General features: G+C 42.9%; 1 protein-coding gene across 1 annotated transcript; it reads right to left on the bottom strand.

The window, feature by feature from the left end:
• Positions 1-22,206: 22,206 nt before the first annotated feature.
• rcan1b (regulator of calcineurin 1b) lies at positions 22,207-66,420 on the bottom strand. The gene is made up of 5 exons (XM_080720278.1): positions 66,077-66,420; positions 63,988-64,126; positions 31,223-31,396; positions 27,136-27,295; positions 22,207-25,939 (listed from the first exon to the last, which is right to left on the bottom strand). The coding sequence occupies exons 2-5, from the start codon at positions 64,108-64,110 to the stop codon at positions 25,743-25,745; spliced, it is 654 nt and encodes a 217-aa protein (XP_080576404.1). The 5' UTR covers positions 64,111-64,126; positions 66,077-66,420; the 3' UTR covers positions 22,207-25,742.
• Positions 66,421-72,089: the final 5,669 nt, after the last annotated feature.

Below are 72,089 nucleotides of genomic sequence, written 5' to 3'. Positions count from 1 at the left end.
ATGTTAGTAACATTAATCCGTGAATGAAATCTCAGACATTTAACCACTTCAACCCTCAATACTTTCAAATTCACATTTGGCTCTGTACTCTGCCTGCGTTTTGAGCTTCTCTGCTACTTTTGATGCTTTTTTTATGACGCTGTAGTGTGATCAAGAAGTAGAGCAGTGGTTTTCAACCAGCTGTCCGGGGACCAACGGTGGTCCTTGAGGGGGTTCCAGGTGGTCCCAAGCTAAATGATGGTGACTTAGTAACCAAATGGACCCTTATAGATCTTAATTCTTGAGAGCGTTGCTGCAAACCACTGAAGTAGAGTTTTAATCATGCAAAAACACAAAAGGTATGTATATAGAAGAGGGGTTCCCAAACTTTTTGGGCTCAAGGCACCCCTATAAATCTATCTTTCATCCGAGGCACCCCTACATTATATTCATAATTTTCACTCCCAGCACCTTATATTTATGGCATATTTTAGCGATTATGTTGCAAGGAAAAACGTTGAGATAATAGACATTTTGGTTAGAACTGACTGAAAATAACGTTGTATTACAAGTTAAAAATAAATAAATAAATTCCAACTATTATCAAATTTCCCCAGGGTGCCCCGTCACCCACTTTGAAAACCCCTGATATAGAGATAGGAGATTTCTGCCTGACATCAATGATATTGTACAGTAAGTGTGCAGACATAGCTAATGAGTAGAAGGAGACAGCCTATGTAAATGACTGGATTTTCACACTACTGTATGTGCCAAATATAGGTCGCACACACATACTGTACACAGTACGCACGCATACACAACACACGCACATGCTAAACACATTTTCTATATCTATAAACGTAATCTCTAAACCACGTCGTAGACACAAACACACGCGCACGTGCACACGCACACGCACACGCACACACACACACACACACACACACACACACACACACTAATTAGAGACTTGGTTAATTAAGGCCGACTAACCACATGGGCTTCACAATGAGAGCATCTGTGTGTGTGTGTGTGTGTGTGTGTGTGTGTGTGTGTGTGTGTGTGTGTGTGTGTGTGTGTGTGTGTGTGAACATGTGACTGACATACGGTGTGAAGCAGCTGAAACATGCTATTTATGGACTGAATTCCTCCAGCGTGAGTATTACTATACTTATGCAGCCTGGGATTATTAATACCATGTGGAAATATCTTTTGTAGTCTTCAGGCGGCCGAACCACCTGTGCCGTGTGCACCTCCAAAATGATTCCCCTGGTTTCAAATTGGTTTCAATGGTTTTGTTTCTTTTGGTACGATCATGTCGCTTTGGTATGTTCATCTATCATTCTAACTTGTAGGGCTAATTGATTTGCATTATGTGGGGAACGAAAACAATGTGACGCCAACCAGAACCACCGCTTTCCTTAGCCGGATCACGTGGCTCGGTTTAGAAACGAATACCAGATTTTCCTCCTCGCTGGAAAGTCTGGACATTAGGGCATTGCATAGCTATCAAAGGGGGCTTGAGCCCCTGCCCTTTTATCCGTCTGTAAAAAGTGCCCTCCCCAGAACATGAATGCTGTTTTTACTATGGTGAAAGAAATGCAATTGCCCTCTTTTCAGCCCATACCTGAAGGCAGCATTCAAGAGAATTGCCTTGTCCAAACTCTCCTGAACTTGAATGCAGCTTCTTATGTTGAAAGAATTGCCCTCTCTGTGTAGAAATCTCCAGTATTGACTTGATAATGCTTAGTTCAGTGTGCAAGCAGCGAAAATAGCCGACCTCCAAGCTCACAGCGTGCCGCAGCGCTGCGTTGTGAGCTTGGAGGTCTGCTATTTTTGATATTTTCACCAAAAGGCCCTTTTAGAAATGTCAGCCCCTGCCTCTCTAACATTCTCTGCACGTCCCTGAGTAGGGCTGTCATGATTATGCCATTTTATGCGGGCCGATAATGGGGCTGATATGATTAGACCTGTCACAATTATTAGGCTACATAATGATCTAATCACAATGTGACGAATAATTGTCACACAAATAATTGCGATTTAATTGTGTTTTTGTCGTTGAACACTGGGGCATATGAATAAAACATGTACTTCTGTTTGGCTTTTCACAACGCACCTTGAGCTTGTAGATCTGCTATTTCCACAACTTTTTGAAAGTGTTATATGAACATTTCTCAACGTGGAAATGATTGACGATTATGCAAAGTAATTGTGATTACCTCAAAGAATTGAGATTAGACGATTATGTAATAATCGTGACATGCCTATTGGTGATGCAAGCCAAGGTTAATACTTACGAGGACCAAATTTCCCCACAAATATATTAGAATGAGCTAAATAGACATTGTGAGTGTGAGGACAATTTTCCTGGTCCTCACTAGATACATTTATGCTCATAGAGATTTCCTAAATATTAATTAATCAACTATTTTAACCGTGGAACCAAGCCATCCAGGCTCCTGGACAACATGACCATAACACATTTGATTCTGTCAATAAAATATTTGAAAACCTCCACCTAAAAAGGCAAAGTTACAACTTGTATGCTATGCTCTATACCGGGGGTCTTCAACAGGGGGTATGTGAGCCCTAGGGTGTCCTTAGAGTTACTACAGGGGGTCCTCCAAATCTTCCAATCCTGTTTCTTTATATTAAAAACTTGAACCCTGGTATCCATATTCTGAGAACTGTAGCCAAAAATAGCAGATCTACAAGTTCACAACACCTCGCAGCGCGAGGCATTGTGAGCTTGTAGATTAGCTATTTTCGGCAAAGAGGTTTGGTGTAGAGGGGAAAAAGAGCAGACTAAATAAGAGTAAAAGGTCAAGTTTAGATGACCCAATTGGTTAAATATCAAAAAATGTATCTGTTCTTTAGAATTATGAGCAGACACGTAGAACATGGACACAGAGGATGTCATGCTTGTCAAATACTTTAACAGCACCATATGATGAAAAGTAAAACATAGATTGCTACAAAATTATATTTATATATTTTTTATCATTGCAGGATGAGAGCTTGAATTAATCAAGTACAAAGTGGGGCGCCCGCTGGCCTAGCGGTCCAGGTGCATACCACATAGGCTCTGATGCCTGACATCGTGTCACGGGTTCGAATCCCATTCCCCACGAACTTTGCTGCATGTCACTCCCCATCTCTCTCCCTATTTCCTGTCTACCTACTCTACTATGAATAAAGGCATAAAAGCCCCCAAAATAATAATAATCAAGTACAGAGGAAACACTGTTTTAATGTTATTAAACTTAAATTAAGCTTAATTCAGCAAACTGTCAGAAATATCAGTGGTACTAGATGGTGTGTGCGTGTGTTTGTGCGCGCGGGTGCGCTCTCTCGTTGAGGATCTATCTTCACATTGCCATGAATACAAAATACACTGATGATTGTGCCGTCAAACGATGAAACTATGGAATCTATAAAAAGGTTGTGGGGTCCCTGCCTCATCTCTCAACTAAGGGGTCCTTGGCCTGAAAACGTTGAAGACCCCTGCTCTATACTTTAAGTGTCCACACAAATTAAACGAAGAAATACAATGCGTGCATCCAATCGTGTGATGGTATGTCATTCACATGTGTCAGTAAATCCCTCCATACATAATTCTACAGTATGGTTCCCTCTATAACATATGCCTCTCTCTCTCTCCCAGTCTTCCCAGTCTGTTTTTATCATCTCTCTAATCATTTCCAGTACGCTAGGCCTGACCCCGAACAGTCGGCATCGAACAGCCATGCGGCTGGCCTCGCACGACGCACAGAAGGCTGAGTGAAGTGCACGTTAATTGCTGTAATGTGGGACTGTTTGGCAACGACGCTAAATATAGCATGGCGCTGGCACACGGTCACACACATATGCAGGGATGGGGGAAGATTGCGGCGAGATCCTCCGTTGTTATGCAACTGCATTTCAATCTGGGTCCAATTCAACTGTTATCTGTCAAATTCATTCATTAGTAGTCAAATGTGACAGTACTGCAGCATGGTGCGTCACTGGCCTCTAGTGGTGGCTTTGGTAGTGCTTAAACTATTGAGAAATAGCAGATATACAAGCTCACAGCGCAGCACAGAGTCAGAATCAGAATGTTCATTTTGATCATAGATCATGTTCTGTGGGCTAAATTTAAATGTATCTGTTCTTTAGAATTATGAGCAGACACGTAGAACATGGACACAGAGGATGTCATGCTTGTCAAATACTTTAACAGCACCATATGATGAAAAGTAAAACATAGATTGCTACAAAATTATATTTATATATTTTTTATCATTGCAGGATGAGAGCTTGTAATTAATCAAGTACAAAGTGGGGCGCCCGCTGGCCTAGCGGTCCAGGTGCATACCACATAGGCTCTGATGCCTGACATCGTGTCACGGGTTCGAATCCCATTCCCCACGAACTTTGCTGCATGTCACTCCCCATCTCTCTCCCTATTTCCTGTCTACCTACTCTACTATGAATAAAGGCATAAAAGCCCCCAAAATAATAATAATCAAGTACAGAGGAAACACTGTTTTAATGTTATTAAACTTAAATTAAGCTTAATTCAGCAAACTGTCAGAAATATCAGTGGTACTAGATGGTGTGTGCGTGTGTTTGTGCGCGCGGGTGCGCTCTCTCGTTGAGGATCTATCTTCACATTGCCAGACATCTGCCTCTGATCCAGAAAGCTAATATGATGTTTACCCAGTGAACATCTGACAGTCATTATTAAAACAAACACAATATTTGGTGTGCAGCGAATTTGCGTGTTCGTGTGTACCGCCTCACACTCTCAGATTTTCTAGGGAGGAAACTAAGCAGTACGCCTAGGCTAGCACACACTAACTTGTGTGTGCTAATAACCAATAAATACTAATAATTACTACAGAGCCAATAGTGGGTCAGCTAAACCTGTCTGTCACAGAGCCAATAGTGGACACACACACACACACACACACACACACACACACACACACACACACACACACACACACACACACACACACACACACACACACAGATGTTGTTTATAAAAATAAAATAAAACGTTCCCTCCTCCTGGCTTTCCCAGAATCCCTTGTTGTTTCAACCAGCAGGCTCTGCAGGTTGTGGCGAGAGTGTGTGTGTGTGAGTGCGACACGTCCGTGTGTGTGTGTGTGTGTGTGTGTGTGTGTGTGTGTGTGTGTGTGTGTGTGTGTGTGTGTGTGTGTGTGAACATGTCTGCGTACGTGTGTCTGAACACACTCTCTGGACACAGAAAGCCAAGGGGTCTTAAACTCTATCATCACAGCGATGTGATCCAAACATCCTAAACTCATTGTCCCAGCCAACATGTTCTCTATTGACCCTCTGGGACGAGGAGGGGAGGGGAGGGGAGAGGGGGGTGATTCCATGAGGAACTATTATCCCACAAAGCAGGGACCCCCAGGCAGGGTTCCCACACATTTTTACCAATTCATTTCCAAAACTTTTCCAAAACTTTTCCATAATATTTAACCCAATTTCCAGGACTATACAACAATAATTCAGCTCAATAACAAGTTTCTTACTCCTGTGCGCAATGCCCAAAGACAGGTAGTGTATTCCAGTGGTTCTCAACCTTTTCAGGCTGTGACCCCCGAAATAGTCATGTTTTAACTGGGGACCCGGCACCCTGACGAGCACTAAGAGTTGAGGAATTTTGTATAACACGTTTCTATTGTGAAAATAGCAGATCTACATACTCACAACGCCTCACATTGCGAGGCGTTGTGAGAATGTAGATCGGCTATAGACAATTTGGCCAATGTTTAATTTGTCATTTCAGAGGTATTAACAAAATCAATCACCAAAGACAATGCATGGCTATTTTTTCCAGGACCTTCCAGGACCCTTGATCAATTCCAAAACTTTTCCAGTACTGGAAAAATATTTTTCTAATTTCAAAATATTTCCAGGAATTTCATGACCGTGGGAACCCTGCCCAGGGTGCTGCTCCCCCCATGGGGTGCTACACCCCAGGTTACACTGACTTCACCACAGAGGCAGGGCTGTCACAATTCAGTCATTTGCAAATCCCGCCCCATTCTGCCCTGTTACTATGGTGGTATATTTGACCCTGGGCAGATTGTTTTTATAGTGGCAGTGAATGGGGGGAGAGGGTATTTTCATTGCCTCATTATTGCAATTTAAAGTACCAAAGGAAAAACATCTAGGTGATATTAATAAAAAGGGAAGACAAAGGTACAGTAGTTACATTGCAAAACAGGGGGTTTCCCCGAAAATATATGTTTTAATTTGTTTAATCCCAGTGGGACAGAATCACCATTGCAGATTCTTTTATAGTGGAAGTGGATGGGATTTTTTTTTTCATAGCCTCATTACAGCTATATAAAGTACCAAAAAAAACACATCTACGTGATATTAATAAAAAGGGAAGAAAAAGGTACAGTAATTACATAGCAAAACAGTAGTTTTCCCCCGAAAATATATGTTTTAATTAGTTTAATCCTCTGGATCAGAGAGAGAATAGAAATAGAAAGAGAAAGCGCAGTGCATCTTGGGTAGGAATATGACAGCCAGATTATAGTTCTCCTCACATAATAGGCTGGCTTTTCGTAATTCTGCCCATTTAAAATATATGTACCAAATCGTAACTCTTAGTTACATTGATAAGGTCCATGTGAACTAGTTTGTTGAAGCTTATTCATTATGATGAGCGAGATCGCTATCACCTCACGTGGCCGTACTGCGCGAACGCCGTGCTCCGCAGAGCGGACCGTTGTTGAAAGCCTGAAGCAACATTCTCCACTGCACAAACTCCACCCCCGATAGCAAAAAGTGAATGTTTTTTTCTGGTTGGCCAGTCAGGGAGTCTCAGGGACCAATCAGAAGGCTGACAAACGGTGAATTAGGACATTTTAAGTGACGATTAATTGTCACGCAAATAATTGTGCGATTAACAATTTAATTGTGTTTTTTTGTCGCTGAACACTGGACCATATCTCTGCTGTCGTCGGGCCAAAACCCCCTAACTCCAAAATGTTCATTTTCGGGAAAATGAGCTCAAGTGAGGTTAGAAGGTTTTGACCGAAGGGCTTTTTACTACTTTTCATTGGCTCGATATTATTTTAACCAACACACAGACGTAAAGGGTGTTCAATAAAAAAGTAAAAAAAAAAAAAAAAAGAGAGGGCTAATCAGGTGGATTGGCAGAAAAGTGTGGAGTTGATTGATGCCAAAAAATATAAAACCTCAAAAATTGAGTTAAAAGGTTTTGGCCAGACAGCCACGATATATGAATAAAAAATACATTTCTGTTTAGCTTTGAAGTCGCACAGGGCAGATATGACAAATAACTAAATATTTAATAACTTTATTCTTTATACATTTATAAGGGATATAGCCAATCTACAGAGCTTGTAGATCTGCTATTTCCACTACTTTTTGAAAGCGTTTGAAACTTTATGAACATTTCTCAACATGGAAACGGTTATGACGATCATGCAAAATAATTGCGATTACCTCAAATAATTGCGATTAGACGATTGTTATTATGTAATAATTGTGACAGGCCTAAACAGAGGTCAACAGTTTGATCCCCAGCAAAAGCCACGTGTTGGGGAGAAACAGAAATAAAAGGGTCTAACTAGCTGTGCACACGTGACGGGATTCCCTCGTTCGCTGGTGGGTCGCCCCCGTTGCACGGCTTACGTCTAAACCCTAACTTTTAATTTCAAACTTTACACACTTGTACAGTAAAGGAACTCCTAGACAACACTTTGGGGCCTTTTCCACCGGCCAGGGGTGCCATCACTGTGGCGCGACCTTGCCCTTTAGCTTGTCGCCCTGAGGCGTCTTACTAGTGTATATGTTGCTGTAATATTTTTCCATGCCCACGTGTGTGTGTGTCTGTGTCACCTCTTTGTGTCGTCTTCCATCAAAGTCTTGACTTCTCCAGAACTTTCTGGTGGAGTCTTGATCCCATAGCCTGCAGGGATGCCCGCGCTGCGATTGGCTGCTTTGTTCTCAAGACGACCGCAGATGAGTGACAGCGTCAGCCAGGCTCTGAGTATGACAATGACATGAATGACACTGAAGCAGTGGTTCTACAAGTGAGGTCCCAGCAAAAATGACTTAAAGGGATAGTTCACCAATTCATTCAACCCATACAGCAGGATTTGTCATTGATTTTTTGACATATTTTTATTTTCTTGATAGTGAGTGTGTCATATCAACATTAAAGTTTACTTATGACACCACATGAAAATGAAATATACCCAACAGTTTGATTGTCCGTTATACATAATACTTATACATTATTATTTTCTTCTTTAGAAATCTTTTCTTTCACATCTTTCCCACCTACAGTATCTACCAGTCTCTCCCCCCAGTCAGACATAGCTGTTTAAATGAATGTAGAATTATGTGGACTAAGACTAAGACTAAAAGACTAAAATATTTTGATATTTTGTCGATAAGACTAGACTAGACTAAAACAATTTTAGAAGACTAAGACTATTATTTGTGTTATTCAAAAGACTAAGTCTAAGACTAATGGCTGTAAAGATTAACACTGGTATGTAACTGCAATGAAATTAAAGCCAAATACATCTTTTATGTATGGTTTATTTTGACCAAGTAACAGGCAGTAGAAGACAATGACTTGTTCAGAATTATGAGGTTATATTGAGCCTAAAAAATGTATCCTAAAAGACGAAGACTAAAAGACTAAGACTAATCCCAAAGGTCTAAGACTAAAATGTTTTGATATTTAGTCGACTAAGACTAGACTAGACCAAAACAATTTCAGAAGACTAAGACAGGACTAAGACTAAATGGTGGGTTATTCAAAAGACTAAGACTAAAACTAAATCTAATACAGTAGATGTGAAGGGACTTAATTTAACTGACTAATTATTTTAAAAGAAGAAAAAAAAAACTCTCTTAATATGCCAGTGTGCCAGTGACCTGGGCCAATGTTGGCACCAGTGCCTACGGTTGCCTACCCTGCCATGGAGACATATATTTTTGTTGCATTACTAAGACAATAATCTGATGACCAGCAGTGGTTCCCTATGGAGACACAAAGAGCCTGCTTTGTTCCCTATATGGAGACACGAGTCTCCTCAAATTACTGGCTTAGAAATGTGACAAAAACAAAATCCACAAATTCAAGTCTTGATGGGGTGAGTAATCGATAGATTTTTTTGGGGGGGTGAACTATCTCTATAGCAGGGGTCTTCAACAGGGGGTCCGGGGGTCCCTATTCTGAGGAGAACTTTAGCCAAAAATAGCAGCTCTAAAAGCTCTCAACGCCTCACACTGCGATAAACCTCGCATTTAACCTCGCTGGTTAAATGTCTGAAAAAACACATTAACACGAATCCAACATAGACTGATGATGAAATCGATGGAAATCTGCAACTCAATTTTATACAGTATGTAGAGGGTGTCCCTGCTTCATCTCCCGGGGTCCTTGGCCTGAAAACGTTGAATACCCCTGCCCTATAGCATCAAAATCACTTTAACCACTTCAATCCTATATGCAGTGGCTATTTGAAAGTAGTCTGTCTACAAGCTCATAGCATGTTTCCATGTGACACGTTGCGAGACTTTTTTTTTAACAATAACAATACTTATTGTAGTCTTGTTGATTATATTGTCTCTGTGGACAGTGCAACAGTCTAGTTTGGACCCTGTTTGTAGATCAGTGGTTCTCAAAGTGGGGTCCAGGGAGTGCCCAGCAAAATGTGTTGATATAGCATAAAAGATTGCATAAAAACATTTTCAGATGGGGGTCTGCAGCAGCCAAACACAAACAATGCATATAGGCTACTTTAGATGCCCATGTTGCCATGTACATTTTATTTGACTGCTTTTGTGGGGAAAAAATAACACCCCTTTGAAAATCACTGTCATTTAATTTACCGAATAGGCCTATATGTGACATTCAAATTTGAGCATTGATATTAATGTTTAAAGGGATTTTAATCATAGTGAGCTTTAGCTAATGTTGACAAATGTTTCCAGGTGCATTATTGTTAATTGACCAATGGCCACAATGTACTGTAAACAAACACTTGGAGGGATTTACAATTTATGTAAAGTGTGTGACACTGACAGGTCACATGACACAGTGACAAATGGCCCTTCAAATGGCTTACTAATGACACAACAACACAACAAAACAAACAAACACCAAATGGCTACAGTTAACATCAATCATCACATTTGAACAGCTTGCTCTCCATAATCATTACCAGCTATTAGCATGATGTTACATCATCCTTTACCAGGTGTTACCAATGACACTAACGACCAAGGTTGGGTTGCATTCAAGTCAGTCAGGATGCTGCAGGCTACATGTAATCTCTCAAGACAGATTCTAAACATGTTGTGTAGTTGTTAGTAGGAATAATACAGAAGCACCTGGGGAGGAACTTGGAAGTGGCCAAACCGAGTAACTGTTTGTTTCTAGACAAATCACTCAACCTCTGCACTTAAAATAATAGGGTGCCCCAGGGAGTTATCATTGGTCCCCTTTCTCCCCCTCTACACTTCCCATATCTTTTCTCTGAAAATGAAAACAAGAGTCTATCTACAAGCTCAAAAGGCATGGTGGCCCTTGCCTTTTGACACTATAAACTTGCATAATGACTTCCATTTTTCGTCGAACTTGTGACTGTATGAACAACAACTGAGACTCGTGTGGTTAATTTAACTTGTCCCTACCTGCTGAATGCAGCTGTTCTGCTGCAGGTGGACCCTCCTCTTCCTTCGTGCGCCTGTTGTTATCCATCTACCTTTCTTTAGGTTATTGTTTTCATCATTATGTTTGTCGTTGGCCAACACCAATAGTTCTACTGTATTCATTTGGATAACATCATGAATGAACCTCTGGCGCTGTGGCTTATTAGAGGAAGACAGGAAGTATAATGAAAGTTTAGGTTTGGGATAGGAGCCAAACCTCACTGCATGACATGGGCACTGGGCACTTGCCGCCACCAAGTGGTGATATGGCCAACACGCAGCTGTGGAATTACCGATGTTTTATGATTTCATTGACACTTTCATTTTATGATTCATTTAATGAAGACTCCTTCGTTAATTATGATTTAAGAATACTTCATTTTATGATTTAAGACTTGCCCTAGGTAGCTCTCACAGAAGATTATGATTTAAATTCAATATTAGCAAGATAAGATATACACATTACTTGTTCAACGTTAATAAAGGTAAACAATATACCAAATGCTGGAATAAATACATGCATAGGCCTACTCACAACTTTGGCCATATTTCATTAGAACATACAGATCGTGTTCCTGTTAGCTTTATTTTTGTATATTTTCTACAGTCATAAAAATGTTACTGCACTTGCCTGAATAATTCAGTTAATGTTTTTCATTGTGCAGTTCATAATCCTCAATTCATATCAATCTTTGCTCCAGGCCAGGGAATATTTGTTCAGCTTTATGCATCTCAAATCAAACTGAACTTCAGAGAAATACATTCATAACATGGAATGGAATCCAATGGCTTCCTGGGAAATCTAACAAACTACATATGGTCTCTGTGGATGGAAACCTTATCAGGAATTAAATTCAAAAGTAGCAAAAGTAGAAGATCTACAAGCTCAAAACGGGTCACTTCACATCGCGTTCAAAGCTTATAGATCTGCAACTTTTGATGCTTTTGTGTGACACTGTAGAATCAAGTAGGGTGTTTAATTTACAAACAAACAAAAAAAACACAAAAAGTTAGAATATGGAGATATGCGGTTTCTGCATGACAACAGCAATATAGTGAGTCGTGGGTCAAGCCTAGGGGGTCCTCAGAGTTACTACAGGGGGTCCTCCAAATCTTTGAGTGATGGAAAGTTTTATTCTCCTTTTGTATAGGCTAATAACCACTTGAACTCTGTCTGTGTCCATATTCTGAGATCTTTAGCCAAAAATAGCCCACTTGAACTCTGTGTCCATATCCAAAAATAGCCGATAGATCGGCAATTTTTGGCAAAGAGCTTTGGTGTAGAGGAGAAAAAGAGCGGACTAAGTACAGAGTGAAAGGTCAAGTTTATTAAACGTAGGCCTATTGACGGTTCAAGTGGTTAAATATCTGAAAACACAAATTAGTATGAATCCAAAAATACACTGATGATTGTGCTGTCAAACAATTTACATGGAATCTATGAACAGGTTATGGGGGTCCCTGCTTCATCTCTCTCTCTCTCAACTAAGGGGTCCTTGGCCTGAAAATGTTGAAGATCCCTGGTTTACATACATCAGTCAGTAGAGTAAACAAGACTACAAAAACAATCATTCAATGTGCTTTATTAAAATAGACATAACAAAAAAAGCAATACATTTAGACATTAATAGATACAGTTTTTAAGATTGTGCTGCAGAGCCCTTGGAGCCCTTGGAGGACAGCAGCTTCTCCAACGTCCTTATAGCCAGCTACCGGCTGCAGGCTGCAGCCGAACTCCCCCAGCAGGGAGAGCTTGAACGCGTTGGAGACTCCCTTCTCAGTGTGCGTTACAGCCGCCGTCAGGGGCCAGAGGATCAGCTTGTTGAAGTCCTGGAGGAGATGAAAACAATGAACTTTTCTTGTGCAAGTGCAAGCTGCATAGATTCAAGAACATGTTTAATCTCATAAATGAAAACATTTGCGTGGCCAAGTCCTACTACAGTGTGAAAGTAGCCCTCCCACACAGTGCCCTTTTTCTAAACAATTAACACAAAATGTAAAATAATGATGTTTTAGTAATGTTGTTCTACATACTGCCAACCAGGTTAAGAAATCAGATGGAAGCTTTTACCCTGGCTTTTATGAAATATCAGAGACTAACCACTTGAAGTGTCCATATTCTGAGATCTTTCTTCTATGTTCTCCAATCCCCACTCATCCAAAAATGCAGCAAACATTCATTTCTAATTACACATTAACTCAAAACACACAATAATGGGGAGAAATTATGAATACTAATGGGACAGGGGGCAAGAGGGACATCTGGACACCATACTTTTCTTATGACTGGGCATCTGGATGAGTGGCACCTGGACATCTGGGCAATAGGGACATGTGGGCATTTGGATGAGTGGGCACTTGGACATCTGGGCAACTAGGCACCTAAATTAGGATTGCCCACATGTTCTTGCCCAGATGTCCCACCATTTCCTGCATTTGAGTTGGGAACATATACTTATTATTATTATTATTTTGGTGGGAAACATACAGTAGGCTAGATCCTTTTTTTGGTTGAGCGGGGAACATAGAACCCTTTTGTGGGGAGGGTGGGTGGGGAACATAGATCCTGGGGAACATAGAACCTTTTTTGGGGGAAGTGGGGAACATAGGACCTGGGGAACATAGGGAGGACCCCTTGCAGACCTCGCATCCCCCGGTTAGCGGAGTGAGGTACAGGAAGTTTCTTTATTTGTTGAATTGAGTTTCATTTGATTTATTTAGAATTAATTGTAATTGTTTGGTATTTTGATTTGGGTTATGGTGTTTTTTTGTTTTTTTTTTGCTTTATTTTCTTTGCTTAGATATTTGTTTGCAATTTGTATTGTTTGAGGTTAAATTATGAAATTAATTGTGATATTTATTCCATCTCTGTTTTTTAGTTTTCACGGTGTTGATGATGCTTCATATATGTGAGAAGTGATAATAGGCCTAAATACACCCGTTGAAACCATTGAGCTTTGTCTTATTCACAAACCGAGGGGCTGCTACATTAAAGGAGTAGTTCACCCCCAAAATGACTTTTTTTCTATTGATTACTCATGCCATAGAGACGCATTATTATTGTCCATCCAGGGCCACATTTGGGTCCCCATCTGGAATCAATGGGGGTACATTTACTATCATTCACATTATTTTCTCAGGAATGCGACAAATACAAAATAATATGATTGTACTCAAGTCTCCATGGCATGAGTAATCAATAGGGGAAAAAAATCATTTTGTGGGTGAATTACTCCTTTAAAAGTGTCTGCTAATAAATGTACTGTAAATCCCATGGATTGAATCAACAGTTATCCCACTTGCTTGGATGCTCTAGAAAAGGAATGGAATGAATGAATAATTGTTCTTTAATACACTTTTATAATAAACTTGTATCCATTAATGTCTTGACATGAAACATATACATTGAAAGCATGCTGCTTGCATCAGACTGTCCCATAGCAGTGTTTTCCCACTGGAGGGCGCCAAAAATCACAATGAATGAGCATGAGGCCTTGTCTGTTTTAGACTAGCGGTCGAAAATGTTGTTGCCTGACAACGAATAAGCCAATCACAGTGAGACATGCCGGCCCTCCCCTCCCGGGCGATGGGACGGTAGACAATAATAGCACGGCGTCAGACAACGCGCACCGCTATTGGTCCATTCTATATAGGTCCCGCCTCCTTTCAAAGCACGTTCACTCCACAGCTTTCCTTCAACCTCACAGTCACACAGTTGTCTTGTCTTGTCTTGTTGTCTAGCTGCTCTGCTCAACTCTACTGCTGCAGATCGTCCTTATAACATCGCAACCATGATCAACTGGAAGGTAAATAATGTGAATTCAACATGCATGTATGTGTCTATGTTACCTTAAAGTATTGGTTTCGTTAGTTTCTCTTTATTACCCGTCTTGTTGTCCTCCTGGAGTCTGGATGGAATGGTTGCACTGCACACACGTCTGTCTTCTATGAAGGCCTGGTCTGATGTGAAGTTTGCATGTGATGTTTGAACACTGAACTGACTGGAGGCCTCTAAGCCAGTGTTTCTCAAACTTTTACATTTAAAGGTCTCCCCTTAACTCTGACAGTGTACACATGGAATCAAATGGACCTGTTAGGGTTCATTTGGTTCCATTTCTACACTGTCAGAGTTACAGACTTGTTGTATGGGTCAATTTAGACCCCCATAAAGGAACCTAAAGAGTCCCTGGAATCTAATGTGAGAACCACTGCTCTCATTGCATTTACTTTATTCATTGTTCACTTTAATAGTTACCTATCCAATGTTAACTTGTTACTGCTTAGTAAAACTGTCTATTGGTCTACTGTAGGTGGTGGGGAGTGGATATGCATAACTTTGGAGAGAAACCTATGATATTATCCTTCTGATCAGATCAGAAGGATAATATGACATATGTTTCTCTCCAAATAAGACTATCATGACGTTTAGTTTTGTATATCTATAGATAATGTGCAAATGTCTATGATGGGATAGCGAATATTCGTTCTCTAATTGGGCTTAACTTTAGCTGTTGAAACAGTGAAATGAAACTGTTCCTATTTGTTTTCTGGGGACCCCTTGTACCACCTTACCTATAGATTTAAGACTACCAATGCCATTCATTCAACTTAGTTAGTTGCCACTATAACATAAATGATTTGTATCCAACTGTTGTATATGGGGTTGACTGAATGCTGCAAAGGTTAGGATTGGAGATTTCAAATAGAAGACCTCAACATTTTATGAGTCCACCTTTTGGAATACAGCAGATACAAAATGTAACTCAAACTTATTGGATGTAATTGCATTTCATAAAAAAGGAGAGGGTCTGGGGTGCTCGGTGGAAGTGTGGGACTGAAATCTTGCAACTAAGGAAGAAGAAACCAAGGCACTCTTATGGTGAAAAAAGTTTTAAAGACTTTATTGAAGTGGCAGTTCATAGTAAAAATTAAAAACTGGGACAACCCATGCGTAGCGGCCAGCACTTCCCTCTTCAGGGTTAAGAATTAAGAATTTTACTCAGGCCCTTTGCGCTCCAAGCCTGTATGCAATATGCATGACTGAATATTACCAAGGGTCATCGCTATGCTGGCTTGTGGTGGACAATAATATTATCAGAAACGTGTGAGCTATAGCCCTGAATGACCATAACAGTTCTGTAACGCTTAAGAGTGTACACATGGAACCAAGAGTTAAGGGTGTCTTTACAAATAAAGCATTTGAGAAACCTCTAATACTAGTTGGACTCCTATGTGTGGCAGTAAATCAGTGTCATACATATTCTGAAGAAAAGCTGGAGACTTAATATTCTGTCATTGGGTCTTATTATCAAAATAAGAACATTATAAATGGTGTGTCAAAACAGAAAATCTAAAAGTTGCCACGGACAAGACCATGTCTTTGCCACAGACACATATTGATGACACCCTGCATTTTAGTTTGGGGTTTTGGTGTGGGGGTAGATAAAAAAAGTACAATGTGAGTGACATGAACACAAGACTGTGACTGAACCCCCCCCCCTCCCCCCCACACACACACACGCGCTTCACGCTACCATCTCAACAGCTGTCATAGATTCTTCTAGCAAAGAAGGCTCCACCAGCAGGCAGTGTTGGAAAAAGTATTACATTTTGTTTTTACTTAAGTTATAAATACAGCAATATAGAAATACTGTTAAAAGTAAAAGTCCGGATTCTCCGGAATTCAAAATGTAATTGAGTAAAAGCATGAAAGCATTTGTATCAAAATATTCTTAAAGTACCAAGAGTGAAAGTGCAAAATGTTTGACAATAGCAGATCTACAAGCTAAAAACGTGTCACATCGCAATGTGTTGTCGTGAGCTTGTAGATCGGCTATTTTCAAATAGCCTAGGTATAAAATAGAATACAGTGGTGTATAAATGTTTTATAATATAATCATTTATAGCTGCAAAGTAACTAGTAACTAAAGTTTTCAAATAATTGTAGTGGAGTGAAAGTACAATATTTGTATCTGAGATGCAGTGTAGTAGAAGTAAGAGTTTTGGGAATTGTAAAGACTCGAGTAAAGTACAAATACCTAAAAATTGTACTTAAGTACAGTACTTAAGTAAATCTACTCAGTTACTTTACACCACTGCTAGCAGGACATGGGGAGAGACATTGGCCCCTCCTCTTTCAGCGTAACATTCTACTGTAGTGTTCTGACAGCTTCTGGAGTGTTCCCTGCTGAGGACATAATGCTCCTCTCCATTTCTCCGGGTCGAGTGAATGGAAAACTCACTATTGGTGACAGCCAGGGGTGTCTGTCACTACTTCTCAGGACAGTTGTAGTAGAGTTGGAGCTCTCGTTCGAGGCCGTGTTGTATACTCGAGTGTCTGTTTCCGGTGTTGGCTGACCAAAAATAACGTCGCAACTGGCGTTCTCCGTTTGAAGATATGTTTATTTTTGTCAGCTGTCAACAAGACACGTTTCTTGGAATAAAACTATTCTTTGTTAAGTGTGTATTTTTTTTTAAATGGCCTGTGTCTCGGAGTCAAGACTGTATACATAGTAGGAGGAATCTTTAGAAAGATTAGCCCCGCACACTGCCACTAGCAAGAGAATAATTTATTTAGAGTAAACTTGCAACTGGCAGTGTGTGGTTCAAAATCTTTCTAAGATTCATCCTACTGCTTATACTGTCTTGTCTATGCAGGCACCTGCTTGAAAGGAACTGGGTTTGCGGAAGTGCGGAAGAGTTATTTTCGGAGCCAAGACTGAATTGCATATTTGCATTACTTGGGAAAATCCAACCTCCCATTAGTCCGACGTAGGTTTAGGGTTAGGTTTAGGCATAGTTTACTGAGGTTGGGTTTAAGGTTAGGTTTAGGCATAGTTTTACTGAGTTTAGGGTAGGTATCTTCGGACTAATGGGACATCGTCACACGCGCCCTTGCCATTACTTTTGTGGTGTAAGGCCAGACTCACACAGTCGCGTGCAGCATGCGTCTGCCCCATACACAGTTACACAGCCATTCATTTCCCCCTCTTCCTCTCCCCTTCCCCCTCCCCTGAGGCATGCACTCACACATAAACGTGCGACAGTTATGTAATGTGTGTTTGTGTGCCTTTTAGGTTCTGGACAACGTCCCCCTGCTCCTCTACGTCCTGGCCCTGAAGACACTGCTGCTGTGTCTGGCCTTTGCCGGCGTGAAGATCTACCAGGGCAAGAAGATAGAGGCGGCCATGAAGAAGGAGCAGGAGGAGAAGAGGCTAATAGCTCAGCAGACGCAGCAGCTCTTCGACGAGCTGGCAAACAAGAAGGACGACTGAGGAGGAGGAGGAGGCGCACGGAGGGAGGAGAGGCGAAAAGGAGGTGAGAAAGGAAAGGAGGCGCGATTGCGTGTTGGAAAACGGTCAAAGCCACCACACCGGTCTTTTCAACTTGGGTGTTGGAACACTTTCTAGTTGTGGGCACAGGTTTCTCTAATTTGACTTTAACACGCATCTAACTACTACTACAAAACAAAGGCTCCTGTGGTGCAAGAGAGGTGTTTCTAGCAACACGCTTTGGTCTCATTATGGCGTTGACGCAAAGCATTTGCCATGAAATGGGGTGTCATTCTGCCAGGGGCTTGTGGGATTTTCTGTGAGTTCTTTTCTATAATTTAATTGTGAAACAACAGCTGACCAAGTCATTATTTGGTCAGCTGCTGCACCACCACTTTCACCTCATCTCCCGACCAGTACAAAAGGGTTTAAATGACCACATTGACAAGAGCACATCGGCTCTTGGCCAAAAATCATCAATGCCAATAATGACGGTTAATAATTGTAATTGAAGTAAAACAATCGATATTAAACTTTGGCCATGATCAAGTTCAACACACAGCACAGGAGGTGGCGTGTATACAGATCCATCTCATACAATTAGAACATTGTGTAAACGTTCATTTTCTTCAGTAGAATCATTTCTTTTTTTTAAACTTTTCATATATTTTAGGTTCATTGTGCATGCGGTGAAATATTCAAAATCTTTATTTGTTAAAATTTTGATTTTTATGGCATACAGCTCATGAAAATCAAAAATCCATATCTCTAAATATTCCACACGACCACTCAAAAGAAAGATTTATAATACAGAAATGTCAAGCTTCTGAAAGGTTATGTTAATTTATGCACCCAGTACTTTGTATGGAATACATTTGAACAAATGTCTTCATCGATGGGGCGTGGCATGAAGGTGATCAGCCTGTGGTAGTACTGCTGAGGTGTTATGGAATCCCAGGTTTGTTTTGATAGCGGCCTTAAGCTCATCTGTGGTTGAGTCTGATGGCTCTCATCTTCCTCTTGACAACACAACACAGATTCTCTGTGGGGTTCAGGTCAGTTTGCTGGTCAGTTAAACCCAGTAATACCATGGTCAGTACACCAGTTACTAGTAGTTTTGGCTCTGTGGGCAGGTGCCAAGTACTTCTGGCTAAAGGAAATCATCTTTTCCATAAAGCTTGTCAACCCACAGAAACACAAAGTGCTCTAAAATCCCCAGGTAGATGGCTGTGTTGTAATATTAGTGTTGATAAAATTATTGGCTCTTTGTACAACTATTCTCACAAGTGTATTCTGTTTTTTTTTTCTTCTCCAGGTCATCTGTGGTCATTTCCCTCGAGGACTGAGACACACCCCCTCCAGAGACGAGGAAGAACTCTCATTGGCCGCTCTGGGAGGAAGCGCTGAGCGTTCAGGAAGTTGTCTGCGGGTCAATGATGAATCTTTGCTACCTACCCAAGACTGTCGGCCGAATCACTTTTTTCTTTTTGTGCGGTGTTTGAAAACACAGGGTTTGGGTGGGAAGTGCTTTCACAAGAACCACATTTCTTGAAAGAAAACACGGCAGGCTGCTCCTGAGAACGTATGTTTTTTTTAATGTTTTTTTTTATAGCATAGATTGTCTCATGCTGAGGTCAAGGGTTCAATAATGGCTTATCTGGTTATGTAAAACACTCCACTTTTGCCATTGTTTGCTGCCTCACCTAATATGAAGTTTTCTAACGTTATGTACTGTAAATGTATAGTATTTTTATAGGCTCAAGTAATACAGTATCTTGTTAAACAAGCTCACGTTTTGGCTCCCATTAAGACCCGAGGGACCCGATTAGTGTTCTGATATTTCTATCAGTGGTTCTCAATCTTTTTCAAATCAAGGCCCCCCAGAATTATATGAATGTATGTATTTGGCCGCGGACCCCCCATCTCAATTCATTTTGTTCCAGGGACCCCCCCCTGGAACAAAGGGGGGGGTCTTAAAAGTTTAAAAAATAATATATTCAAAGATTTGCTAAAGATTTTTTTAAAATAGTTGATGGTATGAGCTTGTACTGTATAGCTGCTATTTTTGAATAGCCAAAGTATGAAATAATGGTTACATTTAAAGTGACACAGATGTTTTCCAGGTCTTAAATGGATATTTTAACGGTAACATTGTCACGAGTCATTGTGCTGCACCACCAGCAGTGAAATAAAACATGTTCATAATATCATATTGTGGAAAATGTGTGATTGGATTGATATATAGATACCTTATTATCCCAAGGGGGAAAATCAGTTGCCCAGAGGCAGCACAGCTGTATAAGGTTATTTACAAAGTTACAGAGAAGTAAGAAAAAAGATTGCTTGAGCTTGTTCAGAGAATGTCTTCATTCTGTACAACATTACAGCACAGAACAGTTATTCTGTAGTCTCGCGTAGACAGACAACTATTCCACAATCTCTGAATGCTATGTAGGGTCTGGAAATACACCTCCTGAATGCTATATAGAGTCTGGAACCACACTTCCTGAATGCTATATAGTCTGGAACTACACCTCCTGAATGCTACAGTATATAGAGTCTGGAACTACACCTCCTGAATGTTACATAGAGTCTGGAACTACACCTCCTGAATGCTATATAGTCTGGAACTACACCTCCTGAATGCTATATAGTCTGGAACTACACCTCCTGAATGCTATATAGTCTGGAACTACACCTCCTGAATGCTATATAGTCTGGAACTACACCTCCTGAATGCTACATAGTCTGGAACTACACCTCCTGAATGCTACATAGTCTGGAACTACACCTCCTGAATGCTATATAGTCTGGAACTACACCTCCTGAATGCTATATAGTCTGGAACTACACCTCCTGAATGCTACAGTATATAGAGTCTGGAACTATACTTCTTGAATGTTACAGTATATAGAGTCTGGAACTACACCTCCTGAGAATGTTATATAGAGTCTGGAACTACACCTCCTGAAATCTTAGTAAAGAAAGCTGGCGAAAAGTCACACAAATATTTGTAAAATATCTTTACATTGAACTTTCATGTTTTACAGAGCTTCCGTTGCCCCAGACTGACGGAAGCATTTGAAAATTGTGGGAGGGCAACAGTCTGGCCAGGCGAGACTAGCTATTCTGTTACGTCTTGTGGTACTCAAATTAAACCCATAGTCAGTGAAACGTAAAATCTATCTCTCCTATTTTATGTAACATTGTAATGAAGACATTACTGACTGACTGGTACTTTTAAATAAAGTGTTTTTGCACTCTTGGTAAGTGGAGGTGAAAAAGTTTGACAGCGCTATAATGAACCTGCTGTCAGCTTGTTGATTGGCTATTTGTTGTATGATAAAGTATATATGCCTTAAAGCAGCACTATAAATTTAATTATTAAGATTTCCCCTCAATCTGTATGGTAGAGAATGTTAATACAATATAACCTATACAATTGGGGTGGTTGTATTTAGTCTCCCTGCTCTTCTATTGAGACATTTTAGATTGTGTCAAAGGTCACGTCTAGACACCTAAGACAGGATATGACCTCATGGTCAAGATTCAATGTATCTCCTGAACAATTCAATAATATTTGTTTGTGTTTGTATTTGTCGCATTCCTAAAACAAAAATGCTATTACAATAAATTATCCCCATTGATTCCAGATGGGGACCCAAATGTACTTTTGGGGGTGAACTACTCCTTTAAGGTACAATTTAATTTGGAGCTGCATAGAATTCTGGTTAGTATGATACATATTCATAGAATGCAATATTTACTGAAAGATGCCATTACACAGTATTGCATGTCAATTATAATCAAAACACACAGCTCATAATCCAGATGCACCCGTCAGAAGTCAATTTTTTGCTCCTCCTTTATGTGGCTTTGTGTTTTTCCAAGGGGTTTCCTAAACCCGTGAGGCATTGCCATTGCGATGCTTTGTGAGCTTGTATAGCTGCTATTTTCAGGGACACTTCGACACAGACCGGAGTGTGAATCGGGATCCTTCAGCTATGGCTTCCCCAGGGGGAAGGGGCCTAAGCAGGAGGCATCACCTTCAATGCATCATAGAAATAATCTTCATGAACACATCTGTTGATGGTCAAGTCAAGTTTATTTAATGACAAATTCATGGTTATTAGTTCCAGATATACGAACTTCAAATAACGGGAGTAAAAAACGAAACAAAAAAACCAACAAACAGCTAAAGTCGTCTAAAGCCATACAATGCCAACCTCCAGTCGTGTAGTCGTGGATAGGTGAGCGCACGCCTTTTCACAGTGCTGCTATGACACAAACCCCCATGGTCGACCACCGACCCGCATCCTGCTAGGGCTAAAGAAAACAACACTCCTCTTAAGAGCCAAACAACAAGCGTGAAAATAATATATTGTCGTTGTCGGGTGGAAACTTTTATGTCCAAGACCGTTCGTTTTGTATTTATCATTTTAAAAATGAACTAAACTAGTGAAAACAGTTTAAATCGGCTGTTTTCAATACTTTTGTGCGACAGCCTTGTGTGATGAAGCAGGGCTTTACTTGGTGAAAAAAGTACACATTTGAAACTTTGAGATATGAGGTTTCTGCCCGACAGTGACGATATCTTTTTTTCCATCTCGAGCATCTCAGAGCTCTTGATGTCTAGGCCGTGATCGGGGTCAGGCGTCAAGTGGTGGTGGGTGTCACGGTTTTCCATAGCAGAGACAAAAGACAATACTGGCCACAGGATTAGGGGGGGGGGAGAGACAGAGAGACATGCAACATGTCCCGGTTCGCTAGGCAGTGAGGTCGTGGTCTTGGCCGGTGCTGGGTTGGTGGCGTTGATATAAATGACAAATTGTCAAAGTTTCATCATTGGACACACAAATCAAGTTTGTGTGTACAGCAGTGCAAGGGTTCCCAAACTTCTCAGACTGCAAAAAAATGTGTATTTGAACTGGGGGAACTGCCTGACAAGTGCTTGGAATTGTAGGCATTACATTTAGTTTGCCTCGGTTCCACAGCTATACAGTATTTTGTGAAAATAACAGAACTATAACTACTACTACTACTTGTGGACCGGCTATTTTTGTTTGCCTCTTTCTTATGTTAACATTTGACCAATTTCGTATTAAAAAGGGTCTTAAAAGTCGTTAAATGATCACGTTAAGAAATGTGCAGGTACCCTGTGTACACTTTGTTTACTGTTGAGTGAGAAAACAACGTTGCACATTAAGCTTATCATCTGGGGACCCCCCCCCCCAAAAAAAATAATTTGGGGACCTCAGTTTGGGAACCACTGCAGTTGTAGTACGCAACAAAAAGACCCGTTTGCTCTCGGACCAGATGAACCCCTTTTGACAACAGTTTTCCTTCATGGATTCAACACCAAAGTCAGGCTGACTGTCTTGTTTCTCACACACACACACACGCCAGCCCATGTATGCAGTCCCGTGACGGACCGTGAGCTTTATACCGAGGCAGTAACGCAAACATTAGTCGCAAAACAAGACAATTGCTGCTACACATACTCCGAAACGATGACGATGTGTGTAAGTCGCATTGTCACAGCGCTAAGACAATCTACTGCAATCCTGATGTGGGTGAATGAAGCACAGAGGCAGTCCCACAATGCACCGGTGCTTTCTCTCAGTGGTTGGGTGGGTTGAAGTGAAGTACTGGCACGCGCATCAGTCCGAAAAAGTGCGAGCAGGGGGCGTGTTTTGCACTTGTGCACGTGCACACACACGTACCTCGCTCTATGCACAGTGATAGTACTCGTTTCCCTTAAACACAGTGGTCTGTGATACAAACATCTCGTATAAATACAATAAACAATACACACAGCTATCAGATAGTTACAGTATTCCAAGCCCTAGTTCTACTTGGGTTTGCGTGCGGGTGTCGCACACCGAAAACGGCAGATTTTCGAGCTCTCGGGTGCGTCGTCGTTGTGACTTGTGAGATTGTAAATCTGCCATTTTCGGTATATTCTGTTTTTTTTTTGTAGATTGGCTTATTTTCAGTGCGTGACACCCACGCGCAAATAAGTATAAATCAGCTTTTACATTAGGCTTGTCAAATATTTCAGGCAAACACCGAGCTTAACGGAGTGAATTAGGTCTCGTCGTCACGCAACAATGTGGGGTTTTATTACCCCTCAACCCAAGAACGATTTGACCTCTTCTCAGTCGTAGATTTTACAATCCGCTTTGAATACTTTGACGTGAGCAGCCTCAGTCCTGGCACGCCGATAAAACTAAAACGCTAGCCCTGTTTTACAGAAACCGTGGTTACGATGAGATAAAAATCCTACGGTACATTCAAGAAAAGGAAAACGTGGCGTAGTTCTTCTATGGACGGAGCATTTCTTTTCATAATGATTAAGGACGCTGCAGCAGGAACGCTACCACAGCTCAGATGAATCGGGAGGGAAAAAAATATATATACATTAACATATATTATGGGTTAGTTAGCTAAATTTACACCAAAATGCTAATATCGTCATAATAAACCTAGGTAGAATAGTTTCACTGCAATCGACATTGACTGACAGAGACAATGTCATACATCAGTGTTTTTCAAACTTTGAAATGTCAAGGTCTCCCCTCAACTCTGACAGTGTACAAATGACGCGTCCATTTGGTTCCATTTGTATACTGTTGGAGTTACAGACTTGTATGGGTCAATTTAGACCCCTCTAAAAGGAACCCACAGAGTCCCTAGAATACACTTTGAGAATCACTGCCATACATCAAGCCAATATTATACACTATTGTGTGTATATTGCTAGCAGTGGAAAATGCCACTTTTTAGACAATGTTTCAACTCTTTCTTTCCAGCTTATTGAGTCATTTAATCCAGCAGGTTGACGGTCAAACATGAATTGGAGGTTTGACTTACACCACTTTGCCTCCCCAAGTATCAAGCTATCGATTGAAGTCAAAATAGTTGCTAGACACACCAGTTTTTCTTCTGTTGTGACATCAAATCAAAGCACAGGACAGGATGAAGATGCTATCGGGGGGAAAAAAGGAATGCTCCACATTCTGTGCTGAAGGGGTACGGCACAAACAGGAAGTGATGCTACGCGACCACAGAAACAAAGTAGTTCTCATCACGGATGTGACCGCCAAGGTGGGCTAGAAGAGGGATCTTGGGGTGGGTTTGAATGCAAAACGTTTACAATCGGCCCCCCATAATGCTGACAGAATGACAAATCTCTGCATCGTATTTTATCACTACCATCTTCCATGACCCACCGATACAAATATAGCACCCTAGCAAGACCAGAAAAATGTTAAAAGAAGAAAAAAAAACTTTCAAAGAATGGAAATCAGCTATTCAAACAACCACTTTCTCCTCACCATTCTGCTTTCGCTTTTCATTCAGTTTCACACATTTTTCTTACTGTCCATCCAAGTCCAAAAAACTGTAGACTATGTGAGGGGGGGGGGGAACAAAACGCAAACGTGACTATGCCATAATCAGGTGTTTTATCCTCTCTTTCCCCCCACACTTTTCTATATTTTCTCCTTCTATGAAATGCACGTCTTATGGGACGACGCAGCTCTCCCCCCCGTCTCCAAGTGTTTGACTGACGCGAGGAGGAGTGGGGGGGAGTTTACAAGTCCCCCCCCGAAAAAAATCGTCATTCCATCAATCAGGTCCAAAAAGCCGTCGTTTTCTCGCTGTGGAGAAGAACAGAACCGTCGATAAATCTTCTCGTTTTTTAAGGAGTAAGCGAGCGGACTCTCCCGCCCCCCTCTCTCTCTCTCTCTCTCTCTCGTCCCCTCACTGCGTGACGTTGGGGGTGTAGTCGGGCCGGCGGGTCTGGATGATCTTGGGGCGCGCCGGGCGGGGCGAGTTGTTCTCCTGGTCGCTGTCGTCGGGGCCGGAGCTGTCGGCAGCGCCGCCGCGCTCGTCCTCGCACACGTGCACCACCACGCTGGGCGTGGTGGGCGTGGCCGTGTGCAGCTCGTACTTGTCGCCTGGGAAGGGGGAGGGGGAGAGGGGAGGAAGCACAGGATTTAGGGAATTTCATTAAAAGCACAGAAGGTTTTTTATCCAGGGGTCTTCAACAGGGGGTCCGGGACCCCTAGGGGGTCCTCAGAGTTACCACAGGGGGTCCTCTCTTTCTTTGAATGATGAAAAGTTTTTTTTTTCTCCTTTTTTATATTAGCCACTTGAACCCTAGAATCCATGTTCTGAGAACTTTAGCCAAAAATAGCCGATCTACAAGCTCACAACACCTTGCAGCGCGAGGCATTGTGAGCTTGTAGAACGGCTATTATTGGCAAAGAGATTTTTTTTTTTTTTTTTTTTTTTTTAGATTTGTTTTGGGGCTTTTTATGCCTTTATTTGATAGGACAGTAAGTAGACTGACAGGAAATGGGGAGAGAGATGGGGAATGACAAAGGTTGTCCGGATCAGGAATCGAATCGGCAACGCCAGCAGGCATCATAGCCTAGTACAGGGGTCTTCAACAGGGGGTCCGCGACCCCTAGGGGGTCCGCGAAGGTACTGCAGGGGGTCCGCCAAATTATTGCAAAAAAAAAAAAAAAAGAAAAAAAAAAGATTTCAAAAAATGTTTTTTCTTTTTTTACATTTATGTTAAAAAAATAAATCATGATTCTATCCATTTTGAATTGCTTGAATACATGATTACTATGCAATTGACAGATTGTTGATATTATTGACATTGGTTAATAAGTAGTATGTTTAGAAATGGTAGTGGTACGGCCCACCCTGCTCGCTGTAACTTGTACATGTTTAAAATAAAAAATATGTCGTAGCCCCGACCCCCCCCACCCTACGAGGTGGTAGGGGGTCCCTGCTCCATCTCCCCATCAGTTTGGGGGTCCCCGGCCTGAAAACGTTGAAGACCCCTGGCCTAGTATGTGGTATGCGCCTTGACCACTAGGCCAGCGGGCACCCCATTGGCAAAGAGATTTGGTGTAGAGGAGAAAAAGAGCAGACTAAGTACAGAGTGAAAGGTCAAGTTTATTAAGTATTGACGGTTCAAGTGGTTAAATATCTGAAAACACAAACTGACATGAATCCAAAATATACTGGATGATTGTGCTGTCAAACAATGAAACTATATGGAATCTATGAACAAGGTTGTGGGGGTCCCTGCTTCATCCACTTACAGTGCAGAGTGTGTGTGTGTGTATGTGTGTGTTACCTGGTCCCAGCTTAGAGATGGCACACAGCAGGTCATAGTTGATGACAGGCATGGCGTCCTGGGACTGCGACCAGCCCACCGGGGGGGAGGCGGGGGGAGAGATCAGGAACTGTTTGTCTGGCTTGGGAGGCTCCAGGAGGGGATTGCCAATGTGGACAGACTGCACGGAACAACAAAGAGCAACGTTTATTAGTAGTTGTAGTAGTATTAGTACTATTATGATAATAGTATTATCATAAAAATAATTATACTAACTAGTAAGACACCTCAGGGCAACATGCACGCCAATTCTTGGCCATCTGGCCAGTGATGTATATCGAACCAGTTCTTCCTCCATATATGGGCATTCCCATATGAAGTCCTGTTAGATATGGGCTAATATTGATGACATCAGGGATCTCCAATATATGGGCATAAAAGGGATTCTGTTAGAGTGGTTCCCATGACATCACAACATACAATATATGTTATGCCCATACATGGAGATCCCTATCTGAACCAGCCACACCAGCTGTCCAGTGATATGTATCGATGACAAAAGGATCTTCATAATGGATTGGGCATAAAAGGGATTCTGGGGAATTTCAAATATGGACTTTTACAAATGTGATGTCATCTGTGATATCACCTATGATGTCACAGTGATTGATGTGTCAAGGACCAACCCATAGACTGTAAAAATGTATACACACACGGCTTCACGGAGACAAGCTGTGACATTTCTCACGATAAACTGCGACCTTTGGTCGCAATAATAATCTAATTATTATCGTAATCGTAATATAATAATAACTACTAATTGAAGCCGAGGCCGAATTGGGCCAATCCCATGGATGAGCCCTGACAGCACATGGTTGGTGCTACAGACTCCAAATTTCGCACACAGACAGCTCAGACCTTTGCCTACGTTCTTAGCTAGGCCTCGACCCGACCCGATATGCGGTTTTCCGGAACCAACGCGAAAGGTTTGGAATCTCCATATGCGGAGTCCTGACTACTAATTGAAGCCAATGGACGCCGAATCCGAATTGGCCCGAATCGCATGGATGAGCCCTGACAGCACATGGTTGGTGCTACAGACTCCAAATTTCGCACACAGACAGCTCAGACCTTTGCCTACGTTCTTAGCTAGGCCTCTATCCGACCCGATACACAGTTTTTCGGATCCGGCACGAAAGGTTTGGAATCTCCGTATGCGGAGATGACTGACATCGGGCTGTTCCGGAGCAAGCGCTGACTCATTGTGCCATCACTTCATAAAAGGCTCTGACATCACATACGCTAGATGAGTCAACAAATAATCTCTCTGAAGGGGCATAAACTAAAGTCTTTCTTCCTCTCACTTCGAGGTGAGCAAAGTTCAGGGTGCTCTTCAGAGCGGTTGGGTTCAGGGGAATTAGCGGGCTGTGCCTTTAAGAGAACCAGGTGAATAATGTGGATAAGCCCGGGCAGTTCCCTCTCACGCTAAACTTAATCCTGACTACTAATTGAAGCCGAGGCCGAATTGGGCCAATCGCACGAAAGAGCCCTGACAGCACATGATTGGTTCTACAGACTCCAAATTTCGCACGCAGATAGCTCAGATCTTTGCCTACGTTCTTAGCTAGGCCTCGACCCGACCCGATATGCGGTTTTCCGTAACCATTTGGAATCTCCATATGCGGAGTCCTGACTACTAATTGAAGCCAATGGACGCTGAATCCGAATTGGCCCGAATCGCATGAAAGAGCCCTGAAAACACATGGTTGGTGCTACAGACTCCAAATTTCGCACGCAGATAGCTCAGACCTTTGCCTACGTTCTTAGCTAGGCCTCGACCCGACCGATAAACGTTTTTTTTTTATCCAGCGCGAAAGGTTCGGAATCTCTGTATGCAGAGATGATGTCTGACATCGGGCTGTTCCGGAGCAAGCGCTGACTCATTGTGACATCACTTCATAAAAGGCTCTGACATCACGTACGCTATATGAGTCAACAAAAAATCCATATATGGAGATACCCGACACATCTCATTAAGTTTGACCCATATTTGGACCTGGACGATAGACCTCATGCTGCTTAGAAACCTGCAAGCAGGTCCTGGCCGCACTCTCAAGAATGGCACCAGAAAGGTGGTAATGCAAATGATGAACAGAGTCATTGAGTGTGAGGTTGTAGTAGGCACAAAGAGGAGTGAAACAATCTTCCTACCAAGAATAACTCACTATGACAGAGGTGAGCTTCCCTTCACCTTCATTAGACGACAGTTCCCTATCCGTTTAGCTTTCTCTGTTACCATCAATAAGGGTCAGGGCCAAGAGAATGAACGAGTTGGCATCTACTTGCCTCAACCTGTGTTTGCTCATGGCCAACTCTACACAGCCTTCTCCAAAGGTTGTAAAAGTTTTCATTGTGGATAATGACATGGGCATTACTGACATTGTTTATAGCGAACTCCTTTAGGATAATAAAAATAAAGGGAGAGGCAGAGATGTCCATATATGGGCATAAATGCACACAGATGGTCAAAACGGGTCCTATGACAACAGGTTAGTATAATGGTCTTTGCATTAAAGGTGGGGCATTCATTCCCTATTTACATCATTCCCGAGCATGCCAGGCGCCGACCTAGACGCTCGGCCGCCCGAAGGGCGGCCGAGCTTCTAGTTATACTAATCCTCATCACTAGCAGTGCTATTGGTATCATCAGTATTAGTACAACAGTGAGTATAGTTATTATAGTACATTGCTGTTGTTGTACTGTATGTATGGACAGTATGTCACAGCAGATTCATCCACCAGAGGGTGTTACAAGCATCCTGAACTTGTTTGCATTAACCAGTTAAGCCCACAGCCCTTTCAAGCTCACACATTGGTAGTATGGTTTAGAATTTTCTTTTCACGTGTCTGGCTATGATGTGCCCACAATACGGATTCCACGGAAAAGTGGTCAATAATATTGGTGTTATTAGTATTGGTACAATATTCACTACACCACTAAGATAACCATCTACCTGACACAATACGGCAATTCATTCGTTTTTCCGATGTGTCATTAGTCTGACGTCCCATTAGTCTGACGCTGGTGAATGCTAACCTGCCACCGCTGGTGAATGCTAACCTGGTGAATGCTAACCCTAACCCCTAAACCTAACCTACTCGGACTAATGGGACCTCGAACTATCAAGATTTTCCCAATTATTTCAACATAAGATGCTCCATTCAAGTTCAGGAGAGTTTGGACAAGACAATTCTCTTGAATGCTGCCTTCATGTATGACATGGAAAGAGGGCATTTGCATTTCTTTCACCATAGTCAAAACTGCATTTGTGGTCTGGAGAGGGCACTTTTTACAGACGGATAAAAGGGCATGGGGCTACAGACGTTCTGGGAGGGTGTATTCAGCACGCTATCCAACATTTTACATCGTGACATAGACCCAGACCCCTTACTGGCTCTGTTTGGTACAGTTGGAAGCGAGGGCCTTCCTCTAACACGGACGGAAAGTCGTATGGTCGACTTCGCTTTATTGATCGCTAGGCGCGCCATTCTGCTTAAGTGGAAGGATGCTGCCCCGCCTGTGCTTGACCTGTGGCTTCGCGCTATAATGTCCTGTCTGGAATTGGAAATGTTGAGGTTCTCAATTGCTGGCTCTGAAAAGAAATTTTATAAAACCTGGAGCCCTTTTATGATGTTCTACCATAATACTCAAGCGGTGTAGTGTGGCGCTTACCTGTTTGACCAACCCAATACGCAGCAAGCTTTGATTATTTATTCTGCTTTATTGTTTTGATTTATCTACTTTGTTTTATTGAAAGTTCAACCGTCCTGGGGATTGAGGGTGGGGGGAGGGGGGATAGGGGATGGGTTTTATTCACTCTCGTAATAATGTACTCTGTTTTTTTTTTACATGTGATGTATCCATCTTTTGAGATTGTATACCCGCCTCCGGGCTTTGCTTATTTGAAAATTGAATAAAAAGATTTGAAAAGAAATTGAATAAAAAGATTTGAAAAGAGAAAGGGCATGGGGCTCAAGCCCACTTTGATGTCTATGTGTGTCTACGTGCCTGCAATCAGTTCCTTTCCACCACTGCTAGTAAGTGTACCTGTGCGAAGTAGAGCCTCATCTCCTTGCCGTTGAAGCAGCTCTTGTGCAGCCTCAGCCTGGCCTCGGCCGCAGCCAGGGCGTCGCTGAAGCTGATCCGCACGCGGCGGAACGACTTGAAGTACTGGAACTGGACCTCCGGGTCGAAGGAGCGGAACAGAGACTCGAAACTCCCCTGGACGGAAGGAGGGAGGGAGAGAGAGAGGAAGAAGGGAAAGGAGAGAAATTAATTGATGCAAGACATAATAAACAAAATCACACCTAGTGTGAAGTGAGCCGTGCAATTCATGAGTCCATTTCGTCAAGCGTCCCGCTAGCCAATTTATGTTAAGCTAATTTAATGTGTTTGTGGGCCATAGCATTGCTAACGTTCGATAAGGTAATGCTGGATCAGTGGTTGGTTATGTCTGACAAAGTAAGTTTCTCATATGATGATATCGTTCCCTCCGGGCTTAACTAACCTCGTCATCGATCAGCGGTTATTGCCTCATTTGTGCCACATATGTTATTGGTTTTGCTAGCCTCTGTATGAAAATGTCAAAGCCATTGTTCTTTTGGGGGTCGCGGCCTGAAGAGGTTGAGAACCACTGCTTTAACACATCGACTACCAGGTATCTTTCATCAAGTCATCCGCTTCTGCCAGGGTTTTTCACCCCCGGAAAAGATATGAAATGATATCCGCGATCATCATCCGTTCTTCTGTTGTATTATTATATGCTTATGTAACATTATATATATATACACGTTTAACCGGAAAGTGGACCACTTGACCCCGTTAGATTTTTTCTGTGTCATATCTCCGTCTATAAATACCAAGCGCTGGCAGCCGGCAGGGAGGCTGTGCTGAACAACACTATGAGCTCTGCGTTGGCAAAAAAAAAAAAAAAAAAACATTGCCTCCATTAACACCAACTATATCTGTACCTCTTCTCTTGCCAAGGGAGTCTGCAGCTTGTGTGCGTGTGTGCGTGCGTGCGTGCGTGTGTGTGTACTTTTATTAATATATTTTTGAGGACCAACTGTCCCCACAAGTATAGTATGATTTGAGAAACAGACAGTTTGAGAGGATAAATCTTTGTGCTAAACAAAAAGAAAACTGAAAGATTAAAGGTTAGGGTTAGGCTTATTATGCAGGGTGGAAATAGTTATCAATTTCATTACTGCAAAAATATAACTACTCGGTTACAGGTAAAAGTCCTGGTAATCAAAATGTATTAAATACACACGTATTGGCATCAAAACTCATTGTGCAAAATGCCCCAGCCGATCTATAAGCTCGCGATGCGACGCATTGTGAGCTTGTAGATCGCCTTTTTTAAATGGACAAAAGGTATAGGCTGAAGTGGTGTGTTTTGTAATAATCAAATTCTACAAAGTAATTAGTAACTAAAGTTTTCAAATTATTGTAGTGGACTCCAGTAAAGTAAAGGTAACCTCAAATGTGTACTTGAGGACACAGCATTTGAGTAAATGTACTTGGTTACTTTACACCACTGGGATTATGCCAGATTTATGCTCAGTTGCTTTCCGGAGTCTTGCGCCAAAAATAGAAGATCTACAAGCTCACTGCTCATCCTTCTCTGCGACACGCTGTGAGCTGGAAGATCGTCTATTTCCGGCATCAGGTTTATGGTTTAAAAATAGCAAAACACTGTAAAAAAAAAGAGATAGTAATGCCAACGTCTGTGTGCGCACGGGTGTGTGTGAGTGTGCTGCTTGCGTCAAAGTCGATGAGGCGGCTGCCCAACTGGAGATGACTAACTATTATTGGAACAAGCTAATTAAGACTGACAAATTAAGCAGGGAAGCGACCTTGTGTGTTTTGGCGGAGAGCGTGCGTGCACAGCACACAAAACGCTTCCAAGCACCAAGTGTCTGAATGGCAGGCTATTTAAAACACGCGCACATTCACCGTTTTAAAATAGCATATCTCTGACACTCAAGAGGCTATTGAGACACACACACACTCACACACAAAGACACACAACAGGTCTGTTCTGGAATGTTTACTTGTAGATCGGCTATTTTCAATGATATTTTGTGTATAGGGGCGGCGGTTGCGCAGAAGGTAGAGCGTCCGCCTGGGAACTGGAAGGTTCCCAGTTCGATCCCGGGCTTCCACCAGAGTTAGTGTCGAAGTGTCCTTGAGCAAGACTCTGAACCCCTAAGTATTAAGTAATTGCTCCGAATGAGCAGGTCGGTGCCTGTGTGAATGGGTGAATGTAACACACTATGTAAATGCAACATTTACCATTTGCCTTAGCAAACACAGGAGGGGGGCTTAGTGTAGAGCCCTGGAGGACTCCAGTCAACTAAGAACATAGGGTTTTAAGAGGTTAAATCCTTGACACTTCGTTGGACGCCACTTTGTCAAATACCAAAAATAGGCAATCTACACCCTCACAATAGGTCCTCTATTTTCGCTGAAGGTTTGCACATTTTCCCCCAAATCTTTCTTCAACAAATGTCCTCATACTATAGCATGCCCAGAGAGCAAAGGGATGCATGGGGGGTTCATGTGGTTAAAAATGGAACAGAGTCGCTGTTGAGAAGAGTCTAGAGGTGTAACTGGTGATTTAAAACGGTTGGCTTTTAGACGGTCGTCATGGCAACTCATGATTGGGTCTAACTCTGGCATCTTGCGTGATGCACTGAAGGGGCACATGAACAGAAAGAAGAGACGCTCACAGACACTCAACTGTTTAACTCAAGCTATCGCTGGAATGTATACATATACCATAAAGAGTTGTCTCAGCAGCATTAGAAGCGCTTTCTAAAGGGAGAACTGTGTAGGTACTAGAACGCATTGTGGTTCCTGAGAGGTATTTTTCCTTGTTTTGTATTGATGATATATTGTAAATATGTATTTAATGCAGGCGTCTTCAACGTTTTCAGGCCAAGGACCCCTTAGTTGAGAGAGAAATGAAGCAGCCTTTTCTTAGATTGTTTCATCGTTTGACAGCACAAGCAGTGTATTTTGGATTCCTGTCAATTTGTGTTTTCAGATATTTAACCGCTTGAACCGTCAATACTTAATGAACTTGACCTTTCACTCTGTACTTAGTCTGCTCTTGTCCCTCTCTACACAAAGCTCTTTGCCGAAAATATCCGATCTACAAGCTCAGCTTGTAGGGTTCAAGTGGTTAATATAGAAAAGGGAGAAAAAAACATTCTATCACTCAAAGATTTGGAGGACCCGCTGTAGTAAAACTTTCTATCACTCAAAGATTTGGAGGACCCCCTGTAGAGGACCCCCTGTAGTTCCAAATGGACCCTTTGAGGTCTGTAACTCTGAGTGTACAAATGGGTCCATTTAGTTGCATTTGTAGACTCTCAGAGTTCTGTTGTTTGACAACCTCTGGTAAGTCCAAATAACAGGTCCGATAATAATAATGAATTGCATTTTTATAGCGCTTTTCCAAGTGCTCAAAGCGCTTTACAATGGTTCATTCATTCATACATTGGGAAGTGAAGCGGCGAACATTCGACGCCAGCGTCCTCACTTCCCACATTCACACACCAATGGTAGCAAGCTTGCACCAACCAACTCATTGGAGGCAACGTGGGGTTCAGTGTCTTGCCCAAGGACACTTCGACATGTTGACAGGAGGAGCTGGGATTTGAACCTCTGACCCACGGATCATTGGCCAACCCACTCTATCTCCTGAGCTACAGCCGCCCCACGATAGTGTGATAAAACCGCTACCGTAAACAGGCTCCAAATGTGACGGAACCCATTTCAGGTTCCTCAATGTTTGGTTCTTCCGGTTCCGGATCCCAACCCTACTCACGTTCGGGTCCGTTTGGTTCACGTTTTGTGTAACACTCTCATAGTTAAATGATTTCTCAACAACAAACTAAGCCATGCTTCAACAAGCCAAAGCTCTACTACAATCCATGTCATTGTTCCTCTGATCCCACACTCTCTCTGCCAGTTTGCACGTGAACAATGGTGGCTGTCGGTGCAAAAAAAACTTTACTTTTCAGGAAATGAGGAAACAAAAAGAAACCTGTGTTCCAATTGTTTTCAATGTAGCAGCTTAGATAGTCACAAGCTCTGGTTAATACTTTTCATAGGCATTTCATCGATATTTATGAAGCCCACAGATACACTTATAACCGTGTAACCTATTAAAACCTGTAAAGCATCCGCATCGTTTTAGATTCCAGCGTTGGCTATTCAAAAATAGCAGATCTACAAGCTCGCTGCGCATCACTTTGTGCCGCGAGCTTGTACATCTGCTATTTTTTAAACATTTTTGAAAAATACTGAAAGTGTGAGAACTAGCCCTATTTTATACCTTGGCCAATTTGAAAATAGCCGATCTACGCATCGTGAGCATAAAGATCTGCTATTTTCAAACATTCCGTATTTTGATATATTTTGATGCCAATACTTTAATACTTCTACTCAAGCACATTTCGAATTCCAGACTCTTACTTGCAACAGAGTATTTCTATATTGCAGTATTGGTGCTTGTACTTAAGTAAAACATTCAAGTACTTTTTCCACCACTGGCCTTACCGCTATCTCCCATCTCCACTTCCCTCCCCGTTTCCATTGTACCATCTAATAACGCACAAAATGCCACGAAGGAAAGGTCAATGGAAATCCTGCTGCTGGTTGGTTTCAAGGATGAAAATGTCAGCCACTCGCCCGGGTCAGGACAATGTGTTCTTCTGAACTTCCATTCACAAAATAAAACACCGCTCACAACCCATGGCGTCACACTGCATCAACATAATTATTTACTGTATATATAGAGATTCTTTCCTTTGCCGGGGGAGTGAGAGAGAGAGAGAGTGTGTGTGTGTGTGTGTGTGCGCGCGCGCGCAGTGGTGTCGCACCAAATTCTGGGCCCTGGGTAAAAGGATTCACTCACATTTTGTGCTTTAACTATTGACAAATAGCAGATATACAAGCTCACAGCGCCTGGAAGAGTCTGGAAGCTTGTAGATCTGCTATCTTTGAAAAATTGTGAAAATGTCTTGAATATTTCAAATCCTTCTAAGGTTTTTTGAAAAACCTATGTTTCTATGTCAGTGGTGCTCAAACTTTTTCATGTGAACACTCGTGCCGCGTTGTGAGCTTGTATATCTGCTATTTTTCAATAGCTAAAGTATAAAATAATTAAGGCCCTCCACCTTAGTAACTCCCACTTCCTCCCCTTGTGACGCCCCTGTGTGTGTGTGTGTGTGTGTGTGTGTGTGTGTGTGTGTGTGTGTGTGTGTGTGTGTGTGTGTGTGTGTGTGTGTGAGAGAGAGAGAGAGACTGGGTGAGTGAGTGAATGAGTGAGTGTGAGACCAATAGAGGATAAAAGTCAGCTGGAATCTAACAGAGGAAGTTACGTGATTATGTGTTTGACCTACTATCCAGTCAGCCACAGGCTCACAGCGCCTAATGTCAAGCACAACATACGTTTTTTTCCAGAAAAAGTAGGCCTGGTATTTTCACTCCCATACCCCAAGCCAGCCATGTTAGGCCCTACCCTGCCGGCTCCCCACCGCGGGCACAAAGACGGACAATTATTGTTTGTTAATTGTTTGCTTGTCTGGCCGAGCCGGATGGAAAAGGACAGAAGCTGTCTCCATGGTGGTGGGCACTGGGCTGGCCAGGTGCTTATGGGGCTTTTAAGCCGTGACATCATTTTGTAGGCAGAGGAGAATCTGCCCCCAGAGCAATTTCTGTCCCTCGCTATTTCAAAAAACAACGACTAAAAAAATAACGACTAAAGTATAATTCTAACACTTTCCTTTCAACATCAATGAGAAGAAAAATGTGTAAATAGTAAAAATAGTAAAAAGATTCACGGAAACTGGGGGCAGAAATTCTCCTCTGCCTACAAAATGATGTTATACTTAACAGCCCCATACTGTACTTTAACTCCTGTGCCACTGCATAACAACACTTTTATTGCGGACTGTCTATTGCTTCTGCACCAGTGTTAATTTTTTCAGCAAATTTTGATTTAGTCTAAAGGGGAGCACACACTGAACGTGAACGGCTGCGCAGCGTCGCGCCGTGGTATCGAGGCACGTGAAGTGCCGCGCGGTAACCCCAACTGGACGCGGCGCGCTGCCACACAGCACATCCATTTCCCCGGTGGGGAGAACCATGGGAGAACATGTTCAACGCGCTGCAACGCTGGAAAAATAGAACAGCGGCGTATCGGCGCGGCAGGCGAGGCGGCAGACCCGCGACTGCGCGCGTCTGACGCCGCTGGTGTGGTTTAGTTCATTGAAAATAATGGGGCCGTATGTTTTGACGCGGCGCTTCCGCGCCGTCTCTGCGTCCAGTGTGTGTTCCTCTTTAGTCTTTTGAATAACACACCATTTAGTCTTAGTCCTGTCTTAGTCTTATGAAATAGTTTTTGTCTAGTCTAGTCTTAGTCGACTAAATATCAAAACATTTTAGTCTTAGTCTTTTGGGATTAGACTTAGACTTTGTCTTCGTCTTTTAGGATACGTTTTTTTAGGCTAAATATAACCGCATAATTCAGAACAAGTCATTGTCTTCTACTGCCTGTTACTTGGTCAAAATAAACCATACATAAAAGATGCATTTGGCTTTAATTTCATATTGCAGTTACATGCCAGTGTTAATTTTTTACAGCCATTTGTCTTAGACTTAGATTTAGTCTTAGTCTTTTGAATAACACAAATAATAGTCTTATGCCTCATTCACATACAGAAAAGCCAAGCTAATGGTTTGCTTGGTAATTCAATGTATTGTCTATGCAAACCAGCTTTTAAAATTTCCAAGCTGGAAAAAAAGCTTGGAATTTTTTAAAGCTGGTTTGCATAGAGAATGCATTGAATTACCAAGCAAAGCATTAGCTTGGCTTCTCTCAGTGTGAATGCAGCATTAGTCTTGGTATTCTGAAATTGTTTTAGTCTAGTCTTATTGACAACATTTCAAAATCTTGTAATTAACACTTGTTTCATAATCGCCTGTTCTGTCTCGCTGCATTCATTGTTTTGGTACAATGACATTTTTCTTTTTATAAAATTGCTTTATAACACATTTGATTTGATTTAGAATAGTGAAAGAAAATTAGAATAGATTTAGTGCCTGCCAGCTGTACTTTATACGCCAAACTGTATACACAAATCAGGAATGAACCAGAACTGAAGCTTAAGCATCTCCCAATGTTACTAAAACAGACCATCTGGGTCAGGTTGACTATGATAGGTAGATTCTGGAGAACAGTGATGGGCCCCAGTGTACCATGAGGAACTTCAATGGGGGCCCCTGAAAAGGGAGTTCAATTCCACTAGTATTTGATTGGCTGACATGTTTGACAGACGCATTTTCGTCAGTAAATGTTAAATGGTGCATTTGTATAGCGCCTTTATCCAAGGTGCTTTACAGAGATGGTGCATTACATTCATCCATTCAAACACACATTCATACACCGATGGCAGAGGAAACCATACAAGACACCAACCTGCTCACCGGGAGCAACTAGAGGTTCAGAGTCTTGCTCAAGGACTCTTCGACACTAACTCTGGGGGAGCCTGGGATTGAACTGGGAACCCTCTGTGTTCTAATGATGTTTAATCTACCCCTGAGCCACTGCCGCTCTCTATCAAATGTCTTTGCCAAAAAATAGCCGATCTACAAGCTCACAACGCGTTGTTCCGCCCCAGGATAATGGATTTTGATTATCGCGATAATATTGTAAATCGCTATTTCTTTTGTCACAATAATCATGATATGAAATTTTCATATCGTCCCATCCCTAAAATATATAGTAATTGTTAAAGGGAACCGTTAAGGAAAGGGGCCGTTAAAGAAGGAACCGGAATCGTTCAAATCCTAAAGAATCCCAACCTTGGGTAAACAGTAATACACAACATGTATTGTGCAAGCCCTACTGTTCCGTTTGTTACCCCTTTCTCTCTCTCTCGTTCTTACCCGTGCCTCGGGGCGGTCAAACACTTCCTGGCTGGTCACCGAGGCGACCAGGCAGAAGCGGTTGCACTTGGTGGTCTTGATGTGCATGGCGGGCAGGCCGGGCAGGCAGATCCTCTTCCACCGGAGCGCGCGCGGGGTCAGGGGGCGACAGGAAGCTGAGACCGAGCTCAGCGGCGGCGACGACGCCGGCGAGGAGAGGGAGGAGGAGGAGGAGGGATGTCGGGGGGGCTTTGCCTTCCCCAGGGTGACAGGAGGACCAGGAAGTACTAGCCGCTCCCGAACAGGAAATAGCAACAGGGTTTTTAAATCAAACCCCACGATCAGGCGTACGCTTCCAGGATAAAGTCACTTCCCTGTTTTTTGGGGGGTCTTCCTGGCGTCACAGGTAGCGTAGCAACCGCGTCTTTCCTGGGGTGTCTCTTTTCAGTTTATTTCGTACCGTCTGTCTTGTCTTTCTCTGGCGTCTTTCTTCCTCTTCCCAGGTCATGCAAACCAAATGCAAAACAAGGGAGAGTCCGTGCTCAACTGTAATGCAAAACCAGTTTACCTGTGGGCCAGCTCGTGCACGTCTCGAAACTCGGAAAAGCGCAGGCTGAAGAATTCCAAATGCAACACTTTGTTTTTGTCACCCCACTGCTACGGTACAGTCCGTTCCACGACTCGTGCGTACACTACACGTGGCCTTTTTTATTTCTCAATCCTTCTGTGCAATCTGCTCTGAAAACGCATTGAATTTCCCAGTGTGTGTGTGTGTGCGTTATACGAGACAGGAGGACTGCGTAATCTAGCCCTCTCTCTCTCCTGTTCCTTCTGTGTCTTGCTCTCTCCTCCACGGCTGCTTATAAGTGCTAGAGCAGGCACCGAGTGACGCACACACCTCCCCTCCCCTCCCCTCTCCTCTGCCCATTCACTTGTTCATTCACTCCCGGCCAATAGCTCCAGAAGGAGGCGGGGAGAGAGAGTTACTTTTTTTTTTCTCTCCCTCTGCCGTCAGACGGTCCCATCCCTCCTCCTCTCTCCCCCTCTGTGTGTGTGTGTGTGTGTGTGTGTGTGTGTGTGTGTGTGTGTGTGTGTGTGTGTGTGTGTGTGTGTGTGTGTGAGAGAGAGAGAGAGAGAGCGCTATCACTCCCTTGCACCAGTGCTGACTAATCAGCGTCAGAGAGAGACTGACAGAGAGAGAGAGAGAGAGAGAGAGATAGAAGAGACAGCTGAGTGACGGAGAGAATGAGACGGAGCAAGCGAGCGATGGGAAAACAGAGACATCAGTGCTCAGAGAACTGAGACGTTGATCACCTCTCTGTCTGTCTCTTTCTCTCTTTGAAGCTGTGACAAAGACCGTCTCTCTGTTTTTTTGAGTGGAAAGATAATTGACAATAAACCCGTCGCCCTTGACTTGACCCAAGCACAAAGGCATGCGCGCGCCGTGCGCTCAAGCAAGCAGACACGCGAGCAACGCATGCCGCGCGCACGCGCGAAGAGGCGGCTTATCGCGGCGCTCTTGACCCCATTGGTCTCGGACGGCCCGCGCGTCACTCGCGCGCGAAACATATCGACGCAGAAACGGGAGAGGACGAAGAATGCGCCCCGCGCACCAGTGGAAACGGAAACCGTCTTGGAAAGACTGTAAAATGGAAAATTAAAGAGAGGGACTAAAAGGAGAGGAGGGGTCGAAAAGAGAGCCTCGGGTCATAAAACAATGTAGGCTTGAGGGATCCGACCCAGACACAGAGAGGGTAGGCTAGGACGCACGGAAAGTATGCGCTGTGATAACAGCCTTTTATGCAGTATTAATAGCAGAGAGAGAAGGGTGTGTGGGGGAACAAAGTGTGTGTGTGTGTGTGTGTGTGTGTGTGTGTGTGTGTGTGTGTGTGTGTGTGTGTGTGTGTGTGTGTGTGTGTGTGTGTACGTGCATGCGGACTGTGGAGCTATACAGTTGGAAAAAACACCCCCCACCCCCGCTACCAAATCCCCTTCAAAACTAGACTGTGTGTGTGTGTCTGTGTGTGTGTGTGTGTGTGTGTGTGTGTGTGTGTGTGTGTTGTTGTTGTGCGTGTGCCTGAGTGCGACAGGTGTGCAGAAAACAAAGGCCTGAACAGTGGGACGCCGAGCCACTCAGGCCCTGCCTGTTCATCGTACAACGAATAGAATAGCGGAAATATGCAGGTCTGCAATGCATTGTACTGTACAAGCTCACCGCTGGCCTAGCGGTCCAGGTGCATGATACCACATAGGCTCTGATGCCTGACAGCGTGTCGAGGGTTCAAATCCCGGTCCCGACGACCTTTGCTGCGTGTCACTCCCCATCTCTCTCCCTGTTTCCTGTCAGTCTACTGTCTAATAAAAGGCATAAAAGTCCAACAAAAAAAAAAACTCAAAAATTGAGTTAGGAGGGTTTTGGCCAGACAGTGACGATATATAACCACATACAGTCAGACTCATCCGTGTGACTTAAAAATCCATAGATTCCCCTCCTCATCAGAATCTGGGAGTGGGAGACAGCCTTCTGGCTCAGCCAGTTAACATTCAGATCATACGCGCATCGGAGACCTAATCGTCTCATTCTTTCCCTGTCTGTCTATACCAGGGGTGTCGCACCAAGGATTCACTGCGGGCCCCTTTTAGACTGGGAACGCATTATTTTGTGCTTTAACAATTGAAAAATAGCAGATATACAAGCTCGGCACCGAGTGCCGCGCTGTGAGCTTGTAGATCTACTATTTTTGAAAAATCTTGAACATTTTGAATATTCTTTGAATATTTCAAATCCTTCCACATCCACAATCCACATGTTTCTATGTCAGCCGTGCTCAAACTTTTTCATGTGAAGGACCCTCAAAATGACATGTATTTGCCACGGACCCCCATCTCAAAATTTTTCGTTCCAGGGACCCCCCAGAAGCAAAATGTGAGTTACAAACACTTACAAAATACATAAACAGTATTCAAAGATTTGCACACATTCTTACGACTTTTAAAAAATAGCAGATCTTCAAGCTCGCTTGTGACGCCCCTGGTCTATACCCTTGCTTTCACCCACGCAAGCGTCGGCAATGCCCCTGTGTCTGTCTTCATGCTTGCGGAAGGAAGGAAGGAAACTTGTGGTTTTCCCTAGGAGAATGGAGGAGCAGAGCGCGTTACGGCATGCTCGGCCATCAAGTGGAACACACAATACTCAACGCTCAAATGTCAGGTCATGGGTAACCGGAAAAAATCATCCATGCAGGTCAACTTGAGAGGTTGCGGTGTTGAAAGCACATGCTTTAAAAACACTTAGAAAAAAGATGATGCGTCTGGGTTGTTCCAGTATGTTGTGCATCTACCATCTGTTCCAAAAAGACAGTACCCAAACAATAAATTAAGCCTTTTATTCTTGATAAAGGGGACCTGAGTTGGACTGGTTTATTGTGTCTAGCAGAAATCTCATAACTTAATTTCATCCATCTATACTATAATTTTGCGAATGTCTGAGTGAGTGAGTGAGTGAGTGAGTGAGTGAGTGAGTGTCTGTCTGTCTGTCTGTCTGTCACAGCGTTTCTCCTCGGTGGCTGGAGCAATTGATCTGAAATCGCATCACCATCAGCATATGAACACACCTGACATAACTGTGAAGCCCGTTTGTCACTTTCACAAATCGTATGCTGTATATTAGCATTTTTATGGTGTATCTATATCTATTTAGCCTACAGTACCTTTTGTGACCACACATGTTAAGGGAGGGGCGCTGTTGTTCAGGCCATGCACAATCACAAACACAAACCCACACACACACACACACACACACACACACACACACACGGGGGGGGGGGGGGGGGGGGGGGGTGTGTGTGTGCAGGCAGGCGGGCGGGCCGGGGGGGGGGGGGGGGGGGGTTCTGGCCCTGTTACAGATGTTGTCCAAAAATCATGCAGATCGGTACACAGTATCTCTGTAGCCGTTAAATGGAACGGGTATTTCTTACATTGATGCTCCTACATATTAGCATGCAAGCACCAGTTAAAGTTACTTTCCATCCCTCATATACTGTGTGCACAGTGCACATCCCATAACCCACACACTGCACATCATTTCGGAGCTCATATCTTTGAACGGGTAAGGGCTAGTTATTATTATTTTATTACTGTATGTTCCATATTGTATTATGTTACATGTGCCACCTACATTTCACTGCTTGTACCTGTAACTCTGGTATAATGCACCGTTCTAATAAACGTTTTAAAATATATATTTTTTAAATTACAGACTAGAAAGTTGTGCTCGGCTTGTGGCCACTCCCAACCTCTAGAATGTCTTGTTGTAAGGCCAAGCCTATATTGACAAAAACATTGATCTGATGTCAACCTGACTAATAATTGATGACAAAACGACTCACACTGGCCCTTTAATTCCAATTGAAGCAGGTGCCAGGGCATTGCAAATGTTGCTGGTATTGAATACTAAACATGTACAGTAAGTAACCTTGAAGACAATTTTTAATTCAGAATTAGGCATACCTTTTAGAGAACTTAAGTACATCTCGTCTTTATTGTTGGTTGCTGGGTAAATTGTGGTGTATATGTATCTATTGTATTGTCTTGAATGTATGCATTGACCCGAGCAAAACAAATTCCCCGTGTATAATAAAGGAAATCTAGTCTACTGTACAGAGTATGTGCAACTAAACTCAGCACAAAAAGAAAGGAAACTTGAATTCGGTCCATTATATCTCCCCTTTAATAATACCAAATTGTATTGGGTTTTACATTATTCTTATCGTTGATTTGTCACCTTTACAACGAGGTACAGCTTGTAAGCAACGGGCATTCGAGGCATGAGCTACACAGCTCATGCCAATGTGCGGTTAGCGCAAAATGTGCGCAAATGTGCGGTTAGCGCCGACCAAAATTTGCCAAAATGGCTTGCAATACTGTTCTGCTGGCATTTACTCTCGTTGAACTTAACATATATAATGGACCGAAGTCAAGTTTCCTTTCTTTTTGTGCCGAGTTAGTACAACTCGTGGTTTTTCCAGTTCCATTGGGCTACCCTGTACAGTTGCCTTTTCCAGCAGGCAGTTACGTTTCTCATTTCCAGTCATTTTCGTAATTATCGCTTTGAAAAAAAGCAACTGATATTCAAGGTCAAGATGTGCTTTGTGCGTTGCTCTACCATTGGAGGGATGTTGAGCTTTGTCAGAACCTTGGGTTGGATAGCGATCTATCCGGGTATGATGTAAGGCCAATTATCATTTGGGTGAGTTGGAGCTCCCCACTAGGGATGGGACGATAAGCGATATTGTCGTTTATCGTGATAAAAAACTCTCACGATAATCGTATTGTGGAGATTTAATATATTGTGATATCGTCCTCCGCCATGCACTGGGATCAATTCACCTTTTATTTGCCGAGCTGCATATCCTGTACCACTTAAACCCTCTATAACTGGTAAAACATACTTATAATATACAGTACGTACTTGATAGTCTTTTTTTCACTCTCTATCAAATGTCTTTGGCCAAAAATACCCGATCTACAAGCTCACGACGCGTTGTGAGCTTGTAGATCAGCTATTTTTTGGCAATGTTCCGCCCCAGGATAATGGATTTTGATAATCATGATAATATCGTAAATCGCAATTTCTTTTGTCACAATACTTGTGATATGAAATGTTCATATCGTCCCATCCCTACTCCCCACTGGAAAACAATAAAGCTCCCCCATTGTAGAGTACAGTCACAGAACGCACTGCTACCTAACAGACAATGAATGTTGTTGCTAATCTATATTATGAAAACAATAACACACTCAAGACAGTGACTGGGATTATGCACCTGGGCTAGAGTGGATCTGTGCATGCACTACCACCAGTGACTGGGATTATATCATGGCTAGGAGCATGACACTTGGAGCTATATGTTTTAAATCAGGGGTCTTCAATGTGTTCAGGCCAAGGACCCCTTAGCTGAGAGAGAGATGAAGCAGGGACCCCTACAACCTTTTCAAAGATTCCATTTAGTTTCACCGTTTGACAGCACAATCATCAGTGTATTTTGGATTCATGTCAATTTGTGTTTTCAGATGTTTAACCACTTGAACCATCAATACTTCACCTTTCACTCTGTACTTAGTCTTTTCCCCTTTACACAAAACCTCTTTGCCGAAAATAGCCGATCTACGCGAGGCGTTGTGAGTAGGCCTGTCGACGAATCGACGCGTCGTTTTAAGCCCCGGGAATCGACGCCAATTGTTTGAGTCGAGGCGAAAATATATATTTTTATATCACCAGTTAGCCTACTACTGCGGTGCACTGCTGGACTGGTGTCATGTACTTCCTATGAGAAGTAGCAATTGGCGAACAGTTATTTATTGTCTCGCACCAGCGTAGGGGTGAAAGTGAGACGGAACGGCCAGAACGGTTCAGAACCGCCGCTTTGTTAAACATTCGGAGCCGGGAAGGTGTTCCGTTAAGAGGAGGGAAGCACGCTGTCAAAATCCCATATTAAATAACCTGCCACAGCACAAACGCACGTCCACGAATTAAACAATCTTCTAAAGTCAAATTAACATACACAAGTGTAGGCTACTAGTTACATTTTCTAATTAAAGTGCTTCCGAATTGTTCCAGTGTTGTAATCCATGATGAATGATTGTGTTTCGCTGTGTTTGCGTCCATGACATGTCCACACTGCTGGCTCTAGCGGGAGCTGTGCCTCCACCTGTTTATGATCCATTTCTGAAATGAATCCGTTCTCGACACTGACTCATTACTCTGTCAGTGTCCCGCGACTGCGGACTGGATCCCGTCGTTCATTTAAAAGAGCCGTTCAAGAGAGTGGAATCGTTCGCGAATGTCTCATCTATACTGCACGCTGCCGAGAGACGGGGCAGAGTTGAAACAGCGGCGATGCTTGTAGATCTTCTATTTTAGGCATTGACGAAAATAGAGCTATTTGTGCCATGCCCAATAACCCCCATAGATATGGTATTATCACCATAGACCGTGGCCTCCTTTTATTATTGAATAAATAATGTCAAATCGCCTTTATCAGTTTGCTTCTATGCCTTGACAACCCGAGGTTCTACCAAAACACAATTGGCAGGATGGCAACAGCAGAGAAGATAGGATCCTGGTTATAAAAATAACATAACAACAGAACTGTGTGCGACTGTGCGCCTGCGGTTACCAACACAACTCGCATTAATGATGAACTTGTGTCAGTGGATCAGTACCTCAACGCTGGCCATTAACTAGGTTACCTAGGAGCTAACTTTAGATCACATTATGGCACCCAGAGCACGGTTAATATTTTGCTGTATGGCAGAGGTCAAAGCAATTTGCTGTGTGTTTGTTTGGCGTGGGCCACTGGAAACTGAGCCAAATTATGGTTGAAGAACTTTCTTGACTGTGTGTGTGTGTGTGTGTGTGTGTGTGTGTGTGTGTGTGTGTGTGTGTGTGTGTGTGTGTGTGTGTGTGTGTGTGTGTGTGTACAGTAGGGCTGTCACAATTATTACATAATTGCCTAATTGCCATTAATTTTGCATAATTGTTTCCATGTAGAAAAATATCATACATTTCCAAACATTTTCCAAAAATAGCGGAAATTGTGACGTGTTACAAGCTATTGCTGCAACCCGGAGGATATTGTGATGATGATGTTTGACACACAAACCAGGTCGGAGACCTCTGTCTGCCTCATTGCCAACAATAGCCATAGTTTTGCTTGAAAAGATTCTTAGAGGGCGGAACGTCTCGATGGCGACACGGAGACGTTCTTCTTGACGGGACTGTTTGGTGCACTGAAAGTGGAGCGTGAAGGAGGCGGCTTACACGTTTGCCTGAGGTGTAAAGAACAGTTTAACCTGTGAAGAGTTGTTGAACTTGACCTCCATTCAGCCTGGCGTTACCTTTCACAGAAGGTGCGAGCGTCAAAACCATGGCTATTTTTGGACTCTCGCCATTTAGAACGGGTACACATTATTGCGTATCATTATTTTATGCTTTAACTATTGAAAAATAGCAGATATACAAGCTCACAGCGCGGCACCGAGTGCCGCGCTGCGAGCTTGTAGATCTGCTATTTTTAAAAAATCTTGAAAATTTGAATTTTTTACCCGATTCTATAAGTGTCTTTTGAATGTCTTTTGTTACAAATGTTCGCTTTAAACATATATTCAAAGATTTGCACACATTTTCACTACTTTTTCAAAAATAGCAGATCTACAAGCTCTGTGAGCTTGTATATCTGCTATTTTTCAATAGTTAAAGCATTCAATAATTTTAGGCCTAAACCTGTGAAGTGTTGTTGAATTCGACCTTCATTCGGGCGTTACCTTTCACGGAAGGTGCGAGCGTCAAAAACACCCGCCATGGGTATTTTTGGACAAAATCTCTCGCGGCCTAATCACTTTCACCCTGGCATAACTATCGTGGGCACTGGCCATGGCATAAGCTCACACGGGTTATGAGCTTGTACATTGTTTTGGCGTAATAACTTAATGTGGTTACCGTAAAAACATTTCACCGGCCGTCCACATTTTTCACGTCATTCAAGGATAAAATTATGAATAAATAAAATGTATATTCGTGTCACAGCAGATCTACAAGCTCACGATGCCTCACACTGACTATTTCCGAGGTTTGGTGTAGAGGGAAAAAAAGAGCAGATGAAGTGCAGAGGCAAAGGTCAGAATTACTAAGTATTGAGTGTTTAAAGGGATATTTCACTTTCAAAAAATCTTTTGGTCATTTTATCATCTAATCAGGCTTTTATGAACACCTTGAACAGTTTTTAAATAGCTTGATTCAATATATCAGGATGCTTCCCCATACACACCCATTGTAACTTCAAACTTGTATTTTAACCATGATAAATGTATCAAAAACACCCATTCATTTTTCTGGTAACTCATACTAACCTCCTAATACATGAGCAGGCTGTTTTTTCGATAACTTTTTTCATTTATTTTGAATATTCTTTTATTGTATTAATCTTTTTTCCATTTTCCCAAAGAATTATTAAAAATAAGTGCCTTGCTGGTCACTCACCTCCTTACTTGTCTCACACAACAGACAATGACAACTGCTTTTCGTCCAGTGTCTCCGCCAATGTTAACCCATTTAGGCCTAGAATTATTGAATGCTTTAGCTATTGAAAAATAGCAGATATACAAGCTCACAGCACGGCACCAAGTGCCGTGCTGCAAGCTTGTAGATATGCTATTTTTGAAAAAGTCGTGAAAATGTGTGCAAATCTTTGAATATGTGTTTTTAAAGCCAACGTTTGTAACTCAAATTTTGCTTCTGGGGGGTCCCTGGAACTAGATATTTTGAGATGCGGGTCCGTGGCCAAATACATATCATTTTGGGGGTCCTTCACATGAAAAGGTTTGAGAACCACTGACATAGTAGTCTCTCAAGAACAGACTAAAGCTGGCCGCACACTAGCCGATAATCGGGCTATTTAATTACCCTCCCGACAATCGGGCTGCCACCGACTGAAACGGGCCCGACAATCGGGCATGAACGTCGTCTAGCGTGAGGTCTTACAGATCCACTCGGAGCCCAGCCGAGTGGCTCGGAGGACGATCGGGGGTTGCCCGACTCTTTTCAAACATGTTTGATATTTTCCTGGATCAGTACTGGTCTGGAATAGCAGCAGGGGACTGATTGAAACAGCCGCTGATAGACGCAAGTCTCTGAGCAAGTCTCTGAGCATCAGAGTGACAGAGCTATCTCTTTTTCTCTCTCTACACACACACACACACACACACACACACACACACACACACACACACACACACACACACACACACACACACACACACACACACACACACACACACACACACACACACACACACACACACACACACACACACACACACACACACACACACACACACGAAATCAATCAATCAATCAACAAAGACGTAAAACTAGGCCAAACCAATTAGTGCAAGTCTGGACTCGCTAATAACTTTCCAGCTCTGCTCTCCTCCTCCAACTCCAATTAAGTTGCATTAAACTTATGGTTCTCACTCTCAAATGTATGATAAACCTGTGCATTCTCCATGTTTCCACCTCAAAGAGAGAGAGAGTTCTTCAAATGGACCAGACAGAACCGTCCTCTCTCTCTCTCTCTCTCTCTCTCTCTCTCTCTCTCTCTCTCTCTCTCTCTCTCTCTCTCTCTCTCTCTCTCTCTCTCTCTCTCTCTCTCTCTCTCTCTCTCTCTCTCTCTCTCTCCGTGCCCTCGGATCTTTTTTTAATGATTAGTCTATATTTGATTGATCCATCCGCCCACACCGCGATAATTTGTTAAAAGACAGGGGAAATCATGATTGAAAGCCATGGCCACTAAAGTAAAAGCAGACACGTGCCTGTCTTGAGCTTGAACCTGTCTTGAACTTGAACCGTCCGTGGTGGAAGCAGCCTACAACAGCAGCTCACCCCACGTCAGTCACTTTCTCTGATGGTCCGTGCACGGTGCAGTTATGTAATCTCTACTCCTTTCAAGTTCCAATTGGCCATAGGTACAGCGTGTAGTTTAATTAATGGGCCATCATCAACTCGTTGTTTGATCTACCAGCTGGGTTAACAACTCCTGGCTACTCCGGGCACAGCGCGCCCCGCATAGCCAGGCGTTTCGTATTTTAACAGACAGCAGGTTTAGAAAATATGCGCGCACGTTACCTTAACTATTATAAAATAAAATGACTTTATCAAAACTGACAATGATAAACCTGGAGCGGACATGAAAGAAACATAATGGATATAGGCCTAATAGGCCTGTCCTTTTTAAAGCATTACAGTATATTTGGGACTGAAAACTAGTCCCCCCCCCAAAAAAAAGCAATAGGTCTACACATAAATACACTGCTTATTATTTCAAATAATGATCCACATCCATCCTCCCAGGTTGTATCATGATTGCTTGCGATGGGAATTAAAACTCAATGGTCGCGAGTTTGTTTTATATCAGCAGAAATAGTCACTACCAGTCCGTCAGGCGCAGACTGGAGTGGGAACAGCGCACGAGTGCAAGTAGGCCTACACGCCCACTGCCTGATCTACAAACCCTACAATGTGGCGCGGAGGGACGCAGTTTGATCTTGGAGATCTGATGTTCTCTGCGCAACACAGTCATACGACTAATCATAAATCAGACACCATGAGAAGCACCAGCAGACAGCGCGCAGCACTTGACTTTAGCAGTGGAGAGAGAGGGGGAAAGTCGATCAGAGTTGATCCATGGATGAACATGAAACGCGTCAAAGTGAACTCATAGTCATAGTATCATTTGAAGCTTTTTTTTTGGTTCGTTGCGTGAGGCAATGGTGTGTTTGTGAGTGGATAGCATAATGTGTTTGTTTGTATGTGCGTCTGCGCGCGTGTTGCAAGGCGAAGCTCTCGGAACAGTGACGTTTTGTATTCATTATATAAATTATTTATTTATTATTGCTGTGTTTGGGCCCGACTCAATCGGAATAGAATCCTGTAGCGTGCGGTGCGCCCGACTGTTCAAAACGGCTAGTGTGAGCCCGTTTAGATTCTCTGGCCAGATAATCTGAAAAAATGATCCTGTAGTGTTTAATTCTACCCGATTCAGTCGGGCCCGATTATCGTGTAGTGTATGGCCAGCTTTACTGAGCTCCATTTAAGTGAAAAGGACCTTTTCTTTGACGATGGTTGGCCAGATTGCTGACATAGAAACATAGGTTTTTCCAAAAAACCTTAGGAGGATTCAAAAGACACTTATAGAATCAGGTCAAAATTCTAATTTTCACGATTTTTCAAAAATAGCAGATCTACAAGCTAGCAGCGTGGCACCGAGTGCCGCGCTGTGAGCTTGTATATCTGCTATTTTTCAATAGTTAAAGCATAAAATAATGATACACAATATAGTGTACCCGTTCTGAATGGGTTAAACTACAACAACATAACTCATTGATGTTGCTTTATTTGTTTTTGATTGTAGCGCTGTGTGTTAAAAGAGTCATGGTGATATTCATGGATCAAATACCGGACGTCTCCTTAGTGTCATGTTTACTCTAAGCTCTTTCAATCCCACAATTCAATAGTGTTCCTCCAGTTCCTACATTGTCTAGTGACCAGGGGACTGGGAGGTTAAGTTCACAGTTTTCCACTCATAAAGTGCATGTTATCAGTAATTACAGCCAAAACTGTACAGTAAGTCGTTCCAAGTTCATAACCGTTGACTAAGGGGAATATTATCGCGTCCTTCTTGTAGCGTGTCAACCAATAAAGGTCAATGTTTGAACTGCTGGCGGTGGGAACATTTTTGAAGAAATTAGGTTTTATTGAGATAACTTTTCATTACATCTTTTTATATTCAATGTCCCCAATTTGGTGTGCATGATTAGGTCACCGAACCCCCCATAACTCTGAGGGTGTACAAATGGAGCCAAATGCCAGTCACACTCAGACCTGTAAGAGTCCAATTCATTCCCAACTAATAAATCATTTATTTCCCCCTGGAACCACCTCAAGGACCCCTGGGGGTGCCAGTGGCCTAGCCCTAGACCTGCATACTGTAGGCTCTAGTGCAGCCTGACAGCGAGTCCAGGGTTCGATTCCCGAGCCTGACGGCCTTTGCTGCTTGTCTCTCCCCGTCCGTTTCCTGTCCCTCGTCACAGTACTATCCAATAAAGTATATTTTAAATATGTCTAAACGGCAAGTCTAAAACCAGGTTATGTTTTTTAGATGGCTAGGCTTAGATTAGACATTGATTAGCTGTTTTTTTAAGTGTCGGAATAGCTGTTGAAATAACGTTTCAATGACTAAGCTTACTAGCCGTCTTAAAAAAAAAAAAACAGTTTTAACCCAATTTTAGACAGACGTCTTAATAGGCGAGTAATATGGCTCACCGGGTAAGGATTTAATCTTCACAAAAACATCTATTTCACATCTCACTAATATTGTGCAGCGATGCCTGCCTGACAGACTGACTGACTGCCTGGGCAAACAACAGCGATGATCACTTGAGGAGGTGGCTCAGGGGCTAAAAATAGCTGTTTTCTTTTTTTCTTTTTTGCAGAGAAGCGTCCGAGAGACGTGGATATTATTGACGGGAGAGATGCTGGCGGCGGGAGCAGCATGCTCAGAAGACCACCAGAACGAAGCGAACGTGCCCACGGAGATGATTACAGCCATCAGGTTGATCACACGTGACTTCTCCTGCATACAGAGAGCAGGTGTTGCTGTACACCGAAAATGACTAATGGTATAGCGCCACACACGCGTGTGTGTGTCTCTCTCTCTCTCTGATGGAAACTCGTGTGTGTGGAAAAATGAGTTGTGTAATAGTGGTGAGCTCTCAACTAAGTGTTGTTTGTTGATGTTAAACATTACCGTGTGTGTGTGTGTGTGTGTGTGTGTGTGTGTGTGACTGTGTGTGTGTGTGTGTGTGTGTGAGAGAGAGAGAGAGAGAGAAGGTGCAAATCATCTCCAGACCTCAATCCCATCCCATTGCGGTCTATGTGGGTGGGTGTGAGAGAGAGAGAGAGAGAGAGAGAGAGAGAGAGAGAGAGAGAGAGAGAGAGAGAGAGAGAGAGAGAGAGAGAGCACTCAGCCCTGCATTTTTTCCATGCTCATGTTTTGGTTTCATCTTCCCATTTTTTCCATTCTCTCACTTGGTGTGTACACACACACACACACACACACACACACACACACACACACACACACACACACACACACACACACACACACACACACACACACACAGACGCACACACACACACACGCACACGCACACGCACACAAGGGAACATGGAACCATGGAAAGTGGACCAAGCACATGGCTAAGCCATAAACACGTAAAACTACTTAAAAAGGAACGTCATAAACCATAAACATGAGTGCATTGCACTGTTCCCACACAGACATGATGTGTGCCAGGCACATTTCTCAAATACCATACATATCATAAATGATGATCTCCAAATGATTTGCCTAATGTGCAAATGTGCATACAGCAGGGTATCTGGAAAACGTCTAGAATAAAGCCCTTTGCACACAGGCGCGATTTTCAACCATTGCGTTTTTCCCGTTTGCTGCATGATTAAAACGCATTGGATTTGGTGTGCACGGCTGTGCGGAATCCTCACTGCGGATCCAAAAAGGAGTCATAAAAAGAGTCGAGAGAGTTTTTACAGCAAGGCGACAAGGCGCACGAATCGAACTGGGTTCGATCGGGAAAAAAACGCACTGCTGCAGCCGGTGTGCATGAGGTCATATCTTTAAAAAAGAAATTCCGTGGGAAATAAACGCGTCTGTGTGTAAAGGCCTTAACAGCATGACACAACTGCTGAAGGTTTTCACAGTAACTGCTCCCGCAAACGGTCGCAATAGAGGGTATGCGCATGACATCATCATCATACCCAGTAGTTATGCGGGAACACCTACTGAGTGGCAAAATAACTACTTTCTGGCCTTGACAGCCCCAAACAGAAAAGTCCTATCTGATTGCATTAAACAACTTTAAACGATGCTAAACTCACTTTGGCACTCATTTTGCCACTTGATTTGCCATTCACTTTATGCATGCGCATACCCTCTATAATCCATGTCACGAACAAATACAAGTACTTTTCAACTGTGTTCTTCAGAAGTCTGAATTCAGCTAAATGAAGACTGAATGATGGATGTTAGAGAAGGGCATTTTTTTGTTTTTAAATGTGACACACTTGGGAGTGTTAGTGGTTAAATGTGGTTAACCATAGCACGACGTCATATCATTCATGCCAATTATCATTGACGTGTGTGTGAGCCTTGGACACAGCAAACTCTATCTGCTATAATAGTGCAACTGATGACAGTAATTGAACACAGTGAAAAAAGCCCAGCCGTCTTATTACAGACAGAGCCTACAAGGTGAACGGCATCTAAATAAAGATAAACTGTCTAGCGTCTTTCTGGAAATGTTTTCCACTGTCTTGTGGTTTTCTTTGGAGGTTCTTTTATCAGCTACGGTTTCACAGCAAACACTTTAAAATCCACACCATTAAAAAGAAAAGTGAAACTTGTCTGGAAAGCTTAGAATGCAAAGCCTGGTTTTGTTATTAATGTGCCATTTGTTTTGACGTTAATGATGTGGATTTCTCAGCATCCAGCAACATTGGACAGTTGATACATACGTTTGGATACATTTTAATATCGGAAATGGACAGAGAAGAGGTGGCTCAGCAGTCACTACTACTTGCCACGGCTGAAAAAGCAGCACATGTCAAATATCAGAAGGAACAATTTGTAGAAAATAGCTCATATACAAGCTTACAACACGTCACAAAGTGACATGCTGTTAGGCTGTAGATCACAGCTATTTCTGCTATTTTTGGAAAGGAAACGATTAATGATAATTATACAAAATAATTGTGATTATCTCAAATAATTGCAATTAAGCGATTATGTGTAATATAATTTGACAGGACTAGTGGGGGACCCACTCAGATAGGACATTGATGCAAGCTTTATACGTTGTCCGACAACTAATAGTGAAAATAGCCTAGACCTAAAAGCTGTGATCGGCTATTTTCACTGATAGCCGGTGACCGAGTCACCCAAAATGTGAAATGACCTGCGATGTCATGCCGTACTTTTTTATTTCTGTTTTATCTATTAGTTTGGTCATTAACGTCCACAGAATGAGAGGCCTGCTCTGCCGGAAACATCGTGAAAAAAAGTTATGGCCATTTGTATATTCACTGTCCCATCGACGTCACTATAGGAAGAAGGAATGGATTCAGAATCATGAAGAACCCCTAGTTTGACCCCTCACATGCTACTTAAAGCAGTTTTTTTGTGAGTCAAGTTGATGGGACAGTGAATATACAAATGGCCGAAACATAAAACAGAAATAAAAAGTACGGCATGACATCACAGGTTCAACCCTATAGAGCAGTGAAGTTTGACGTCATTTACCCATCCTACCTGGTTCACGTTTTTTCCCCCCTATTATGAATTCCATAGACCTTTTTCATATCGCATCATATAAGAACTGTGTTCAAACATAAACAAATTATCCAAGCGGTTTGACTCATATGGATATGAAGAATCAACTGATGGTGAGAAAACGCTCATGTTACTGTCGTCTAATTAGTTACATTTTCTAGAAACAGGCTTTATCAAATATGAATGACTGACTATCATAAACCATACAGAGCCACCTACCTCCCCGACAATATCATGCAGACCGTTTGTTTATTTTTGGACCACAATGCTTATATGAGATGATTTTAAGATAACCCAATGTTATTCTTCATAGAGAAATTACTTCCATGAACCGGGGATGAGCGAGTCACGTCATGACTTCACTGCTCCTTGAGCTTTTGGGCCTGTGGGTCCCTGACTATTAATATTCATGCCCAAAATACTAGGAACTGTTTAACGGAACCAGACGAAAGACTGGAAATGAGGTAAACAAGACTATTGGTGAATGATCCCTCTTTGTATCCGTCTGTTGATCTGTGGACAGCATCATCATCAGAACAAGGAACAGTTAGTTCTCCTTTCCATTGTGTGTACAGTCAGTTAGAATTGAGTCAGTGTGGAGGATAGAGTGCATCCACATGAAGCCAGGTCACACTTTCCATTTCCCACAGTATGGCAATGTGTGTGTGTGTGGGACAGGACAACACATGTGTACTGGTGTGTCAACGACTGGTCACTGGGAGAGCTGGGTTTAAGAGCCTCAATGAGTGGGACAAACGTACAAGTCTATTAGGCAAGTCTCTCTCTCCCTCTCTCTACTGTACTAAGTAATAAAACAGGAATGTTTCCTAAAGCACTGACTGTCACAAATGGAATGGTTCCATTTGTACACTCTCAGGGTTACAGACCTTTAAAGGGCCAGTTCACCTATGAGTCATCATGCTGCATCATATGATGCAAAATGCATCATCATTTATGCTGAAATACTAAAATATCTCAAAACACAGAATGAACACAACAAAATAACTCAGGATTGTGTTGATCTTGTCCCAAACAACAATACAATAAGATCTGGTTGTCCCAGAGGTGAACTGGCCCTTTAAGGGTAAATACTAGCAAGACGTCTCAGGGCGACAAGCGCCACAGTGATGTGGACATCAGGGATATGGACATCAGCGATGTGGACACATCAGGGATCTCCATATATGGGCATAATAAAGGGATTTGTTCCACTGGCATCACATGGAACGCCATATCTCCATATATGGGCAAAAAAGGGATTTGTTCCCCCTGGCATCACAGGGAACTCCATACAGTATCTCCATATATGGGCAAAAAAGGTATTTGTGCCCCCTGGCATCACAGGGATCTCTCTAACAGGGCATCATTAATATTGATGACATCAGGAAACTCCATATGTGAGCATAAAAGGGATTCTGTTAGTGTGACATCACAGTGAAGCCAGAGCCTGATGTCAGAGCAGCAAACCCATTCTGGTAGAGTGGTTCCCCTGACATCACAGTGACATCAGAGCATGATGTCAGAGCAGCAAACCCATAAAAATGTGTACACGTCTACAAGTGTACACGTCCACATGGACGCAGACAAGCTGTGACGTTTCTCATAGTAAACCGCGACCTTCGGTCGCAATAAGGTACAGTATATATAGGAATATAGGAATCAATAAAGGGCCCCTGTACCTCACTTTAAGAACCAGTGATGTATATAGGAATATAGGAATCAATAAAGGGAACCGTTGCGTTTAGGAGTCGGACCTCTAAGAAGGATGCATTCACCTAAAGCATCCCAACCCTGGCCACTTGTGCTATCATCCCCTAACGCCTTATTCCTTATCAGAATGAAAATAACAGGTGTGCTGTGCACGTGCAAAGAACTCGCAGGTGCATTAGATACATAGACACACACAGCACATGCACATACACACACGCTTACACAAAGCATACACACACACAGTGGAATTTTGGGTCATTTGATCTGGTCAGCTGACCCTCCAGAATTCCTCGCAGACAAGCGGTCGGTGGAAAAACAGTGGGATGAATGGAAGGAGGGAGAGGAGAGAAAACAAGTCATCTTTTCACCGGTGAGACTCCTGTGCTGTTTTCTATTCCACTGTCGTCAGCAGCCTGGCCGCTGCAAACACTGACTGCTTTGTCCGTTTGTTTGCTGTGTGTGTGTGTGTGTGTGTGTGTGTGTGTGTGTGTGTGTGTGTGTGTGTGTGTGTGTGTGTGTGTGTGTGTGTGTGTGTGTGTGTGTGTGTGTGTGTGTGTGTGTGTTGGCTGAGACATCATTACACTACTAGTGGTACTGATTCCCACAGACTGGCAAGACTACGGAGTGTTCGGTTGAAAAATGCAACGCACCTGTAAAAGGTTCTTACGATTAATTTGTCCAAAAATATATTTGTCTTTTATTATTTTCTTCTCTTTTCCTCCCCATATCCCCTCACCCTCAGAGGACTACTGTATACCCATACTGTCAACATGAAAATCAATTTTCATCGACTTGATGAAACTTGATGAAACTGTGTGAAAGAAAAGTGCCCCTCACTAGCGCTGTTTCCTAAACAATCAACACAATAATGTAAAAACAATTACATTTAAGTAATATTATTATTATCTACAGTACATACTGCCAACCAGGTGAATAAAGCACAGAATGAGGCTTTCATGAAGGCCTATCCTAGAACAGGGGTTCTCAAACCTGTTTAGGCCATGACCCCCAAAGTAAAAATATATACCCTGACAAGCACTTGGAATTGTAGGCATTACATTTAATGTGCCTCGGTTCCACAGATAAATATTGTGAAAATAGCAGCTCTACATGCTCACAGCGCCTTGCAGTGCGAGGCATTGTGAGCACGTAGATCTTTTATTTTCGCAATGTTCGCCTCTTGCTTACTTAATATTTGACAGTTTGGCCAGTTTGGTATTAAAACGGTCTTGAAAACCCTTAAATTGTCACTTTATAAATGTCAGATACCCTATATACACTAGTTGGTTTGTTTACCGTTGAGTGAGACATTTTTTTTACATTAAGCTATCATCTGGGGACCCCACAAAATAATTTGGGGACCCCAAGTTTGAGAACCACTGTCCTAGAAAATGCTTCTAAACATATTGATAGTGTCACCAAAATCAGTGGTGGCGACTGGGAACTGTAATCCGTGCACCACCATACCAGCTACCATAAACCATAATATGCCTAAATAAAATTCCTATATTTGCAGATTTATTTTGAGAATCCCTGTTTCTGGAGAGAATGAATGACGCAGCTTCTCCCAGCATGATGATGATAAAGCCTTTCCAAACATGCAGTGACTCACTGATCTGATCTGTGACGTTATTGACTGCCTTCAGAATAGACAAGAAAACAGAGAGTACAGAGCACATGGACGGTAGCTGTCAAAAACAACAATTCCGTCCTCTTAGCCTTTAGGACAGGCGTCTTCAACGTTTTCAGGCCTAGGACCCCTTAGTTGAGGGAGATGGAGCAGGGACCCCCACAACCTTATATATTCCATATAGTTTCATTGTTTGACAGCACTATCCTATCCTAGTATATTTTGGATTCATGTCAATTTGTGTTTTCAGATATTTAACCACTTGAACCGTCAATACTTAATAAACTTGACCTTTCACTATGTACTCAGTCTGCTCTTTTTCCCCTCTACATCAAAGCTCTTTGCCAAAAATAGCTGGGCGTTGTGAGCTTGTAGATCTGCTATTTTTGGCTAAAGTTCTCAGAATATGGACGCTAGAGTTCAAGTGGTTAATATAAAAAAGAGAGAAAAAAAGTTTCTATCACTCAAAGATTTGGAGGACCCCCTGTAGTAACTCTGAGGACCCCCTGTTGAAGACCCCTGGAATAGACTTGAAAACAGAGAGTACCGAGCACATAGACGGTAGCTGTCAAAAACAACAATTTCTTCCTCTTAGGCCCCATGTACTATTTTACAAGCCAAATAATATAACTTTAATAATAATTTTCCACCAATAATGACATGCCCAAAATAAGGACGACAAAGTGGCTAAAAGCTTTCATATTAGTGGAATAAACGTTGACGCAAGAAGACCCAGGAGGGGTGAGAGAGGGAGAGCCAGCACTACAATGGAGATACACAAGGAAGACAAAGGCAGGATCTGATCCTAATAAAGACGAGAGGGTACAATTGTGTCCGGTAAGGAGCCTTGTGGGAAACTTGTTTTTTTTGCAGTCGACGGTCACGGGGGGCGCTTACTAGAAAGTCAGTCTGTATAAATTAGCATTACAAGCCCTGAGGAATTTTATGAGAGAGAAATAAATAGCAGAGCACAGGCTTTTTTTCCTGAAAAGTTATCCAGCTGAAACAGAAGCCATTGTTCTTACATGAACATGAATTTTGAAATCAGGCACTAGGGTGGCAAAGTGGTAAAAGTATTTGCCCACGACCAAAGATGTCGTGGATTTGAATCCACCGCCGTGCATCCGGCTTTGCAGAGCGTCTATGCGAACACAATTAGGCCGTGTCCGGGGCAGGGAAGCTGCCGTGGTGGGGAGGGTGTCTGCATTTATTCCTACGGGCTGGGAGGGGGGAGAAGCACCTGTTGGGCAGGAGGAGCAGAACGAAGGCTCTACGTCCTCCCGTAGGGGGCTCCTCACTGGCAGGTGAGTCAGTAGGATACAACAGCACTGACAACACACAGAAAAAATGTGTGTTGAGAGGAAATAATTGGCATAACGACTAAAATGGGGAGAAAATTGGTAAAAAGTACAAAAACTTTTTGACCACGGATCTCCTCTGAGACCATCTTGTAAACAAGAATCTGGAATCAATGGGGGTACATTTTTTGTCTTAGGAAAGTGACTTAAAACTAAAAGAAGTATTGAACTCAAGTCTCCATGGCGTGAGTAATAAATAGAAGAAAAAATGTGGGGGTTGAACTACTCCTTTAAGGGGGTCCTTGCAAATAAAACGTTTGAGAAGCACTAGTACTAGTGGACCCCTGCTATGCCATAGTGTCGTTGTGAAATCAGTGTCATACATATTGTCAAGAAAACCGGGGGACCTTACATTCAGTGATTGGGTCCAGTGATGTAAAGTAACTAAGTACATTTACTTAAGTACAATTTTGAGGTATACGTAATATAGTTCAGTATTTCCAATTTCCAATACTTATACTTCCACTCCACTACATCTGGGATCCAAATATTGTACTTTTACTCCACTATTTATTTGAAAACTTTAGCTACTAGTTACTTTGCAGATATAAATTATATTATAAAACGTACATAAACCACTTAAGCCCTATTTTATACCTTGGCTATTTGAAAATGGCAGATCTACAAGCTCACAACGCGTCACTAGCCCTATTTTATACCTTGGCTATTTGAAAATAGCAGATCTACAAGCTCACAACACGTGACGCGTTGTGAGCTTGTAGATCTGCTATTTTTAAGTAGAAAATGTGAGTACTTTTTCCACCACTGATTGGGACTCATACTGTAAGAACATTATTATTATAATGGTAGAAAATACAATAAAACGGACAAGACCAAGTCTTTGCCACAGACAACATTTGTCTGTGTACAGACATATTGATGACCTGATTATACAGTCTGTCTGAAGACAGGTTGAGGTCGGGGTGAGGTGGTCCCGTGACAGAAAATACAGTTCACACAGAGACAAAGTGGATTATGTGAGGTCAGACTGGAGTCAACGCTGGTATTCCACAAATGAACCAGAACGAGCGGCGAGCGCCGCCTCCAAACCACAAATTCCTTCTAATGACCTTAATGGGTTTTTAGAGCGAGAGCTTTGTCAGCATCTGACAAATGCCTGCAATCTTTTCCATCGAGTCGGTCTTTTCCACTGCAGAGACACCTGCACAAGACTCCCTATCTCTCTCTCACAAACACGCGCGCACACATACTGTACACGCACACACAGAGTAATGACAGGGTTGTAGATGAATGATTGCCCAAAAACCAACAGCGGTCCCACTCTGCCACACCCGTTCCGTGAGGAGACAGACGATGACTCAAGTCTTCCACTGTGGAATTTTCTACTGCATTTCAACTCAAAAAACACCCTACAGAGTTAATAGACTGTGTGATATTAAACCAGATACAAAATGTTAATATAAGATTTACTGACCCTTTCCCACATGAACTCTACACTACCGTGACTGTGACAACTCTGGGCATAACATTTGGCAAGAAATAGCAGATAAGCTTGTAGATCCCCTTATGTTTGGTGAATAGATTTGGTGTAGAGGGGGAAAAAGGAGGGGGATCTACTGTTGACCCCTGGGGAACTCCGGCTAAAGGAAGAATATTATGTAGGGTTTTTCAGTGATTACATGTAAAATTGGGTCATTTATTTATGGAAACAAAACAAAAAAAAAAAAAAAAAAGAAATTGCTTACAGTAAATTAAGACTAACCATACACACGAAACAACTGATCTATACATGCACCTTAGGTCTGCAATTATTACGTAACACGCATGTGTAGGCAATCCAAAATGTGGAGCCAGTAAAATTCAGTCCAAATTGAGTCCAATGATAAATGTATCGGAACATCGTAGTCTGACACACTCGCCGTCGCCGATACCAATACCAGCATTTTGGGCAGTATGGGCTGCCTTTCAGATACTGGTATTATATAGCCTGATTTCAGACTCTGCGCTCAGAGAGTGGGCAGGTCTATTGGCTGGAGCCAGGCAAGGTATTATATGGGCATTGGAACAACCCTAATGTCCAGTGTGTCCTGCTTATTGTTGTTGCTGCTATGATACGCGCATTTCCACACAGGGATCTATGAAGGTCCATCATTCTATTTGCTTTATGACTTAACAGAATATGCACAACTTTGACCTGGGTGCCTGCCTGCAGTTTACGGACAAACAATATCATCATCACAGGTTTCTGCTTAAGTCCCGTGGCATTACAAGCAACGCTAATAATGATAGTATTGGCAGGGGGTACTTATCTCAGCCAGGAGCGTGTGTGCGACTGTGCGTGTGTGTAACTAATCTCACATACTAGACCGACGAGCGTCATACAAAACACATACATTAACACAGTCAGTGGTTCTCAAACTGGGGTCCGTGGACCACCACAGGGAAATGTGTTAATACATACAGCATCACAATCATTTTAACCCCTTTATCCGTATCTAATATGTTGGATATTCAATAACAGCAGATGCACAAGCTCACAGCACGCAATCTTAAGTGTTTGAGACATGCTGAATCAATTTAACACAAATGTTCTCTTATGGGGGTCCCTGGCACAACACGTTTTCAGATGGGGGTCCTCAGCCAAATACATATCAATTCCAAATCTTGGTAATAAGAGCTTTAAGATAAGAACAACAACGGAATTGAATCGAAGTCACACAAAGTAATATGGTCAATGATTTTTTTTTTCACAACTCTAAATAATTGCCTGCTATGTTTGGTGCAAGTATCCAATCAATAATCAATATCAGTCTTTACATATAATCGAATAATGTGAGTTTCAAACCGAGGCGTCATGCGGTTCTCAAACGCAGAGATGCTCATTATGGTAACTAAACTTTAGCCACAGATATGAAACTTTATGGCCATTTGGAAAGTTTTAATGACTCAGTAATGACTATGGAAAGTGTGTGTGTAAATCATCTAATTAGCTCTAGATCAGCTGTGTTGCGTAATTGTGTCAGACAGGCATAACCTTGGTGTCAGAGGGTTGAGTGTGACTGCATGAATCGTGGAATTTTCACATGATTCATTCATGCAGTAATAATTACTTCACAAACACACGCGCGTGCGCGCGTATGCACACACACACACACACACACACACACACACACACACACACACACACACACACACACACACACACACACACACACACACACACACACACACACACACACACACACACACACTGTATTACCATACTTATGCGGACACACGTTACTGGCCTTTTATGGACAGCAACGATTTAAGGAGGCAATTCTTGTTATAAATGCAATTCTTATGTTTTTTCTTGCCATTTCCTAAGCCTCAAATCCCCAAATCTAAATTTAAACCTATAGTGAAGATTTGTAGCCTGTCTAGGGTTGTATTAGTGTAGCTGAGAATTTGTTTGGAAGTAGTTACTATTATTATTATTATGGGGCGGCAGTGGCTCAGGGGTAGAGAAACCATAATTAGAGCACAGAGGTTTCCCGAAGGGTTCCCAGTTCGATCCCGGGCTGTAGTGTCGAAGAGTCCTTGAGCAAGACTCTGAACCCTAGTTGTTCCCGGTGAGCAGGTTGGTGCCTTGCATGAAAGATTGTGTGTGTGAAGGATGAATGTAATGTGCAATCTGTCTAAAGCGCTTTGGATAAAGGCACTATATAAATGCACCATTTACCATTTATTATTATTTTACGATCTCAGAAGTACGCGACCGCACGTTTCCCAACAAGTCTGTGGCCTTAAGCTAGATGCAGAATAGACCAAAAATTTGAGTGAAAATCTTTCACTCAAATCTTTGCTTCCGGGGGTCCCTGGAACAAAATATTTTGCGCTGGGGGTCCGTGGCCAAATACATATTATATTGGGGGTCCTTGACATGACAAAGATTGAGAACCACTGATAGCAATACATTTTTTTTTTCTTCAGAAAAGCGTAAGGATATAGAAGACATTTGTAGAATCTGCCTAGGTATGTCAGTGGTAAAGGACCCCCAAAGCAAAGGACCCCCAAAATATGTATTTGGCCGCGGACCCCCATCTCAAAATATTTTGTTCCACGGATGGACCCCCATCGCGAAATATTTAGTTCCAGTGACCCCCAGAAGCAAAGATTTTTGTTTAAAAAGTTTCAAAATTTGGGTCTATTCTGCATCTTTGGGAAACGCGCGGTCGCCAGAAGTACAGACACAAACAGGCTTACCTTCAGAGTGCCATCATTGAACAGGTGTTCGGCCACTTTGCAGGCGATGAGGGCGTTGGGCAGCTCCGTGAACTGGACGTTGACAGAAGCCTCCTCTCCCTGGCTCTTCTCTGACTTCTGCATCACGACTGGGACTTGACTGCATGGGTCAGAACAAACAGGAGGAACAGGGACGCCAAGAGTCAGAAAAACGCACCTCAGGAAACATATTCACATCATATAAACAGTGATGTTACTAGGTTTTCAATGTAATGGGTCCCGGGACCCACAGGTGGTCATTCAAATGGGTCCCAGAAAAGTTTTATGAGTCCTCAATACAGATACACATGGAACCAAATGGACTGTACAGGACAGGTCTGTTTGGTTCCATTTGTAAACTCTCAGAAAAAAAAGAAAAAGAGGCACCCCTGGACTGGTGTCACGGCACCTAGGGTGCCACGTCGCCCACTTTGAGAAACCTTGCAATAGCGTTTGTTACTGCGACCGTCAGGTTGCAGTTACTATCAAACCTCCACCAGCTGTCTGTCTGTCTGTCTGTCTGTCCGTCACGTCACGTCACGTCACGTCACGTCACGTCACGTCACGACTCACGTCACACTTTTGCCCCTACTCATATCTCCGCCACCGCCCCTATCCATGCCAAACTTTGCACACACACTCCTTGGCTGGCAAACCACAACCTCCAGCCCTGATTTCTCACATGGCCCTATTCTAGCACCACCATGAGGGCGATTTTTGCAAAACACATTTTGGCACACTGCTCCTACAGATTTTGCCCAAAAATCACGCAAAGCGGTACACAGTATGTCTAAAGTCATGTCATCAACATGGATCTGTCCCATTTCCCATATTCCCTCCTGATTGCCTTTTAAAGTTTGTGTATGCGACCTGACGGTCACTTATCTCCCGATTAGGGAGTCTTACTGGTATACAAGCTCATACCGCGGAGTGCCACGCCATGAGGTTGTAGAACTGCTATTTTTGAAGAAAAATAATCTTTGAATATATATATATTTTTAAAGCATTTGTAACTCAAATCCTTGCTTCTGGGGGTCCCTGGAACAACATATTTGAAATGGGGATCCGCGGCCAATTACATATCATTCTGGGGGTCCTTGACATGGAAAAAGTTTGAGAACCACTGATCATAGAAACATATACATATACATATACACATATATATATATATATATATATATATATACATATATACATATATATATATATATATATATATATATATTTTTTTTTTTTTTTTTTTTTTTTTTAATTATAATACTCGGCCTTATATCTAAATGGGATAAGAAAATACATTTCCAGGTGAGATGTCAACATCATGCAATCAGTAGAGCTATCCCATTTATCCCTCTATTTTGTAGTGTTCAACCAGTGGTCCTTGAGAGGGTTCCAGGTGGTCCCCAGCTAAATGATGGAGAGTTGGTAACCAAATGGACCCTTGTAGATCTTTAACTCTTAAGAGTGTAAAATGAAACCAAATGGTTACATTATTGTTAAACATCTGCATTACAAGTTTAATTTACAAGAAGTCTACGCTATCAGAGAATGTAGAAGATTATTATTATTATTTTTTTAACCAAGGTTTGCCTGTTATCTCTCCTATGGCACCAATGTCATTACGGCATGGAATTGTGAACAAAATCTGGTCCAACAATAACACAATATTCTAGTATACTATATCCATAGTTGTGGGTCTGAGAGACTAAATCTCATAAGATCTATATAAGGGTACAGTTGGTTTCCAACTCTCCAACATTTAGCTGGGGGACCACCTGGAACCCTCTCTAGGACCACTGGTGGTCCCCGGACCACTGGTTGAAAACCACTAGTGTATAATGTTCAGTAAGTTCACTGTTCAATACCAATGATTACAATGGGAATATAGAGCTATATATAACACTCATTTTAAATCTCTCTCTCACACACACACACACACACACACACACACACACACACACACACGTGCATGTAACTATCTTAGTTATTACATCATTATTAACACTCGTGGCCATGGGTCCCCAGTGTATGAATTGTACAGCAGCACTGACAGATTTATAGAATAGATACATACCTGCAATAAGACCGTAAACATCAATTCATGACAGTCCGTGTGTTAGAACCGTATTATAGAGCTTAAAAGCAGCCTGTTAGAGCTTTAAATAGAGCTCTGCAGCAACAATCCCTGCTAGAAAATGACCTTATACTGCAGCTAGCCTGCCTAGTAGCATCTCATGCTAACCTAATGTTCCTGCTTACAAAACAAAAATAAACCTAAAAACACAGAGAACTCCGCCGGTGTCTTCATTAAACACAGTTCGGGGGGTTTGTGTGGGTGGTTGTCTTCTGAAAAGAGGAGCCGGGAGCCCCGGACAACGTTTTAAAATGTTATGAATGGATAAATCAGAAGAGATGTTGTTGTTGTGAATGATGGAGCTGAGCTGATGCTAGCTGACTGTAGGGCCCGAGAGATGAAGAGATGAGACCTGTTGCCAGGTTTGGAGAGAAATACGTAACGAGGTCGATGAAATATTTTTTACATTTAGACCTATAGGCTATTTATTTTCTTAAATTGTTTGTAAATGGGATTTTTACCCTCAAATAGGTCAGGAACAACTGTTTGGGAACCCGAACCAGTGCTTTAAAGTTTAAAAAGCTGTAGCCTATGCTCTAAAGTTTAAACAACCATACACATTGGCTTTTTGAAAAACTATTTTCTTAAAAGTAAGAAAAGTTGTTTTATGTGGGTGAATCACGTGAATGGGGGGGGGGGTCATTACTGCGCTTGTCATTACTTTTAATACTTTTTATTAACATTAATGACACAAGGCATTACAATTCACCCTTTGTTAGCCTTCTGGTTGGTCCCTGACTGACCAACCAGCAGGCTCTATCTGCCTTGTCCCGCCATGGTTCCGCCTTTTTTATGTTGAATTTGCTAAAACATAATTTTTGGAGAAATAAAAACATGCTGAGTCACTGAGCAGCTCCATTTCACTGAAACCAAGTTTGAAATGAGAATTCAATACACAGAATAACAATACTAAGCAACTGAATTACAATGGTAGTGGATGGAGTGTCCCACAGAATGTCCCACCAAGACATAGCAACCAATGGGTGTGAAGAGGGGCGGGACAACGGGCGGGACTTGACAAAGGGTGAATTAGCCTACAAGGTCTGAAAATTAGAAACACCACGAGAAAGCCATTCGGCTTGTTTCAACAGGGGCCCTTCTAGGTTGAACCAATCAACCAACCATGCACTGGTTAACATTTAGGAAACAAGCCACAATGAGCACATTAGAAACATGCAACCAGCTGCAGCTGCAACTACCAATATTTTACAAGCAACTTTACAGGAGAAAGAAAGCCCAAGAGGTCGCTTATAATAAGCTGACATGGCAACACTGAGGAGATGACGTCTCGTCATGTTCACCAGCTGATGGGCGCATCCGGTCACCGATTTACTTCGCACATCTACAAACAAAACAGGCACAGCTGCTTATGATCTACAAAACATTCCCATGAAGATTTACTGCATGCTGAAATAGTTCATTTGCTTTTTATATGATTAATCTTCATATTTTTTCATTCTTTATGGGAGAATTCAAGAACATCCCTCAAAATGAGGCCTTACATTAAAAAATATATAGTGGGATACAATTAATAAAATATTAGCGCGAATTAATTAACTATTCGTATCCCAACCACAAACTAGTTTAATTGAGCATGATATTTTAAACTTGATTTACACTGACCTCTTGTGGTGGCATTGAGGTATTACAGTCTTTACGTTGCAGTTCAATAACAATACAGTTTGAATGATTGATTGAAGAATTTATTAGAAGTTTGCAAAAGAAAAAAGTAGGCTACAGTTTCATGACAGTACAAATCACTGGTGCAAGGTCAACTAAAGGGAAATCCTAGAAAGCCGAGGCTTATTTCCACAGGAACCACACGTTAAGTAGGCCTATCTCATATAAGACAGACGGATAGAACATAGTAGTAGCCTACTTTATCTAGGATAATATCAATTTCAAAAGCAGAAAAAGCATAACATCAAAGCATGGCGGCTTGGGATTTAGAATCAGGGGGTCATCATGACATGACAAACTAAATTGTCGAGGGCGAGGCAGGCACTATTGCAAAAACAGCCATTCAAGCTCACAACGCCTTGCAACGTTTTTTTTCAGGCCAAGGAAGGACCCCTTAACTGAGAGAGTGATGAAGCAGGGACCCCCTACATATTGGATTCATAGGCTACTTGGTCTTACTTGGTCTGCATCTTTTATTTGTAGGCTACACAGTCGAATCATATCAGTGTTAACTTAAACTCTGGGAGAGAACAAATTGAACCAAATGGACTGGTAAAGATATGTATTCTGAGATGCTTCACTTAAGAGACCTAGCCTATTGGTTAATAACTGGCCAACCGCTGAGAGCCATAGGAGTGCACAGCAGACAGGATGTACTTTGGACCTGGTTTACTTTTAACCAAACCATAACTCAGTGAAAGTTCCATTCTAGTATCTATTTTTACACTCTCAGTATTACATTAACACTGAGCAATTTCCTTTATGGGGATTGATTGATTGATTGATTGATTGATTGATTGATTGATTGATTGATTGATTACTTTAGGCCTATATCAGTCAGAAATGTAAACTGCAAGTGGATAAAAGACTAACCATAACTATGTATTCAAGGAATCAACATAGCATGACAAAATTACACAATAATACATATATAATCACCAAATACAAAACACTATTATGTACAAGGGAGAAGTGAATGACACCTCCTTTTTTATGATGTGTTTTTGGCTTTTTGCCTTTATTGATAGTGAACAGTAGTCTGACAGGAAATAGAGAGAGAGAGAAGTTGAGTGACACGTAGCAAAGGTCATCAGGATCGGGAGTCGAACCCGCAACAGACACGCTGTCAGGCGCCCGGACCACTCCCCCAGCCGACGGACCAATCACACCTCCTCTTGATGGTATTTTAGGCCAATTTTGATACCTTTAGGAATGGATGGTGTCTGGGCATTCCACATTTTGGTGGCAGAGCAGTATAATGAGAATTTTCCGATGTTTGTTCTAAATGAAGGATAGTGGTATGACGAAGACAATATGCTAACTGCTGCTGTTCTGTAGGTACAACCTTTTCAGAGACATTCTTTTCTTATATAAGGTGGTATATAAGGTGGAGCAGACCCATGCAGAGTAATCTGATTGGTCAAATTCCAACCGTGCGTAACAAGTCCATTACAAACAAATGAATTTCTGAACAGTGAAAAAGGTAGTGATCGTTTAACTATATTATGTTTGTCTTTGTGTGCATCATTCTGAATGTGTGCACACAAACAAATGCATGACTAGGTATATGTCTGATATGATTGTGTGTGTACGTGTGTGTACAGTCTGTGTGTGCAGTGTGTGTGTGGAACTTAAGGAACTTTAACCCGAGTGGTGCCGGTCACTGGGTGGCATAGGAGTTTAAGCCCTTGGTCATGTGGGGATCAGCCACCACTTAATCCTCTGGGGGGGAGAGGAGAGAGAGAGAGAGAGAGAGAGAGAGAGAGAGAGAGAGAGAGAGAGAGAGAGAGAATGTGCATATTATTGGCCAACTGTGCCTGAGCACAACATGCACTTCCAGCCCTCGTAGCCTTAAGTGAAAGTGGCAGCAAGTGTATGTGTTTCCCTTATACCGCCCGGGTTCCCTGCGACGTCCAAACTCTACACCTGGACGACACACATTCCTCGTGGAACTTGAGACCCACAGCCCTGGACTACACGACCTTCCACCTCCCCCTGGAACCTCAGACCCACTCCGGAGGTGTCGGAGCTATTCGGTATAATCTCACACCTTGGAAGACTGCTCTGGACTCAGCGACGTCTCTCTCTCTCCTAAGCTCCCTTTGGACTCCGTTTGGGAATCTTGGCTTCTTTTTCAGTAACTTCTGACCCAGTAAGTGTCGTAGTTTGTTTCTCCCACTTTACAATCCTCCCCCCGGCCCTGCAGCCAAATGGCCCAGTCGGACTGCCAGCCGAGCGCGGACCTGTCGAGCGGCGCCGTGGTCCACCATCCGGTAGGACCATGCGCCACCGAGCTCCCGTCCGAGAGAGGGGGGGAAGAGGGGGAGGAAGGGGGGCGGGGGGAGGAGGAGGAGGAAGAGGAGGCGGAGGTAGAACTCGCGGAGGAGGTGGGGGAGGACGCTTTGATAATGGGCGAGGGGGGAGAGGGGGACGAAGGACAAAGAGAGGGGGAAGCTAGGGAGGCTCCGGGGGGTGGCGAGGAACAGGCGGAGGGGTTGAGGGACGGAGCTGACGGAGGGGACGGAGAGGCAAGACAACAGGAGGAGGGAAGCGAGGGAGAGCTTCAGAGGAAGGACGAACAGGTGGAGGGAAAGAGCAGAGAGGAGGAAGAGAAGTCAAAAGAACTGGGGAGAGACGCCGAGAGTTTGTGTGGTTTAGAGACAGAGTTTGTGGAAGAGACGGACAGGGGGAATGAAGATGACACGGCGAAGGGTGGAGAGACGTGGCCGCCGGAGGTATCGGATGTGGACAAGGGGAGGACAGGCGACACGGGGGATGGAGGTGAAGGTGAGGAGGGAGAGAAGGAACCACAGGTGTTGGAGGAGGAGAGCACAGAATCACTCGTCGATGGCACGGAAACGACGGAGAGCGAACTGACGGAGAGCACAGAATTGCCCGTCAGTGCCACAGAGAAAATGGAGAGCGAACCGCATGCGTTGACAGAGAGCACAGAGGAGTCACCTGTCGATGACCAAGAAAAAATGGAGGCTGTTATTCCCTCCACAAATGAGTCAAAACAAAGTGCAGAGCCTGAAGGAGTCACGGCCACGTCGCCAGTCACAGCCGCAGTGCCCATGACGACAACAGAACAGGTCAAAGTCCAGGACCATTGCCAGCAGTCCTTGGTCGCTGGTGATGATGTCACCGGTGCTGCACCGCAAGAAGCGGCGGCCAACGAACCAATCAGCCAGTCAGTGGATGATGACCAAGTTACAGACAAAGTTACAGATCTCGACAAGGCGAGTGACAATGAAGAGGAGAAAGCGACCGAGGAACCTGTACAAATGACCCCGTCCATTTCTAATGATGTCTCAGTAAGCAATATGAGCCAAGCGACAGAGCAGCCAGAATTGGCCTCTGGGCCCAACATGGTCGAAGAGGCGGAGGCGGGCGGGCGTTTGGACTGTCCAGAAGAGGAGTTGACCGGGCCTTGTGCTATAGAAGAAGGAAGCAGCAGCAGCAACACAACAGATCAGCCACTGACACGCGAGGGAGAGGGAGAGGGAACAGGAGAGGGAGGGGACGGAGAGAAGGTGGAGGAGGAGCAAGTGCCACAAATTGAGGATAATGCTGTCACTGGGACAGACGAGGCGGAGGAGTTAGAGGAGGAAGAGGTGGAGGAGGGTGTAGAGAACATAAGTGAGGGCGATAATGCGGCTATGAAAGCCACGCATGAGGAGGAGCAGGGAGATGTGAGAGGGGGAGATGGCGTAGAAACAGAGAGGGAGCCTGTGGCCGAGGCTTGTGTGCCTCCCAGTTCAGATGACCTTACTTTGGACTCGCATCAGCACGATGGAGATCTGGAGGTGATGGAAGCCATCGAGATGCTGGAGGAGGAGGGAGAGATCGAACCGGAGCCGTCAGGAGAACTAATCACCTCTGAGGAGACCCAGTCAACAGCGGACGAGGGATGTGACTTGCAAGAGGCGCTGCCCCTCCACGAATCACAGTCAGACGAAAGTCCTGAAGCGACCGAACGGGCGTCGGAAAAAGACGCTACGGAGGAGGATGTGAGCAGAGGTGGAGTAGTGGAGGACGAGGGGATGGCAGAAGAGCCCGTGACTGTTTTGGACGATGAGTTTGAGGTGTCGCAGGAGGGCGGGAGTCCCGAGCCGGAGATACCGAGGGCAGCTGAACCCAATGCCGCAACAGCAGTTGACGCTCAAGAGGACGAAGACAAGGCGAAGGATGGACCTGGAGACGACGAGACGGCTGAACAACAGGACGACAAACAAAGGGGAGAGGACGAGACGGCCGAAGGGCAGGACGACAA

Source organism: Nannobrachium achirus (assembly GCF_963921795.1).
Source record: "Nannobrachium achirus genome assembly, chromosome: 24".
NCBI classification, from domain to species: domain Eukaryota; kingdom Metazoa; phylum Chordata; class Actinopteri; order Myctophiformes; family Myctophidae; genus Nannobrachium; species Nannobrachium achirus.
This window is presented reverse-complemented; position numbering and strand designations above follow the sequence as displayed.

Excerpts from the sequence above, each read along its gene's own strand:
- rcan1b (XM_080720278.1), bottom strand. The coding sequence starts at position 64,110 with ATGCAGAAGTCAGAGAAGAGCCAGGGAGAGGAGGCTTCTGTCAACGTC. Across the intron at positions 31,397-63,987 it reads TCAATGATGGCACTCTGAAG|GGGAGTTTCGAGTCTCTGTT; the intron begins GTAAGCCTGTTT and ends CCTTCCGTCCAG. Across the intron at positions 25,940-27,135 it reads CATCTCTAAGCTGGGACCAG|GCGACAAGTACGAGCTGCAC; the intron begins GTAACACACACA and ends CCCCCTTCCCAG.